The sequence below is a fragment of the Hibiscus syriacus genome, unplaced genomic scaffold (assembly GCF_006381635.1).
Source record: "Hibiscus syriacus cultivar Baekdansim isolate YM2019G1 unplaced genomic scaffold, ASM638163v2 tig00111810_pilon, whole genome shotgun sequence".
NCBI lineage: Eukaryota > Viridiplantae > Streptophyta > Magnoliopsida > Malvales > Malvaceae > Hibiscus > Hibiscus syriacus.
In genome coordinates, this window is record NW_024063186.1 from 579417 (window position 1) to 651505 (window position 72089).

The window sequence follows — 72089 nt, forward strand, 5'->3', positions numbered from 1 at the left end:
ACAACTACAGTTGTTTTTGAGTTTGAGATTGTAACACCTTTATTGACATTGTCGGTGTTGATGTTATTAATCTATCCATATCTCTTCTTAATAGGAGGTTTCTTGCGCTTACCCTCCCTCTATCTTGCCTTGATTTATGGCCATTTCTATCATCTTTCCAGCCATAACTAAGTCAGAAAAATTTCCTGATGTGATTGCAACCAGGTGCCCAAAGTAAGGAGCCTTCAGGGTTTGCACGAAGAGCTTCCTGGTTTCTTTCTCATCCAAGGGTGGATGAACTTGCATAGCTAAATCCCTATATCTCTGTACATATTATTTGAAACTTTTGTTATGCGTCTTCTCCATGCTTTGCAGCATAACTCGATCTGGTATTATATCGTTTATATGCTTGTATTGTTCCAAAAAAATTGGCTAGATCTTTCCAGGTCTTGATATGAGATCGGTTCAGCTGATTGTACCACTGGATGGCTGAATCAAGCAGACTCTCCTGGAAGTAATGAATCAAGAGTTGATCATTTCCTATATATCTTATCATCTTCTGATAGAACATGGTGATGTGAGTTAAAGGGCAACTATTTCCATTGAACTTCTCGAACTCGGGGATAATGAATTTTGATGGAAGCACCAAATCCGGGACTAAGCTCATCTCTAAAGCATCGACTCCATAATAATCATGGTCCTCCTTAACCACTTTTATTTGGTATTCTAATAACTCGATCTTTTCTTTCATCTTCTTTGCCTTATCTTCCTTATCAAAATTCGGTATATGGTAATCATCCGGATTATTCTCAGGGTTGGATATAGAAGTATGTACCTTTACAACAAATGAGGTTTTCATTTTTACAATAGATAAGTCCCCTTGTAGTCCTGGTAAGATACCAGGTTATATAGCTACCTACGGGGTAGATGACATAGCTACCCCATAAGACGAACTTGCCCCATGAGCACTTGCTTGATTTAATCTAGATAACTTGGCAACAATCTGATATACCAAGGACTTTTGGCCCTTAGTGATCGTTTCCAGAGTACTTTGATTATTTTGGGTTATCTTTTCTTCTAACTCCCTTTTCAACCTTAACATGTTCCCTTCGAGTTGAGCAATTTTGGCTTCCATTTGTATTTTCTTTGTGTGGGTGTTGTGAGGATGATACGTGTCCAAAGCTTGTGGAGGTAAACCTGGTGTTTATTTCCTCTTCTGATGAGACATTTTCTGTTAGTTAATGTGAATGTAAAAAAATGGAAAATAAAAATAAAATGCAAAGTATGAAAAACAATGCATGATGTATGAGAATTAGAGGCAATGATCCAGAAACGTGTTTGTTATTATAAATAATCTTTATTGAGACAAAGTGTTTTATTTTTTAAGAGACAAAAATATATTAAAGGTACATTTAACTAAGTCCTCTAAACCCCGAACAACTTCTAACAAGTTGACAAGTCTTCTTCCTTCATCTATAACTGGTTGAATACCTTATCGGACCACCCCGGCTTCTCTTGCTAAACCATGCAAATAACGAGCTACTTTTTGTACTTGTTCCAAGAAGTCTCAAATAATTGTGTCTCTAGATTTCACCCTTTGTTGAGTCTGTTCCCAACAAAAACGCCACTGAAACCCTTCAACAAAGGGAACTATCTGAAGTTCACATGTTTGTTTCTTGAACCCGTCCTCAATGGCCTCCAACTTAGCTATGGTTTTACCATCCCCTTCTTGTTGTTTCTGAAGAGACTTCTCTAAATCAGTTACATGGATCCTCAAAAGCTTGTTTTGGTGTTTGTTGTCTAACAAACATCCCTGAGAAGTCTTTAGTTGTTCTTTCATGGTCTCTCTTTCAGCCTGTCCTTCAAACTTTCTTTTCAGGCTGCTAGCTTCACTTTTCCAGTACTCAGAAGACTTTTTCATATTGGAATTGCTCTAGACTTGTTATTGATTTCCTTTTCTAAAGTCTTCAAGCTCAAAGCAAATTTTCTTCTGTCCTTTTTCTAACTTGTATGCCCTATCTTTATGTGTATCAACATCTAACTTCCACTGGAATCTTTTTGCCTTGAGTTCCCTTAGCCTTTGTTTCAATTCTTTTTTTCAGCTTCAAATTATTTCTTTGCTATCTCTAGCTCGGAGGGAACATACTTAAGATGTTCTTCCATGGTTTGGGTGTCTTCATGATCTGGCACAGGGATGTTGTCATTTTTCCTTAACCTCCGCCAGTCCAAATAGTCTGGAGTAAGCATTTCTTTAGCAGCCACGACATCCATATAGAACATCTTCTTCCATGACTCAGCTATCTCTTTGACCTTTTTCTTGTAGTTGTCCCCATGATATGTGAATTTGGATCTAGATATTCTGTGTGTTGTCGGGACAAACTGGAGTGCCCCATATTGTCGAAGTGCCAAAAGTGGATAGTATCCGACTCCTCCCCATAATCCAAGTAATGTCATGGTTTTTGATTCTCCACATCAGAAAAGAATATCACTATGGGTTAACCAAGGAGCTCTCTATACAAATCCCTATCTTAAAGGTGTGTGAATACTTTCATCCATTTTTCTTTTGAGACGCCTTCTTGCCATTTCAAGGTAAGGAATTCCCCCAAATGAGAATAAGTGGTGCTAAATCGGCGATAAGAAATCACGTTAGTCTTCCAGAAGCAACTATGAATCCAAACCTGGAGAAGCTGTGCATACCCTATAAATCTTCCTACGCTAGTATTTCTGTAGTGGTTGAGAGAGCGAAAAGTTTTAGCCAAAATTATCGGTGCTGGATTTACTCACTTCGGGAGTTGTTCGAACAGTTCCACCATAGCCGCCTCAATGTATCCCAAAGTCCTTGAGAAGATAACCAAACCATAAAGGCCCAATGCGAAAAGATCAATTGTCTTCCATTCATCGAGGTTATTCTTTATTGCTTCCCCATTACCTTTTTGTTGAATCCGGTCAATTACCCATTTCTCATATACCTCCACAACTTTTGTCATCCCGTTCTTAAAAGGTTGACTTTTAATGTGCTTGATGTAGACCTGATCCATTCTTAATCCCTCGTAATGCAGCAATGTGGTATATTCTTATATTGTGGCCACCATGTCTTCTTGGTTAAATGTGAAACAGTTGTACCCCTGATTCCAAAATTATACTAGGGCTCGAATAAGGGGCTCATTTGTCTTGACATAGGGTAGAAGTGCAATATCACCATACCGTTGGCAAAACCTCCTCTTTTGGTCACTTTTCCAGCTGTCCCAAATGCTCTGTAGTTCTTGAACATCATTTTTCTTTAGAATGACATAAGCATAGCCAACCAGATTTGACAAATAGTTTTCTTGTAGACTGTCTCCATTTTCTTTCTGAGTCTTTTCGGACCATAGTCATACCTTGGCATTTTGTATCTCTTGCATTACAACCCCTTTGTCCATTAATGCAGATTATTTGTGTGTAATGAACACTTTTTTGTGGACCAATTACCTCTTTTTATGATGCAAATGATAAAAAAGAAAACGTGAAAGAAAAATCAGTTAGTAAGATAGAAATAATATAATACTAAAAGTAAAAAAATGATAAATTGCATGCTTTGAGCAGGAAGTAAAACATCCTAGGTTTTGAAATGGAGTTTCAGGGTGGGCTCTAATTCTCTGTAGTCTCCTGGTTTAGGTTTTAAAGAAGGTACTCGAGTTCTCCTTGCTGGTGCCCCCATGGGCTTACCAGACCCTCAGTCCTAAGCCTATTACAAGCTTACGTGGACCAAGCTAAACTCAAGATGATACATTCCCTTATGCCTATACTGAGAATAAATTCACACACAGACATAAGATATATAAATCCCGAAGGCTACTTGCTAGGCCTATACAAAAAATAAATTCCCACGAAGGCGTCGTTTTCATCCTCACTTAAAAAAGGATTGGAGCTCGGGTATAAAGCCAGAGATAAAAATTTTAAAAATATATATGAAATCATTAAAAAAACATTAGTACAACTATTTATTTGAAAAATAATCAAAGGTAAGTAATAAGGATCGAAAAATTAAATTAAAATTTAAACTTACAATTTTCACTTAAAAAGACAAACGAAAATTATCCTTAACTTGACTCACTTACATGTCCCCAACAGAGTCTCCAATTTATCGTAACCGTCTTTTGGGTGGGCTCAAAATTGGGCTTCGACTTAAATAAATGGGTTAGAGTCGCCACCGATCATTTATCTTTAAAAATAAAAACTAGGTTGATCGAATACCTCAGTTTATTTTCTTACTTGATCTGCGTCTTACCAAAAATATGTTGGGCTCGGGAGTCGGTTACAATCAAGGAAGGATTAGCACCCTAAACCCTTTCAGTACTAATTTAACTTTCAGTTGTCTTAATTATGAAAATTGAAAGTTAAATAAAAAGTAAAAAAATCGATCAAAATTACTTACCTCCGAGCAATTAAAGAGTACCCCTAAAAGGTTAAAAAGATGTTAAAAATAATGAAGTACTGAATTGATCAAAAGAAAGGAAAACAAAATTTAAATTATAATGCTTTAAACAAAACAGAAAAAAAAAGAAATATATACATGCCGAGAAATAGAAATTAACAGATTGGAAAATAGAAATAAATAAATAATCGCACGTATTAAAAACACAAAGCAATAAAAAATAATGTAAGGAAAAAGTCTATTCAATAAAAAAAAATAAATACGAATTGAGAAATTAGAGACAAACAAAGACAAATATTTACTAAAATTAAAATAAAAATAAAATAAATAAAATAAAATAAAAAATATAAGAACCCAAAAAGTAGCTAAATTAAAAAAGGAAAAAAAATAAAATAAAAAAGAATAAAAAAAATAAAAATGATCATGGTGTGATCCGGAACTTGTAAAGCATGATAGTATTTTAAATACAATTAAATGAAAACGTGGGATATAAAATCAAGGACCAAATTAAAAATAAAGTAAAGATTGGGGTAAATTTAAAAGGAAAATCATAGTTGAAGATTACATAAAGCCTGAAATTGAGTCGCAATAAAACCTCAGGAACAAAAACGGTGATTAGACCATTACCCGCGAGAAAACATGCGGATCCTAAGGGATCCGATCGAGTCATCGGGTCAGCTATAAAGCCCAAGTTTTACAAACGGATTTCATTTCCTTCCCCTCCCCAGAAATCGATCAAAACCGAAGTTTAAAAAGTCCCTGGAATGTAAGAAATTTTACCTCTTTTTTTTCCTTTTTTTTCGAAGTTTACAAGTTCTCTTGCTTTCATCTCTAATATGTTTTTCTTTGATTTTTGCAGGGATTTATAGCATTAAGAGTCCCTTATTTTTCGTTCAGTTTAGAGTCCTAGTTAGACTAGAGTCTTCTAAGATTTGAGTTGTTAGTTTGATTATTCTGAAAGTAGTTTCCTACTAGGGGATAATCTCTTCAGATCCGGACAAAATATTGGGGGTTGTGGAGTTGAATCTCTCTTTGCTGGAGGCCATGCAAATTAGGGTTTTTAGAAACCCATATTATTGATCTCCGTTGTGAGCTGTTGGATTGGATGTAGATCCAACGGCTCAGGATCGGCTGTGGTGTCATAATGTTCTTAGGGTTTCACAAACCATAGGTGATATGCAATATGGACCGTTCGATCCATGCTTGATCCTACGGTTGGGAACGTGCGGTGCTTTTACTTAAATTTAAAACCTTAGTTCGTTGGGTCAGGCTAACTTGGGCCCGGCCGATTTTCTGGACTCTTAGTCGGGTTGGTTTGCTGGGTCAGGCCTGCCACCCGGTTGGGCTCCTTCATGCCCTCATTGGACTTGAACTTGGACTCCCTGTTGGACCAAATTACACAAAAAGAAAGAAAAATAAATAAAGAATAAAAATAATAAATAATAAACCAATATAATAAATAATATATATAATATAATATTATACTATAATATATAATATAACTATTTTCAAAAACTATAATATATATATTTTCAAAATGTTTTCAAAAACTATATATTATATATATTTACAAAATGTTTCCAAAAACTATATATTATATATATTTTTCAAAAGGTTTCCAAAAACTATATATTATATATATTTTCAAAAGGTTTTCAAAAACTATATATTATATATATTTTCAAAATATTTTCGAAAACTATATATTATATATAGGTTTACTAAATGTTTTCAAAAACTATATATTATATACATGTTTTCAAAATGTTTTCAAAAACTATATATTATATATATGTTTTCAAAACGTTTTCAAAAACTATATATTATATATATGTTTTATATATATTAAATAGCACCCTAGGCGAAAATGAGTGACTACACACTAATATTAAAAATATAAAAATTAAACGAGCTTGTTCGTGAATATAAATGAACAGAACACACCTCAGTTCATGTTCATTCGTTTATTAAATGAACATAAATTTTACTCATACTCGTTCATTTAGCTTAATAAACTAACGTTATGCGAATGATTCACGAACAGTTCACCAAACGCTCTGTACATTTACACCCCTAGCTATTTCTATTGATTTTTAATAATATTTTTTAATCTATTTAACTTTTGTATTAGAAAATCATTAAAATATAAAATATTCTTTAAGAATCTAAAATCTTAAAAACAAACTTTGTTTATTTTTTTTGTTTTTGAGAATTTTCAAATTTCTAATGGAGTTTATTACATTTCTAAACGATTTTATGAATTTAATGTATTTTTAAAAAATAATAAATTTGAAATATTAATTCAATATTTTAAATATTTTATATTTTTATGATTTATAAATTTTCTACAATTTTTGAAAAAAAAAGTAATATTAAGGTTAAGTAGTGATACAGCGATTGAATTATGCATCATCCAAGGTTGCGATCCTTCAAGAAATTTTATTATTAAATTGACATCTTAATTGCTTGTGTAACGTATAATCTATTACTATCATAACTAAATGACGTATATTAATCAACCAATAAATGATTAACACGTTGCACATGATTGGAAAAAAATTAGTATATGACTTTTCCACATGGAATATATTACACATTTTAAATAATTTAAAAAAAATAACATGCACAATTATTCTGTTTTTCTCTTCTAATTTTCTCATTACTAAATCGTTCACCCATTTTTCTTTTTGTTTTTATTGATTGATAATGACACTAATTTTAATATTGATTTGCAGTCGTCGGTATTCTTTGAATAATAATATCATTCATTGTGAAGTTGAAATCATAATTCGAAATTTGAATCGGAAAGTGGCTTCTTGTTGTCAACCTTGGTTTTCTTCTCGGTTTAAAGACTTTGGTATGAAAATTTGACCGGAAAGTAGTTCATTGCTGCTACCTTGCGGTAAATACGTCTCGAGCTAATTGAAATCGAACTCGAAAGTTCTCGTTGATAGATAACTCTTCTCGCCTTGAGTTATGATGTACTAGGTTGGGAGATAACCCCCTGTTGTTGCAGATGACTCATTTGTTGCGACACTAGGTCAATCCATTGGGCACGATATCATTCTTCGTGAAGTTGAAATCGTGGATGGCTCCTTCGCTGTGAAATTGAGCTTTAAATTGGATGTCCTTCGTTGTGAGGTTGAAATCCAATCTTGTAAATTGCATCGCCTCGAGTTCAATATCTTTTGCTGTGAAGTTGAAATTGATTCTAACAAGAATCTGCAAAATTATGCATATATATGATGATATGGATGCAATACTCTTATGTGTGCCTAAAATGCATTTGTGAAATATGTTATTTTAGGATTTGGAGAGAAATTTCAACCTCTGGTTATCAGCCTTGATGACTTTTGATTATGGAATCTGGAATCTTGATTCTTGATATTGGATTCTTCAACATTCTTAAATTCAATGTACAAAATGTTATTTTTAGTCTTGGTTTAGGCAATGCCTTTCAATTATCTCAAGTATGGTGCATAAGCCTTTATCGACTTCTGAATATTTGTACCTTTCAAAAAAAAATCTTTGTACAGTAATATGCAATTATCTTTTCAAAAGTGAGTAAATAATTAGATTTAAATTCAACCCAAGAGGCTTAAAAGGAATTGACTTAGAGAAACGTTCATATTTATTTATAAGGAAAAAGGAACAAAGAGTATATGACAAACATTAGGGAGACTCAATACATAAAAGAAATATATGTAAATGCCTTTGATCTCAATAATGCAGGCGCTTTTGAACTAGTACGAAGTTAGATGACTTTTGAGTACAACCTTTGTCAAGGGAACTTCGAAAATGCCATAATGTTCGGGAGAGTGCAACGTTTCTCCGAATCGTTAAGTCTATAGAAGATTTAGATGTCGTGACGCTTTACTGTCTTGACTGGGACCTTTCTTGAATCATTATCCAAATTGCCCTTTCGGGCTTTTCAACTTGGACTTATCCTTGGTTTCAAGATGCCCTTTGCGTGTTTTCATCTTGGACCCACCTTATTTTTCTTTTTCTTTTTCTTTTCTCTCTTTTTTTCCAAAAATTTTCAATTTAAGGTGCCCTTTCGGGTTTTCACCCTAAACATTTTTTCTTTTCTCGATTTTTTCCTTTTTTTCAACTTAGGGCGCCCTTTCGAGTTTTCACCCTAAGAGAAATATTTTTTGACTGCGTCCGAATTAACAAGATTAGGTAACTCTGGCCCCGTTCATTTCAGTCAGGACAAGTGCTCCTTCGGAGAAGGCCTTTTACACGACATAAGGTCCCTCCCAATTTGGCATCCGTTTTCCTCTGGAATCTTTTTGAATTGGCCAAATCCTTTTTAGCACAAGATCTCCTTCGTGGAATACTCTTGGGTGCACATTTTTATTATGTGCTCGAATCATTCGTTTCTGGTAGAGTTGACCACGATGAATGGCTTTCAACCTCTTTTCCTCTATTAGGTTCAATTGATCATATCGAGTTTGTACCCATTCTGCGTCTTCTACTTTAACTTCTGACAAATCCCGGAGTGACGAAATTTCTACCATATGATAATGAAATCGGGGTTGCCCCAGTCAAAGTTCGTACCGAGGTTCGATAAGCAAACAAAGTAAAAAAAAAAATTCTCGTGCCAATCCTTGTATGTCTCAGTCATTTTCTCCACTATTCTCTTGATATTTTTGTTTATCGCTTCTATTGATCCATTCATATTCGGTCTATATGCGGTAGAGTTGTGATGCTTTATGTTAAATTGTTCACAAGCCGCGTCCATCATCTTATTGTTCAGGTTTATGGCATTATCGGTAATGATTCTTTCAGGAAAATCATATCCACATATGATTTTTTTTTTCAAGAACTTACAAATAGTGGATTAAGTGACACTGGCATATGATGCAGCCTCTACCCATTTGGTGAAATAGTTAATTGCCACAAGAATGAACCGATGACCATTTGAAGCATTCGAATGAATTTGCCCGATAACAACCATGCCCCACATAGAGAAGGGTAATGGTGTTGTCATCACATGAAGAGGTTGAGGTGGAACATTTATTTATCCCCGTACATTTGACATTTATGATATCTTCTAGCATAATTGATGCAGTTGTTTTCCAATATGGACCAGAAATATATGCATCTCATTATTTGCCTCGACATCATATGTCCATTCGCATGAGTTCCGCAAACTTCGTTATGTACCTCTTCTAATATCATCTTTGTCTCTTCTGCATCTACACATCTCAACAGGATCTGATCATGGCTTTTCTTGTACAAGACTTCTCCATCAAGAACATATCCAGCCACCATCCTTCTAATAGTTCTTTTATCAGTTTCAGTAGCTTCTTCTGGATAACTTCAGTTTCTAATGTATTGTAGAATGTCGTGGTACTAGAGCTTAGTGTCTTTTACTTCCTTAATTTGGTAACAATGAGTCGGGTACTCATACGACTGCATGTCAATTGGAATCATATCAGACTCCCTGCCATCCTTGAATACGGTTGCCAAGGTAGCTAAAGCATCAGCCATTTGATTTTCTTCTCTAGGCACATGGAAGGTGACTTCATCAAACTCTTCGAGTAAATCTAGTATTAGTTTTCGGTACTCCAACAGCTTTACATCCTTCGTCTCCCATACTCCGCGGAGCTGATAGATCACTAAGGTCGAATCTCTATATACCTGTAAAATCTTTATATTTTGTCCAATAGCATCTCAAATCCCTAAAATAAAAGCCTCATACTCTGCCATGTAGTTGGTGCAATCGAAATTCAATCTGCTAGTGAATAGGTAATGATTTCCTTCAGGGGAGACCAATATTGCCCCAATGCAGTGTCCTAATGTATTTGATGCACCATCAAAATGTATTTTCCAAGAATCACATGTGGAAGTACATGCTTCTTCTAAGGATATGGCCATCAAGTCTTCGTCTGGGAAGTCAAAGTTCATCGGCTCATAATTTTCAGCAGTTCTGCTTGCCAAGAAATCTGATATGGTACTTCCCTTTATAGCTTTTTGGCTCACGTTTTTGGCTCACGTGCTCGATGTCAAATTCGGATAATAGCATCTGCCATCAGGCTAACCTCCAGAGAGAACATGTACACCCATCATATACTTTAGTGGGTCTAACATGGAAATTAACCAAGTGGTGTGGTACAGAATATATTGTTTGAGTCTACGCGTAGCCCAGACTAATGCACAACAAACATTTTTATGGAAGGATGTCTGACCTCGCAATCAGTGAACTTCTTGCTCAGGTAGTAAATGGCCCTTTCCTTTCTCCCAGATTCATCATGTTGACCTAGGACACACCCCATTGAATTCTCAAATATGGGCAAATATAAGCATAGAGGTTTTCTCGAGATGGGGGACATTAAGATAGGAGTGCGAGATAAATACTCTTTTATTTTCTAGAATGTAGTCTGGCAATCCTCATACCATGTTCCAGAGTTATTTTTTTAAGAATGTAGAAGATTGGGTCGTACTTATCGGTCAGTTGAGATATGAACCGTGCTATGTAGTTTAACCTGCCCAGAAAACCTCGAACCTCTTTTTGTGTTTATGGGGGAGGTAAATTCTATATGGTTTTGACTTTATCTGGATTGACTTCGATGTCTTTCCTGCAGACCACAAAGCCTAACAGCTTTCCATATATTACCTTGAAGGTACATTTACTGAGGTTCAGTCTCAGCTAGAACTTTCTTAATCTTTGAAAGAGCTTTCTTAGATTCTCGACATGTTCATTTTTGGTTTGTACCTTGATAATCATGTCATCGACATAAACCTAGATTTCTTTGTACGTCATGTCATGAAACAAGGTCACTATAGCTCATTGATATGTTGCCCCGGCATTCTTTAATCCGAAGGGCATCACCTTATAGAAGAAAGTTCCCCACATTGTGACGAATGTAGTCTTTTCCTGTAGTCTCCCGGTTTAGGTTCTAAAGAAGGTACCCGAGTTCTCCTTGCCGGTGTCCCTTTGGTCTTTCCAGACCCTCAGTCCTAAGCCCATTACAAGTTTATGTGGACCAAGCTAAACTCGAGAGGACACATTTCCTTATGTCTATACGGAGAATAAATTCACACAAAGACATAAGGTATATAAATCCCGAAGGTTACTTGTTAGGCCTATACGGAAAATAAATTCCCACGAAGGCATCGCTTTCACCCCCACTTAAAAAGTATTGGAGCTTGGGTATAGAGCCAGAGATAAAAATTTTAAAAAAAATGAAATCATTAAAAAATAGTACAACTATTTATTTGAAAAATAATCAAAAGTAAGTAATAAGGATCAAAAAATTAAATTAAAATTTAAACTTACAATTTTCACTTAAAAAGATAACCAGAAATTAGCCTTAGCTTGACTCACTTACATGTCCCCAACAGAGTCGTCAATCTATCGCAACCGTCTTTTAGGTGGGCCCAGAATTGGGCTTCGACTTAAATAAATTGGTTAGAGTCACCACGATCATTTATCTTTAAAAATAAAAACTAGGTTGATCGGATACCTCGATTTATTTTCTTACCTGATATGCGTTTTACCAAAAATATTTTGGGCTCGGGAGTCGGTTACAGTCAAGGAAGGATTAACACCCTTGTACTGCCCTTTCAATACTAATTTAATTTTCAGTTGTCTTAATTATGAAAATTAAAAGTTAAATAAAAAGTAAAAAATTTGATCAAAATTACTTACCTCCGAGAGATTAAAGAGTACCCCTAAAAGGTAAAAAAGATGTTAAAAAGAATGAAGTATTGAATTGATCAAAAGAAATGAAAACACAAGTTAAATTATAATGCTTTAAACAAAACAGAAAAAAGAAGAAGAAATATATGCATGCCGAGAAATAGAAATTAACAGAATGGAAAATATAAATAAACACATATTAAAAACACAAAGAAATAAAAAAATAATGTAAAAAAAGGTCTATTAAATTAAAAAAATACCAATTGTGAAATTAGAGACAAACAATTACTATAATAAAAATAAAAATAAATAAAATAAAAAATATAATAACCCAAAAAGTAGTTAATTAAAAAAAGAAAAATAAATAAAATAAAAAATAAAAACGATTATGGTAGGATATGGAACTTGTAAAGCATGATAGTATTTTAAATACAATTAAATGAAAACGTGGGATATAAAATCAAGGACCAAATTAAAAATAAAGTAAAGATTGGGGTAAATTTAAAAGCAAAATCATATTTGAAGATTGCATAAAGCCTGAAATTGAGTCGCAATAAAACCTCAAGAACTAAACAGGTGATTAGACCATTACCCGCGAGAAAACACGCGGATCCTAAGGGATCCGATCGGGTCATCGGGTCAGCTATAAAGCCCAAGTTTCACAAACGGATTTCATTTCTTTCCCCTCCTCCAAAATCGATGAAAACCGAAGTTTAAAAAGTCTCTGGAATGTTCTTCGTGTTCTTCATAACACGAAGAACATTCAACCTTAAACCTAGATTCCGATCGGCATCGTCTCGTCAGTCGCCGTTCATCGGCAGTGAATTTTTTTTTACCTTTCGAAAGCTTTTTCCATGATTTCTTCAAAAATCTCATTGGTTTTCACAAAAAGGCCTCATAGAGGGCTAGATCTGAGAAAGATATTTTGAAAACCCTCTCTTCGATCCTCGATTTCCCTTCTTTTCTTGGTTTTTTTAGTAAAAAAGAAAACAAAACAAAACCCAATACTCACATATAAGTGAATAGCCGAGAAAGGTAAGAAATTTTACCTCTTTTATTTCTTTTCTTTTCGAAGTTTACAAGTGCTCTTGCTTTGATCTCTAATGTGTTTTTCTTTGATTTTTGCAGGGATTTATAGCATTAAGAGTCCCTTATTTTCCGTTCAGTTTATAGTCCTAGTTAGACTAGAGTCTTCTAAGATTTGAGTTGTTGGTTTGATTATTCCGAAAGTAGTTTCCCACTAGGGGATAATCTCTTTAGATCCGGACGAAAAACTGGGGGTTGTGGAGTTGAATCTCTTTTTTCTAGGAGGTCGCACTAATTAGGGTTGTTAAAAACCCATATTATTGATCTCTGTTGTGAGCCGTTGGATTGGCTGTAGATCTAACGGCTCAGGATCGGCTGCGGTGTTGTAATGTTCTTAGGGTTTCACAAACCCTAGGTGATATGCAATATGGGTCGTTCGATCAATTCTTGATCCTACGGTTGGGAACGTGCGATGCTTTTACTTAAATTATAAACCCTATTTCGCGGGGTCAGGCTAACTTGGGCTTAGTCGATTTGCTAGACTCTTAGTCGGGTTGGTTTGCTAGGTCAGGCCTACCACTCGATTGGGCTCCTTTATGCCCTCGTTGGACTTGAACTTGGAATCCCTGTTGAACCAAATTACACAAAAAGAAAGAAAATAAATAAAGAATAAAAATAATAAATAATAAACCAATATAATAAATAATATATATAATTTAATACTATACTATAATATATAATATAACTATTTTCAAAAACTATAATATATATTTTTAAATGTTTTCAAAAACTATATATTATATATATTTTCAAAAGGTTTTCAAAAACTATATATTATATATATTTTCAAAAGGTTTTCAAAAACTATATATTATATATATTTTCAAAAGGTTTTCAAAAACTACATATTATATATATTTTCAAAATATTTTCAAAACCTATATATTATATATAGGTATTCAAAATGTTTTCAAAAACTATATATTATATATAGGTTTACTAAATGTTTTCAAAAACTATATATTATATATATGTTTTCAAAATGTTTTCAAAAATTATATATTATACATCTGTTTTCAAAACGTTTTCAAAAACTATATATTATATATATGTTTTATATATATTAAATAGCACCCCATGCGAAAATGAGTGACTACACACTAATATTAAAAATATAAAAAATTAAACGAGTTTGTTCGTGAATATAAATGAACAGAACACACCTCAGTTCATGTTCATTCGTTTATTAAATGAACATAAAATTTTATTCATACTTGTTCATTTAGCTTAATAAACGAACGTTATGCGAATGATTCACGAACAGTTCACCAAACGCTCTGTACATTTACACCCCTAGCTATTTCTATTGATTTTTAATAATATTTTTTAATCTATTTAACTTTTGTATTAGAAAACCATTAAAATATAAAATATTCTTTAAGAATCTAAAATCTTAAAAACAAACTTTGTTTATTTTTTTGTTTTTGAGAATTTTCAAATTTCTAATGGAGTTTATTACATTTCTAAACGATTTTATGAATTTAATGTATTTTTAAAAAATAATAAATTTTTTAAAAATATATAAATTTGAAATATTAATTCAATATTTGAAATATTTTATATTTTTATGATTTATAAATTTTCTACAATTTTTGAAAAAAAAAAGTAATATTAAGGTTAAATAGTGATCCAGCGATTGAATTATGCATCATCCAAGGTTGCGATCCTTCAAGAAATTTTATTATTAAATTGACACCTTAATTGCTTGTGTAACGTATCATCTATTACTATCATAACTAAATGACGTATATTAATCAACCAATAAATGATTAACACGTTGCACGTGATTGGAAAAAAATTAGTATATGACTTTTCCACATGGAATATATTACACATTTTAAATAATTTAAAAAAAATAACATGCACAATTATTCGGTTTTTCTCTTCTAATTTTCTCATTACTAAATCGTTCACCCATTTTTCTTTTTGTTTTTATTGATTGATAATGACACTAACTTTAATATTGATTTTTAGTCGTCGGTATTTTTTTTTTGTCCTTTTATTTTTCTTATATCACATATTTTTTTATTTTCAATAAGTAAGTCTGTATGACACGTTTTTATATTCTTTTATGGTATGTTTTCTTTTACCTTTTAGCACATTTTTCGATCATTTGACTGTTGTTCTCATTTATCTTTACTAAGGGTTGATTTGACATCGTCACGAGTGATCAAAATGAATTTTATCTATTATATTATTGATATTCCCTGCTTTGGACGCTTGTATTAGATTTGGATACCCTTTATGCATTTGTGGATAGCTTTTCATGTTGCTCAAGTCTAATTTGCGATTTGTCGATGGTCTTTCAGCAGCTTGATCTCATTTTGTGGTTTGTTTGTCGATGCAATCAGATCTGTTTGTATCTATCCTTGTTCGATTTTTCTTGGTTAGAGTTTAATATTTCTTTGTATGGTCTTTATATAATCTTGAGTTGCTAGTTTTATTTCAATGATTATAGGAAATTATCCTAATGATATGCTTAATTTATGATTATTATTGTAAATATTTATTATAATTCAGGATTTTTTTTATTTTGATTGAAATAATAATTTCTATGAAAAAACATAAAAATATATTTTTTACCTTTATTTTTCCAAATCATGTATCTGTATTAGTTATTTATTGGTCAATCAATTTGCGTTATTCAATTGTGGACAATAATATGTGATATATTAGACAGTCAAATAGATAAAATGTCAAATTGATAATAAAAATTCTTGAAAATATCATATTATTGGATAAGATACAATTATGTGGTCAAATCACTATTTAATCCTTTTTATTACTGTGATATTTTTTGAATGGATCACATTATCTTATTCAATGAAAAAGGATAATAGACTGCAATGATAATCAAAATGATAACCAAGAGTTAAATTGATAAGAAAATTATAGTATAGATATTAAACTTATAATTTTACTAAGGCTTAATTGGAAATGAAAATCTAAATTGTACCATTTTTTTTAAATAGGTGTCTAAAATCTTTTTTTCGATTCATGTAGGTGTCTAAAGTTACAAACATTACCACTTTAAGTATCTCAACCATAACAATAGTTAAAATATTCCGTTAAATAACACGTATTTTGAATATTTTATTTTAAAAAATCTTAAAAATAAATTATTATATTTTAAAAAAAAAACTTAAAGGGGAAAAAAACCCAACCCCGTCCCCTCCCTCTCACACACTATCATGAAAGTTTCCACCATTTAAATCTTGTCTCTTCTTAAAGTACCCTAGCTACAAAAATCAGCGGGTTAACATTTTTCAAACTCTTCCGACTTCCTTAATGAAAGACTGAATTTACCAAGTTTGTAGGGAGAAGAGGTTGAGTGTTACAGTCGAGAAACCTAAAGCAGTAACATTTGTAACTTTAAATATCTGAATGAATCCAAAAAAAATAAATTTAGCACATATTTATGAAAAATAATATAATTTAGACACTTATTTTCTAATTAAGCCTTTTACTAACGATACAAGATCCTAAACATGTATTAAACTTTTTGTTTTTATCAATGACAGATTACCAATGACGGAAATGTAAATATGAAAATATATTCTTAAAAATAATAAACTTTAGGTATATATCATATACAAGTTAATCGAAACGCTCAAAATTCAATGTTAGTTTATAGTAATGAATAATAAAAAAAATAAAATAGGAAATAATTAATACATAAATTTAATTAGTAATCAACAGGATAGTGTAGACCTAATAATTTATCATTCGTGTGTTTTTTTGGATGTAAATGAATGTATTAAAATTTCAATATGAAATATATTATATGGACTAACAATATTAGAAGAATGTTCAAAGCCGCGTTACAGTCCAAATACAACATTTCGACATTTAAGACAATCGGTATGGCCGCCATTCATTTCCCCAAAAGCAAGCATCAGATAAAGCTGATAAATAAAATTCACATTGAACAATTACCAAAATACATTTACAGAACAGTTATAGTGCAACAAAATTCAGACCAGACCACCTACTGGATCTATACACTTTTCCCCACTTGTTTTTCCATGGTGATCTCCAGAATAATAATAATAATAACTCCCCAAATCTTTATATTACAACAAAAAACAGGGTTTTGCTAAATCCCAAAGCATTTGATTCACAAACATTGCCTGCTCCCCCGGCTTGTCTCCCCTTCCAAGCAGTAAATATTAGTAATCCAATAGCAGCAAAAAACACATCATGTTCAAATATATATATACACACACTACTAGACAGAAACTCGTCTCTTCATTCTCACTGTTTCTCAAAATTACCCAAAACTCCTCCCTCGTTAATCCTGTTTCGGCTTCTGAATCGGTGGATGGTGGTGGCATCTAGCTTTCCTTCTATTTACACTTTTGATTTTAATTTAAGTTTCTAAGCCATAGCAGGGATCCTGGAATTCTGGTGATCCCTGTTAAGGCAATCAAATCCTTCTACTCTAACTGTGGGCTGTTTGAGGCCAAACTTCATCCTAGCACACCCTACTTTGTGTGACGATGATGATGGAGACGATGGAGATGGAACTTGCAGTGATGCAAGTTTTTCATCACCGAATCGAGCATCATGCACAAGTGGGTTCGCAGCCCTACTTGGAGGTGACCCACAAAAAAAGGGGGGTGATGATGCTACCTCGTATGCAGATTGTTCTGTCTCCATATCCTGCCGCGAAACAAAGATTGTAAACGAATATTGCTCATGCTCAAACATAAATATGCATCCAACACAAGTGTTCACCAGACTCAATATTTAAAATCAAAACAAAAATAAATAAATAATTCATCTATCAGAATCAAAAGTACCTTCTTGAGGATGATATCTAGAAGCTCTGCACCAGCTTTTAAATCATTTACCTCGGCTTGATGACTGCAATCAATAAAACATAACTCAATCGAAACATAAACCCTAAAATTAAAGCCAAAAAACCAAATAAAGAGAGTAAAAATAAAAGAAATTACACCTCATATGCAATCTCAAGGGCCTGACGGGGATGTTGGCAAGAACCCTATTTCGTATAGGCTTAGGGCAGACCACAGGGCCTCCATCAGAGATTGTGATCAACCCTCTAGTCTCCTCATAAGCAGACACGGCAGCGTTCCGTTGAAGATTGCAGGGATTCATCTTCGCTCAGAAGCCGACAGCTTCGTAAAGAACGCCTACTGAAATAAACCAAACAAAAAGTCAACATCCAGATCTAACAAACACAGGCTGAATCAGAAAATTAAAACAGCGAAACCCAAAGCTTTAGTTTTTATTTCGTTAATTATCACATCATCCAATAAAAATAAAAAAGTAGAAGCGAAAAAAAAACCACAGATCTAGATCCAGACCTTCAAAAACAAGGGTTCGCGAGGTCAATCGTAACAAAAATCCACGGATTTATACGATTAAACAGAATTCAAAGAACAGACGAAACTCTAGGGGTCAATTACGAGAAAATGAATTAAGAACAAAACATTGAGTTGGTAGATTCAACTATTACAGCTAAAAACTTAACAAATCTGTTATGGAAACAGTTTGAACAACAAAACAGATTCGCTTTTCTAATGGAACAAAATAGAAATGGAGAAGAGAGAGAGAGAGAGAGCCAGATCTCTACATGAACAAAATTGAAAATTTTAGAGGAGTTCATAAAATTAGTTGTCCATGAAAGATGAATATGTTTTCTTTTCTCAGATTAGATTACCTGAAGGAGTTGTCCCTCGGAAGAAGAAAAGGCAGAGACAGGGTGGATGCCACGAAGTGGAAAGAGACAGCCGCTGAGGGTGGAGGATTTTATATAGAGCGAGATTGTACCATTGTAACACAACACCGTTTCTTTATTTTTAAATTATTTAAAATAGATAAATTACCAAAAGTCATTATTTTATGAGTAAATATACAAATGAACCATCTTTTTTAAACAGTTATAATTAGATCACTATGTTCATCGATTATAACAATTATGTAACTTTGTCGTTAAATGTGTACTGAACTCTTAACACTTTTACATAAATTTATAATTTGATCACTTAAGAGTAAATTTACATCTTAATTACTCAATTTTAAGTTGTAAATAACCTTTTTTTGTTTTTGTTTTAATTCCTTACATACTATTGTAAGATCAGCACCCCCATCAATTTGGTGTTTTTCTTGGACAATATTTGTTTTACTTTTATTATTCATGAATATGTGAATAAAAATAAGAATTTTTTTGTTTAAATTATTTTATTATTATTTGAACCTGTTATTCACCTTTTTATAATCACTTATAAATTTATTATATATGAAATTATTTTTAAAATAATAATATAAAATAAAGTATGAGAACATCGTATGTTTCAAAAAAATATCACATCATCATGGAAAAGTCTCATGTGCGGCAGCATAATATATGGCTAAGAAAATGTGCTACCAGTTTTGTTATTATTTTTTAACAAAATCGATAAAAAAATTACTGGAAACATTATTATTTTTACCAGTTTTGTTATTATTTGACACTTTACTGATTATTGGGCAATTTACTGAAAATGTTAAAAAACATTAATGTTTTAAGTAGAAATAATAATGTTTTAAATAATTTTTATCGGTTTTGTTAAAAAAATAATAACAAAACCGGTAACACCTTCCCTTATCCATATATTAAGGTTGTCACACGGTAAAAGTTCCCCAATATCATTCTCTCCAAAGTTACTTACATTAATATATAATGAAAATAAAATAAATTATTTCATCTTTCTTGTGATATATGTAATGGTACAATAAAAAAATTGATAGATACTAATGTAAAAATGGTATTTTTGTTTTTCATTATAAATTCATGAAGAATAATTAAATAGTATTCAATTCGTTATATATACCATAAAAAATTACACAAAGTAAACTGATGTATATTAAAAAACATACAGAGAAATAATCAAAATATTAAAAAAATCGAGTTTTCTTGTGTTCATGATATTTTTATAGAAATCTACATTTATATGTAGACTCACAAATTTGACTCATATTCGATTACCAGAATTGATTTACTCGAAACGAGATCTAATATAGACTCGAATATGATAACCTAAAATTGACTCGAAATTCAAAAATAAACCGAACCGAAATCGACCCGAATTATAGTATAACCCAAACTAATCTGAACCGAAATCAAGTCGAACTGAAATCAATCCGAACCGAAAACAACCCGAATTTAATTTATTCTATCCGATCCGAACCGAACTTTGACTCAATCTTAACCTGATAAATGAGTCTTAATAAACAAAAAAATTACTATTATTATTATTATCCTCTATTTTTAGTAATTAGATAAATAGTAAAATGATATATATTTTATTCTTATTTTATATTATATAACTAGGTACTCACCACCTTTAGTAATTTTTTTAATTTGAGATTGAGAATGTGTTTTCACTTTTTAGTAAAATAATATAAACAATTATATATATTTTTTAAATATGATAATGATAATTGGTTATAATAAAAGTAAAAAAAATGTTGAGGGTTAATAGTACAATCAATCCTAAAATGTGTTATGATTTATAAAGATATTTTTATACTTGCAAATATTCTAATTTGATATTCAATTTTTGATTTTAAAGATTTATTAATTATGTTCATTTAAACTATAACTTTTAGTTATGAATTTGGGATATGACGATATATAGTCACATTAATTTTCTGAATTATAAGTTTTAAAGAGTAGCACCGGTAATTAAGACAACAAAAAGTAACGATGATTAACCCAAACTGAAATAATCCGAATTAACTCGAAATCTAAAGGTTGATTTGAACCTAAACCAACCCGAATTGACCAAAAAATTTAAAGGCTGATCCGAACCGAAACCAACTTGAATTGATCCGAAAATTTAAAGCTTCACTTGAACCGAAACCAATCGATATGATATTAACCCAACCCGAAACCAACCGATCCAATTTTGACCCGACCCAAAAACCAACCGATTCGATTTTGACTCGAGCCAAAAACCAACCGATCTGATTTTGACTCGACCCGGTACCCGATCCGAACTAAATTTCTATAGACTCGAACTAAACCCAAACCCGATATGACCCGAACCAAACTGAATCCAAACATAATGTAATTCTAAACCGAAATGACGCAATCTGAAATGATCTTATCCGAATCACCCGATTGTCACCCCTGTTTATATGTGAGTTTGACTTTTTGAGACTAATAAAGAAGGTTATTAGGTTGGAAACGTAATTTTTTTTTAAAAAAAAATAATCCATATCAAATATACTCCATTTAGAGAATTCTTAAAAGTAATCATGGGTCAATATATATCTTCACTTGACATCAAATATCACAATAATATAAATAATTAATTACTTATACTTATTATATTTAATATCATGATTGATTTTTTTATTTATAGAAATTCGCTAGTTTTATTAAAATTAGAAAATATCTAAAATTACAATGAAGATTTACGAGCATAACCGTAAACCTAAAATATAATTATGATATTTTCCTATAACCATTGAGACAAAAATTAGTTACTTAGATCAGATAAGGACCAAAGAAGAAAAATATTAAAAAACTTATCCAAAGAACTCAAATAAAATAAAGATACAAATAAATCTTACTCTATTGATAAACGAAACACAAAAAGTAGCAAAACCTATTAAGTTTTAAATGCTTGCTCCGGAGCTAACACCATATCAAACCTCAACCCCGTGTCACCCTAACAATTTGAGAGGAGTTTTGATCGTGGTTTCGATATTGATGTGCTTTCGGAACAATATATTGTCGTTCAATACTTGTTTGCTTTGGTATAACTAGCTGCGGTATTGTATTGTATTGTATTGTATTGTATTGTATTGTATTGTATTGTATTGTATTGTATTGTATTGTATTGTATTGTATTGTATTGTATTGTATTGTATTGTATTGTATTGTATTGTATTGTATTGTATTGTATTGTATTGTATTGTATTGTATTGTATTGTATGTATTGTATTGTATTGTATTGTATTGTATTGTATTGTATTGTATTGTATTGTATTGTATTGTATTGTATTGTATTGTATTGTATTGTATTGTATTGTATTGTATTGTATTGTATTGTATTGTATTGTATTGTATTGTATTGTATTGTATTGTATTGTATTGTATTGTATTGTATTGTATTGTATTGTATTGTATTGTATTGTATTGTATTGTATTGTATTGTATTGTATGTATTGTATTGTATTGTATTGTATTGTATTGTATTGTATTGTATTGTATTGTATTGTATTGTATTGTATTGTATTGTATTGTATTGTATTGTATTGTATTGTATTGTATTGTATTGTATTGTATTGTATTGTATTGTATTGTATTGTATTGTATTGTATTGTATTGTATTGTATTGTATTGTATTGTATTGTATTGTATTGTATTGTATTGTATTGTATTGTATTGTATTGTATTGTATTGTATTGTATTGTATTGTATTGGATTGGATTGGATTGGATTGTATTGTATTGTATTGTATTGTATTGTATTGTATTGTATTGTATTGTATTGTATTGTATTGTATTGTATTGTATTGTATTGTATTGTATTGTATTGGATTGTATTGTGTTCTGTTATTTGATTCTTTAATGGATGATGGATGGTAGAGAACATAGTAAAATGGATGAGGTAGTCTAAGGGGTGAGTAAAACTGAAAATATTGAATATTTTGACTCGACTAGAATTGTAATTTCATAAATTTGACTTGAAAAAAATTGAAATAAAAATGTAATGAAAACGATCAAAGGCAACTCATGGAAACATAATCTAAACACATTATCAAGAAATATTTTTTTTTCTTTTATCTCACATTGTCAAGAAACATAACATAAACAGTCCAATATGTCTATATAAGCTAACCATATTAAGCTCTTCAACTCATTGAACTAATATGTATTAAATTACAATGTTAGTCCCTATAGTTTTATTTTTTTAATTTTTAAAATGCAAAGGTGCGGATGGAGATCTGTGCTTGTCCTTATGTGGTGCTAGCTCGGATAAAACGCAATGATCATCTGCGTCTTTCATGATGTGATGTTAGCTCAGACAAAATCCCAGAAAATTGTTATAAAGGATGCTAGATTGGTAAAATTTAGAGAAAATATGCCTGACATATAATTATTTATTGTCAGGGTGTTTTTTCGAGAAAAAAGCCCGCAACAAACTTAGTTCATTTAAGTTTTAACAATGATATAAAAATCGTCTTTAAATATTTATAAAAATATTATTATAAAACAACTTAGTTAACAAAAGTATAATAAAAATGAAAATGTTGTAGAGAATCATTGTTTTAAAAACCATTTTCTTCTAATCAGTGTAATCGTAAGGTAGACGTGATCCTCAAAATTAACATAGATCGTTTTCGGTTTTGTTTCTTTTTCTGAAGTTCTCTTTCTTACGGGTTTTTCACGTATTTGAAATGTTATGTTTGATATTTATGTCGAAAAATGCACTGGGGGATTAGGCATTAATACTTGAAGCAAGACAAAGAGTTGAATACTTTAATTACTGCTTCAGGGATTCAATTATCAATTCTTTATTAGAACAACCACCGTTATATACCTGTAAATATGTCGTCCAAAACTGTTATTTCATAATCATGATACATGCCATCACAATAAACGTAATACAATAAAAAACATGACTGCAACCGTAATTTAAATCTCTACTGCTTCCTCCATTTATCGTCTGCTATTTTGTGCACGGCCGTAGCCAAGTTCTTTCCCTGGTGTTGCCACCGCCGTCTAGTGCTCTTTAAAGATCCTTAAATCGTAAGTTTCTTGTCACCTTGAGTGTTAGCAATCTGCTATGGCTAAAATATTATCTAGTGAGATGACTTTAGCTTCTGCAATGATTCATTAATTGGCTGTCCATCTCTTTACTGCAAGGTTTTGTTCTTGATTGATATTCCACGCGAGGTCGACACCAGTTCAACGTCACTTCGACATCGATATGGCGACCATAGCTGGTGAATCCTTGTAACATAAGACTACAAGAACTGAACCTTGTACCATCTTTTCCCATTACAGAAAAAAGGCAACTTTAAACCACATGTATTCTGATGTTTGAACTTCATTTAAAAGTTGCATTGGCCCATCCCATTTGGATATCTGTAATCTCTTCAATGGAGCCTACCAAAAGAAAAGGTTTAGGATTAGATAAGGAAAACTCATATATATATATATATATATATATATATATATATATATATATATATATATGGATGAGAAGTTAATCTCAGCTTTTTTGATTTTCCGTAAAACTTTTAGCTTTACACCATTTTATTATCATTGGATCCTATTTATATATATATATATATATATAGTGTCCTCAATGTGGTTATAATTATATTTCATAATTGAGGTCTGTAATTTGCTTTCTATACCAGTGGAGTTGAGACCACACCTGCAGGATTTTAGGACTACTCTCAGCCTATGTCAGAAATGGATATAGGCATGGAAATGACAAAGCAGTCTTCAGAGCTGAGTTCAGCTTTGTTGGTTAATTTCCACATTATTGTTGATTTCTCACTAGAAATATTATTGGCCCACCGATTACCCGAATTTCCGGCTGCTCTCACAGGCAGTCTCACCACAACAACACCAATCAATCATACTTCGATGGCGGTCGAGAATGAATGTGTTTTGTTAGAAAGCAAGAAAAGAAAAACAGTGGAACAACAACCAAGCATCATGTCTCCAGTGGTTTCAACTTGTTAGATTTGGCTTGAAATTAAGTTGGCAAGCTGGAAATTTCATTTTGGTTGGTTGCCAACTTATTGGAAATTTCATCTTGCTTGGTGGTCAAACTTTGAACATGAGAATTTCATATTTGGTGGCTAACTTGTACACATTGGAAAATTCTTTGGTAGGTGGCCAACTTATTTTTCATGTTTGATCCCTAAAATATTAGGTTATTTATAAGTTTAGTCCTTAAAACTCAACTATAAATAGGCCTAAGTATTTCATTAGAAATCATCCCAAAAAAAAATTCTCTCTTCCTCTTGTATTCTTCATTCTCCCACTTTGGGAATTCTAAAGAATTTCATTTGTTGTAATATTGGCGATATAGTGAAGTTATCATCCGGTGTGGTGCCCGAGGAGTAGATGATATTCCCGTCGAACCTCGTAAATTTAGTGTGTTCTCTCCTTTATTGTTTTTATTCGGTTTTTTCCGTTGTATTTCAATATTCAATAGTTTGATAGGTTTATCCGCTATGCAACCTTTGGTGGTTTTGATCTTGACATTTTAGGTCAATTTTGAAACTTCATTCATGTGGGAAATAACCTGATTTCCCCAACAATTGGCATCAGAGCTTCGGTTGAGGTTATCTTGGTGGTTCATTTGTTGAAAAGATACAGTTCGTGCTATTGAATATTGTTCGTTGGAATTAAAATGCCAAAATACATATCAGTTGAGACATCAAGCTCTTCATCCAGACCGGTGAGGAGGAGGATGTCAAATGCAAATTTCTCGGTGGAGTTGTTCGATGGATCCGGTCATTTTGGCATGTGGCAAGGCGAGGTATTAGACGTTTTATTCCAACAAGGTCTAGACATCGCCATTGAGGAAGAAAAGCCCGAATATATGGAGTAGAAAGAATGGGGAACAATCAATCATTTGGCTTGTCTTTCCAGGGAGCAGAAGTATGGCTACAAGAACGAGACTTCTGCAAGTAAGATGTAGAAAGCATTGGAGGAAAAATTCCTAAAGAAAATATCTCATAATCGTCTCCACGTGAAGAAAAGATTGTTCAGATTTGATTATCAACCAGACACCAGTATGAATGAACACATCACTGCGCTCAATGAGCTAGTGGCAGACTTATTGGGTATGGATGAAACCTTCAAAGATGAAGATTTGGCCTTGATGTTGTTGTCATCTCTTCCAGATGAATTTGAGCACCTTGAGACAACGCTACTTCATGGTAAGGATAATGTTACCCTTAAAGATGTAACTGCTGCTTTGTATAGTTATGAGCTCAGGAAGAAAACCAAGAAGGAGAGCAAGTACGAAGCAGCGGAGGCTATGGTGGTAAGAGGTCGCTCGAAAAGTCAAAAGCCAAAGTGAAGAGGGAGATCAAAGTCGAAGTCCAGACTGGGAAAAGATGAATGTGCCTTTTGTCATGAGAAAGGCCATTAGAAGAAAGATTGTCCGAAGCTGAAGAAGAAAGGAAAAGCTGCTCCAGATATATGTGTTGCAGAGCATGATGCAAATGACTCTGACATATCATTGGTTGCTTCATCAACAACATTCCATTCAGATGAATGGATATTAGATTCGGGTTACATCTATCATATGTCCCCTAATCGGGAGTGGTTCTCCAATTTAGTAGAACTAAATGCAGGAGTTATTTATATGGGCAATGGAAATACCTGTAAAACTGTTGGGATATGTTCAATTTGATTGAAGAATCAAGATGGATCAACCAAAGTTTTGACGGATATCCGATACGTGCCTAGTTTGAAGAAAAATCTCATCTCGTTGGGAGTCTTGGAATCCAAAGGCTTAGTAGTCACTATGAGAGACGGAGTTTTAAAAGTCACATATGGCGCACTTGTGATAATGAAGGGAATCAAGAAAAATAATTTGTATTACTATCAAGGTAGTACAATTATTGGAGCAGTTGCAGCATCTTTCGGAGGTGATGACTTGGACGCAACCCAATTGTGGCATATGCGGTTGAGACATGCTGGAGAAAAATCCTTGCAAATTATAGAAAAGAAAGGATTGTTGAAAGGTGTACAAGCTTGCAAATTGAACTTTTGCGAGCATTGTGTTCTGGGAGAGAAGAAGAGAGTGAAGTTTGACACCACTATACATAATACAAAAGGTATTATGGATTATATTCCCTCAGATGTATGGGGTCCTTCAAAGACATCGTCTTTGGGAGGAAACCATTATTTTGTAACTTTTATAGATGACTTTTCCAGAAGAGTTTGGGTGTATCCAATGAAGTCTAAAGATGAAGTGCTTTGAACTTTCCTGAAATGGAAAAATATGATCGAGAACCAGACTGATAGAAATATCAAATGTCTTAGGACGGACAATGGAGGGGAATATAAAAGTGATCCATTCTTTGACGTTTTCCATGAGTATGGTATTGTTCGACACTTCACTATTAGAAATACACCACAACAGAATGGGGTGACAGAACGTATGAATCGAACATTATTGGAGAAAGTTCGATGTATGTTGTCTAATGCTGGGTTAGGCAAGGCATTTTGGGCTGAGGCTGTGACATATGCTGGCCATCTCATCAATCGTCTGCTATCATCAGCGATAGGAGGAAAAACACCATTAGAGGTATGGTATGGGAAACCTGCTACTGATTATGATTCCTTACATGTATTTGGATCCACTGCTTATTATCTTGTGAAGGAATTCAAGATTGATCCGAGAGCAAAGAATGTTTTCTTTATGGGAATCACCCATGGTGTGAAGGGATTCCACCTTTGGTGTTTAGACACCAAGAAGATAATTTGTAGCAGAGATGTTACCTTTGATGAATCTGCCCTAATAATGAATGTAACAAATGAAGATATCCAGACAAGTAGTACTTCGCAGCAGGTGGAGCATACTCCAAAACAGGCAGAGTTTCAGCAGACGATGATCCCAGAAGTTGATGCAGCTGAGTCTTTAACTCCAATAGAAGAATCAGAAGATGAAGAGGTTCAAACCCAAGAACCATTGAAGACACCAGAACCACTTGCAGTTACAAGGCCAAGAAGAGAAATTCGTAGACCTGCTCGATTTGTTGATATGGTGGCCTATGCTCTTCCAGTTGTTGATGATGATATCCCTATCACTTACCAAGAAGCAATACAAAGCTTGGAAAGTGATAAGTGGAAAACTACCATGGATGAAGAAATGTAATCTCTCCAAAAGAACAACACTTGGAAACTGGCTCAATTACCGAAAGGTAAAAGAGCAATTGGATACAAGTGGGTATTTGCAAAGAAAGATGGATCTCATAGCAAGAAAGATGTTCGCTACAAGGCACAGTTGGTAGGTAAAGGCTACTCTCAAAAGGAGGGAATTGACTACAATGAAGTATTTTCCCCTGTTGTGAAGCATTCATCCATTAAAATATTGTTGGCCTTGGTAGCACAGTTGAATTTGGAGCTAGCTCAACTTGATGTAAAGACGACTTTCTTGCACGGTGATTTAGAAGAGGAGATCTATATGACTCAACCAAAAGGATACAAAGATGGTGGTTGTGAGAAATGGGTTTGTAAGCTGAACAAATCGCTATATGGATTGAAGCAATCTCCGAGGCAGTGATACAAGCGATTTGATAGCTTTATGAGGAGGCAAAAGTACACTAGAAGCAAATATGATCATTGTGTGTATTTGTAAAAGCTTAAAGATGGATCTTTCATTTATCTTCTCTTGTACGTTGACGATATGTTGATTGCTTTGAAGAGTCAAAAGGAGATAGACAAATTAAAGGCTCAGTTGAATTAAGAGTTTGAGATGAAAGATCTAGGTGAGGCCAAGAAGATTCTTGGTATGGAGATATGCAGAGATAGACAGAGAGGGAAGCTTTGTTTAACACATAAACAGTATCTGAGAAAGGTATTACAATGTTTTGGCATGAATGAAAATACCAAACATATAAGTATCCCACTGGCTTCTCATTTGAAACGTAGTTCTCAATTATCTCCTAAAACTAATGAAGAACGAGAGTATATGGCAAAAGTTCCATATGCTAATGCAGTTGGGAGCTTGATGTATGCAATGTTGTGTATGCGTCCTGATATTTTACAAGCAGTTGGAGTTGTGAGCAGGTACATACATGATCCTGGAGAAGGACATTGGCAAGCTGTGAAATGGATTCTACGGTATCTCCAACAAAATGTGGATGTTGGTTTAGTTTTTGAACATGATGAAGCACTTGGTCAGTGTGTGGTTGGATATGTTGATTCTGATTATGCTGGTGATTTAGATAAGCGTCGATCAACTATTGGGTATTTGCTTACTCTTGCTAAAGCCCCAGTAAGTTGGAAGTCTACATTGCAATCTATGGTGGCCTTGTCTACTACAGAGGCAGAATACATGGCAGTTTCAGAGGTTGTAAAGGAAGCAATTTGGCTTAACGGGTTGATGGAAGACTTGGGAGTTGTTCAAAGTCATATTAGTCTCTATTGTGACAGTCAGAGCGTTATTCACTTAGCAAAAAATCAAGTCTACCATTCAAGGACTAAGCATATCGACGTGAGGTATCACTTTGTGCGAGAGATCTTTGAAGAAGGAAAGATTCTACTTTAGAAAATTACGACATCAGAAAATCCTACAGATATGATTACCAAGGTGGTAACAGTAATCAAGTTCAATCATTGTTTGAACTTGATTAACATCCTGAAAGTATGAACACCTTCGGGTGTGTGGCGCTTGTGAGCGCAATTAGAGGCATTACAAATTTGGGGAGTTGAAGAAGTTGAGTAGGCTTGGTAATTTCAAGCCAATGTGGAGATTTGTTAGATTTGGCTTGAAATTAAGTTGGCAAGTTGGAAATTTAATCTTGGTTGGTGGCCAACTTATTGGAAATTTCATCTTGGTTGATGGCCAAACTTTGAACATGGGAATTTCATATTTGGTGGCTAACTTGTACACATTGGAAAATTCTTTGGTAGGTGGCCAACTTATTTTTGATGTTTGATCCCTAAAATATTATGTTATTTATAAGTTTAGTCCTTAAAACTCAACTATAAATAGGACTAAATATTTCATTAGAAATCATCCCAAAAACAAATTCTCTCTTCCTCTTGTATTCTTCATTCTCCCACTTTAGGAATTTTAAAGAATTTCATTTGTTGTAATATTGGCGATATAGTGAAGTTATCATCTGGTGTGGTGCCCGAGGAGTAGACGATATTCTCGTCGAACCTCGTAAATTTAGTGTGTTCTTTCCTTTATTGTTTTTATTCGGTTTTTCCATTGTGTTTCAATATTCAATAGTTTGACAAGTTTATCCACTGTGCAACCTTTGGTGGTTTTGATCTTGACATTTTAGGTCAATTTTGAAACTACGTTCGTGTGGGAAATAACTCGATTTCCCCAACACCATTAATGAACATGGAGGAAACACCAATACCAGGAAAAGAAATGTGTGTGATCCACTTATTTTTGAGGTTTGGGCCTTTATACATCTCTTTTTAACATATTATTGATGGTTTTTTTCCAGAAATTTGAGAAAGGGAAGACGAAAGCAAAAAACGAGGAGAAAGTAATTCATGTAAGAGCAAAAAGAGGGCAAGCTACCGACAGTCACAGTTTAGCAGAAAGGGTAGGTTTATATGTTCTTGTTCAAATAAGTGGTCCTATGAAGAAAACAATGAAAATATGACTTAAGCTGCAAGTAACACTGCCTCACTTTCTTTTATCAGGTAAGAAGGGAGAAAATAAATGAGAAAATGAGGTGCTTACAGGACCTTGTTCTAGGATGCCACAAGGAACTTGAATGAATCGCTTTTTTTCTTAGAAATGAGCACACATAATTTAGCACTAACTGGATTTCAACAGACGATGGGGATGGCTATTATGCTGGATGAGATAATCAATTATGTTCAATCATTGCAAAACCAAGTAGAGGTAAATTGAATGCCCTGTAAAAATATGATTTCATGTTTCTTAGCTCTCAAGTAAATACCACAAACACCTTATGAACTAACTTTTCTTCTAATTTCAGTTTCTTTCGAAGGTTGCGACGCGAACTCGGAAATCTAATGCATCAAAAGACACAGGTATACATCAAGCAACTTCATTTCCAACATAATCATGTAAAAGAAAGTAAAAAGCTAAGTGCATTGTTTGTGTTTTGTCAAAATGAGTTATTGTGGAAGCTAAATGATGCAGGGGTTAGGTTCACATGTAGGACAATAGATGGAGAAATGGGCAAAATGTGGATATGGAGAAGAGGATTGCTTCCATTTGACATGGCCACTTTGACTGCACTTTTGGCCCTTTCTATCTTGTTTGCTATATAGCAAATCAATACGCTTTGTACCTCACTTTCCTGCAAATCAAATCCGTCTAGTTAGATATCGATTGTCCTAATGAAAAATATAACTACTTGCATTCATTTTTACTCATTCAACAATCCTAAAAGATATAAAATAAAAAGATTTACAGCAAATCTACCTCATATATATATTTTTATACATAGTTCTAATATTTTTTCCGGATTCCCTCTGCAAAAACCTCCTTCACAGGTCTTCCGCAGACCACATTAGATTGGACCTCCATATCCACTCCTTCGCCAATAGCAATATTGAGGACTTCGGGGTTTCATACCCTCCAAAGTTCCATATCCTCTGACCAGCTGTAATCCTTTGACAGGATCATTGGCAAGTTCATTTGATCTCCCAGAACTGAATCTATCATTTGATCTCCCAGAACTGAATCTATCATCTAACAGGCAAATTTATTTAACCTGCCAACCTACAAATAATTGTCACCTTTCAAAGCTAAAGGAAGGAGGGCTCTCTTTCTTTCTTTCTTTCTTTTTCTGAGCACTTTACTTTTCATTTTCCTGAGCTCATCACTCTTTATTTTCTTCGTAAAATTATCGGGTGCAATTCTCCGTCCAAATTAAAAGAGGTGAACTGTCCACTATAATACCATTTTGCCATCAACAATAATTGTACCCATAATCATTTCCAAATATGTATGAGATATAAACACAAGACATACACTACGGGGGTTGATAGGCCCATCCAAAGGGAAATTAACTTTGCCAGTAGTGACTTGGTATTTGCCTAACTTTCCATGTGTTTCCAAACTCAAACATAAAAAATAACACTCAAAAGACAAAATACATTTGGAACATTAACAATAGATCAGAAACCAATCGTGTAGGAGCATCACTGGTTGGTTTAATGCACTTGCTTTTCATAAAGCTTTACGCAATGTTAACGTCCTTTCTTTGGATAATCACCAACACTTAGATCTATGATCTATCCATACATCAAGCAATAAAGGGAAAGAAACAGTCTTAGGATTGACAAAAACTAATGGGTCCAAAAATATATACACTGATGAACAGAATCTCACAGATGTTGCCAATTCATATGGTGAATGATTGAAATTATGGAATACATAAACATATTCCAGGGTCAATTTTTAATACCGGACGTAATTATAAAGTAGTATATATTCGAAATCTTTTTTAGCTATTGATAATGCACATGATATATACGCAGTTCCTCGAATCGGGTTTTCTAAGAAGAACAACTCTATTTTAACACTGAAGTCGCTCAATAAATTCGCAAGGGGATTTATATTAGGGAAAGAAAAGAAAAAGAAATACAGGTGCATTGCATTCAAAAAATGGGACAGGCCTGGGAGGACAGCTTGAATGGGGCACATCATGTTCATAAGAAGATGGGAGCAGTAAGGGTTTCTCAACACTGTTGATGAAAATTCTAATCAACCTTTAGACCTTTATCTTTGAGTCTTTATTTGAACTTTTAGGTGGCGTTTGGTTCGCTAGAATGTTTCTGAGGGAATTGAAATTTGTGAAGGAATTGAAATCTGTCAGGAATTGGAATCTGTTAGGAATTAGAATCCAATTTCATATTCTGTTTGGTTGGCAGGAATTGAATTGGAATCCAATTTCATATTCTGTTTGGTTCGCAGACATGTCAAATTAATTTGATTTAAGTAATGTAAAATAACAGGATTGTCCTTCTTGTTTTTTTTCTTAATTTTAGTTTGTTTTATAAATTACATGTAGCAATATATTATAAGAATTTTAAAAAAATTTAATTTTATTAATTGATTATTCATTTTAATAAATTATAAAAATAATGCTAATAAACATCATAAGTTAAAATCATCCCAATTAGGGATGGCCATGGGTCGGGTTGGGTCGGGTTTTTGGTCCACCCGACCCGACCCGAGAACAAGGGAACCTCCATCCGAGACCCGACCCGACCAAAATAAAGTTTTACCCGACCTGACCCGAATATATGAATTAGAAACCTGACCCGAAATAATAAAAAAAAATTTATTCAATAAAAACAGTGACTTAATTGAAAAAAAATATATATAGAGGGGTATAATTGTAATTATTCTTAAATATATAAGGTAAAATTATATTTTTTTTGGTCGGGTCGGGTATTTTTCACCCTAAACCTGAACCTGACCCAACCTGAATATCACAATTAAAAAAACCGACCCGACCCGACCAAAATAAAGTTTCACCCGACCAAACCCGAATATATGAATTAGAAATCCGACCCGACCCGACCCGAAATAATAAAAAAATTATTTTTATTCAATAAAAATAGTGACTTAATTGAAAAAAATTATATAAAGAGGGGTATTATTGTAAGTATTCCTAAATATATAAGGTAAAATTATATATATTTTCGGGTCGGGTATTTTTCACCCTAAACCCGAACTCGACCCGACCCAACCAAAATAAAGTTTCACCTGAGCCGACCCGAATATATGAATTAGAAACCAACACGACCCAAAATAAAAAAAATATTTTTATTCAATATATGAATAAGTTACCGAAAGATTGATGAGAGTAGTATGGTCAAATTTCAATTCCCTCCAACAAGAGAATTGAATTCCATCATAGAATCGATGAAATTCACTTTCCCTCATTTGATGGAAAGTTGAAACCATGAGCGATTCCAATTTCCTTGGAAAACTTGAACCAGGGAAAGTGATGGAATTGGATTTCAATTCTCCCTAATTCCAAGGGATTCATACGAACCAAACGCCACGAGTGTCAAACAGCATGAACAACTGTCAAACACTTTGTTAGAAACAATGAAGTAATAATCCAAAATAATTAAACCTATATAATATCACTGTAAATAAATATTAATCTGAAACAAAAAATTATCTGGAGGAATGAACAAGACTCTTTATAAATGGTAATGTTCTATAAAACAAAATCATATAAATGTGTACACCAAAAAATTGATAATACAAACCAAATGAACAAGAGTTTCTTTCATAAATCTGACTGTGGTGGTTTCTTGGAGGCGAGAGGGAAACCGTGGCCAGCAGGCTGTGGTGGTATCTTGCGTGATTGGCAAGGTAATGTTTTTGTATTTGAACAATGACACATTATCAGAAACTAATTTTTAAAAATAAATTCGTTTTCTGTTATGCATGATCATTAAATTTACTAACTGCATATAAAGTGTCAATGCATTAAGTATAGATCCGGAATTTACTGGCTGCATTGGAACAGTACGAGTTGAGCTTTTTCTTGAATGAGACTCCATAGATCGTTCATGTGACGCTCTTCGGTCAGAGTTGCTCCAACGACGCATCGAATGGCGTAAACTCCAGCTACCACTCCTTGTGTCATGAAAGCTCGTCCACTATAGTTTATGGCATCCAGCAGTTTGCGGTTTAATTCGCTGCCGTCTAGCCCCTGCTTTGGCTTAAGCCTGAATAAAACCAATGCGATCCTCCTCGGAACCACGATCTCGAACCTGTCATCTTGTTTTACGAGTGCCTCGAATTTCTTAGCCAGGCTGACATCGGAGCGGATGTGCTGCATTAGGTTTTCTGCGCCAATCCGGCGGATTACGATCCAGAGCTTCAGTGATCGAAATCGTCTGCTCAATGTGACTTGCCAGTCTTTGTAGTCCACCACACCGTTGGATTTACTTGCTTTGTTTTCTAGATATTCCGGATTGGATGACAAAGAATCAATTAAGAAACGCGGTTCCTTGAGCCACAAGAAACAGCAGTCCATGTTGGTGAGAAACCATTTGTGCGGATTCATGCTGAGAGACGATGCGAGTTCAACTCCGTTGAGAAAATGCCGGAATTCGGGGCAAATGCAAGAATTTCCTGCATGAGCTGCATCAATGTGGAGCCACAGCTTGTATTCATTGGCAATTTTGCCTAAGTCTGCAATAGGATCAACAGCTCCGCAGGCTGTTGTCCCCACGGTTGCACATATGAACAATGGCACCAAGCCTGATCGGATATCATCGTCGATAGTTGAGCGAAGTAGTTCAGGTGACATTGCGAATTCGGTGGCAAAGGATGTTTGAAGGAATCGAAAATTCGATGGGGGAATGCCGACTAATTTCGCAGCCTTTTGGAAAGTGAAATGAGTTTGATCCGATGCATAAACCACGAACTTGTTTATATTCGCCCAATTACCATCAAGTTCTTTCAAGGCCTTGTCTCGAGCAGCAGCCAAAGTGCAAACCACAGCCTCACAGGTAGTGCCATGAATGACACCGCCGCCTGTTCCGGAGAACAAAAACGAAGATGGCAATTTAAGCATTTTGCCCATCCAATCGAGGACAATCGATTCCAGTTCCGTGGCAGCCGGAGAAGAAATCCAGTTGAAACCAACCACATTAAAAGCAGAGCAAAGCATTTCTCCCAGGAATCCAGCAGTGCTAGAACCAGCCTGATAGTAGGCAAAGAAACTAGGGCTTTGCCAATGGGTTAGGCCTGGTAAAATATGTTCATTCACATCATTGAGTACATCCTCTAGTGAATCGGGGGTACACGGAGCCGAACCAGGTAACTTGGACGACAAGTATCCGGGCTCGACTATGCTTTGAACTGGGTATTTCTCGATGTTTTTATAGTAGTCGGCAATGAAATCGATCACCGCTTTCGACTCATCTCTGAAGCTGTCTAGGTCTAGGGGGACAAAGCTTTTTTCCGAGGTTTTATTCATTTTCATAAGAACATGAAAGTTTCTGGTCTTTGCAGTTTCTAATATTCCGTTGGGTAATCCAGGTCACATGTTATATAGACAACACAGGATGCATGAGGCGAGTTGGTTTGATTTGAACCACTGAAAATCGATGATAAATATGAATGTGCTCGAATATGAGCCTAATATTACAGTATGTTTATTTCACGTAAAATATTTTAAGATCCGAATTCTTCGACGTTTGATTGGCATGAAACACCTTAACAAACATGATTCATTTTCAACATAAAATCACCCGTTTTTGACGCAAATTATATATCCCATAGGCATTTTCCAAACTCAGACACAAACCTTCAAAAGTGTCGTCAAAATAACCGTCACACTCACCGACGTCTCTCCCCTTGGACGGCCACAATACCCAGGTGAGTTGGCTGTGGTTGAAACCTCCGACATTCGAAACTACCGATATATCCAAATACACCAAATGAAAATTAAATAACATATGTTCATCAAATTAACTTATAAAACGTTAGTGGTAGAGGTAACGGGAAGAATTATAAGAGAACGATAATGATTGCAGATTAAGAAATTTTAAAAGTTCACTGTTACTTTATAAATATAAATATTTTTAAATTTTGATTATTTTAATAATTTATCATTATACAATTATGTATTTTAAAATTTTTAATAATATTTTTAAAACCTAACATTTTATTAATTTTTTATTTAAAGATTAAATAAGTCTTTAAACTTTTAATTAGAATCAATTATACTTCTTTACTTTATCATCATTCACACACATAGATCATTATCGTAACAATTAATGTTAACTAAAAGATGAAATTAATGTAATCAAATAAGTTTAAGAAGAAAATAATGTAATTAAAAAATAATACACTACAAAGTAACTCCTTAAAATTCACAAATAATATAGTTTAGAGATTTATTTATTTTATTAAGCCCTAAAAAACATAAAATGTGTTATAAATTTAATCCAAATCCAATCTATAAACCAATTTAAACTTACTTGAATACATCTTAAAAAAAACTTATTTACATGGATTAAATTATACCAAAGACCACCCAACTATAGCCCCTTTTCATTTCGACCACCATTTTTGAATTATTGTCAATCAGACCACCCAACTATTAAAATGCATTCACTCAGACCACTAGATGTTAACATTTAACGGAAGTGATAATGTGTCGGTTATTAAAATTGCTATAATTACATATTTGGTCCTCGATAATTATACATTCTTTCGGTTTGGTTATAATTTTAATTCAATTTGATAAATTCAACCTCCAATTAGGTGTTGACATGTGCCACTAGTAGATTTGGAGGATATTTTATTAATTTATTAATTTATTAATTTAATTTAATTTTATTTTATATCCAATCAGGTGTTGACACGTGTCGCCACCTTATTGGATACAAAAAGTTGAAAATTTTCAACTTGCTATTGGGGGATCGAATCAACAACCCACAACCCCTTTAAGGGCATGCCAAAACCGTTGGGCTAAGTCCCTCGATTAGAATTGTATTCCAACATTTTATATATAATATGTTCTAACCAATAGTAGAGAAAAATAAGAAACTAACATATATTTTTTTTAAAAAAGTAAAATTTAAATTTTTATATTTTTAAACTATCTTTGACTTTTATACAATTTTTATATAATCATCAAATTATTTTTTAATATAGTTAATAAATTTAGTTTTATTTAATAATTATATATAAATATATATTAATTATGTTAAAAAATTAAAATTATGATTTGTTTGTATAAAAAATAAATTTTAAAATAATTAAAATAATAATAAAATTAATATTTTTAAAATATTTTTAATATTTTTAAAATTAATTTAAAAATTAATTTTATCGAAACTTGAATTAGATTTTAAATTAGATTTATTTTTATATAATCAAATTATAATTTTCATTTTTATCATAATTAATAATATACACATATATATAATTTTTATATATAATTATTAAATTATTATTAATATAATTAATAATTATTTAATAATTATATATAAAAATAAAGGTAGTTTGAAAACATAAAAATTTAAGTTTTACTTTTTTTATATAAAAACTCAATATATAAGATTGAACTCATTTAATATCATGTTAATTTCCTATTTTCTCTACCATTGGCTAGAACATATCATATATAAGATGTTGGAATACAATACCAATTGAGGGACTCAACCCAACGGCTTTGGCATGCCCCTAAAGGGGCTATGGGGTGATAGTTTGATCCCCCAAAGAGCAAGTTGAAGATTTTCAACATTTTGTATCTAATAAGATGATGACACATTTTACCACTTGATTGGATACAAAATAAAATAAATTAAATAATTAAAATTAATAAAATATCCTCCAATCTAGTAGTGACACATGTTAACACCTAATTGGAGGTTAAATTTATCAAATTGAATTAAAATTATGACCAAACTAAAAGAATGTATAAATATCAAGGACCAAATGTATAATTAAACCAATTTTATTAACTGACATGTCATCGCTTTCGTTAAATGTTAATGGCTAGTGGTATGATTGAATGCATTTAAATAGTTGGGTGGTCTGATTGACAAGAATTCAAAAATGGTGGTCGAAATGAAAATGGGCTATAGTTGGGTGGTCTCTGTATAGCTTACCCTAAAAATTATAATACTAATGATTACATACTAAAAACGTATTTCATGGATTAAAAATTATAATACGAATGATTACATACTAAAAAAACGTATTTACATGGATTAAAAATTATAATATTAATGATTACATAATGTATTTACATGGATTAAAAATTATAATGCTAATGATAAAAGGCTTAATATAAAAATAAGTCACTAAACTATACTAAAAATTGACTTTTGATATTTAAAGAATTTTTCGTTAAAAATATGTTTCTAATGTTTTCTCTATCATACTTTTAGGTGTCTACCATTAAAAAGAAATCGTTAAGTGACATGTGTCACGTTCAGATTTAAAAAAAAATATTTGTAAATAATATTTTTAATCAAAATAAAAAAATAAACGTTACACGTGTCATTTGATGATTCATTTAACAATAGACACCTGCAAGTATAGTGAAGAAAACATTAAACACTTTTTTTTTCAATAAAAATTCTTTAAAATTCAATTTTAGGTATATTTAGGCACTTATTTTGTATGAAGCCAGGATAAAGCTAACAAAGAAAATTGCGGAAACAACCGCAGGGCACTATAGTTTTCAATTACTGTAAAGGTAAAGCACGGAAGATCCTTTGAAGCAGCTGCATTATTATCCTGAAATGGAGCGACCAGACAACCTAAGAAATATTATGGCCAAAAACATTATCATTCTTTTGTCAGGCATGCATTTTCATATTTTTAAACAAATTTTACATTTATTTATGTATTATTATTCTATGTATCAATAAAAAATTATTTTGTATCCATGTGTTAGATAATTATCTTATATTTATTTGATTAGTTATATTAATTAGGGATGTTAAAAAAATATCTAATTGTTAATCGGTGTAACCGTTATATTTAACAGGTTAATTAACTAAACCGTTAATACTAAACAATTTTGATTAATTGAATCATTAAAAATGATGTTAACGGTTACGAATTTTGATAAAATAAAATAAATTTATAATTATATTTCTAATTTATTATATTTTTACATAAATAATTTAATACAATTTTTTTATTATTTCTATTTTTTATATATATATTTAATAAAATTTGTACAAAAATAACTTAATATACATTTTTTTATTTTTTTGAAAATACAAAAACATACTTACACCAATATAATTATGTGTTTATTGTTAGGTAATAAGGTATTAGGAGATATACATCCTTATACCGGTGTAAGTATGTGTTAAGTGCTACACTTTTTATAGTATGAATTATGAAAAATTAAGAATTGAATAAGGATTTGCATATGTATGATGTGCTTATTTCAAACTAAATCAAAAGCAAATTTGGAACAAAAATGCAAAAAAAAAATGAAGAATCAAATAAGGTTTCGCATATGGTTGTTAAAGAAAAAGGTGTGAATTTCATTGTTTTTGTTGGTGGAATTGTCAAGAAGAAGAAGAATAAGAAGAAGAACAAAGGTTAACACGAGGTAACTACCGTGTTAGATAAAATTAACGAGAGATAACGTCAGGGACCTTATTGAATACGAACTAAAAGTTCAGTTATTATACTGTAAGTTTTAAAAGTTGGGTGACCAAAATACAAGCGCCCTAAAAGTTAAGAAGAATAAGAAGAGTTAATGGGAGGTAACTATTACGTCGGTTAAAACTAACGGAAGGTAACGCCGGGGACCTTATTGAAAACGAACTAAAAGTTTAGTGATTGTATTGTAAGTTCTAACAGTTGGGTGACCAAAATGAAAGTGTCCTAAAAGTTTGGTGACCATTTATGTAGTTTACCAGTATATATTTGAAAATAAATTTTATTTTATTTTATTTTTTTGGTTGTCCCCCAGTTCCAAGATTTCGCCTTGACTAATCTAGACCGACCCGGGTTGCAGCTTTGGTTGGTGAGTCTCCTAGCGGGGATTTTCTGCATAAACAAGGACCCTAACTTGAGACCTTTTTTAAGTGATATCAAGCTACTTACCACTTGAACCAACCCCATTGGTAAAATAAATTTTATTTTTTAGACAATATAATATAAATTTAAAAGATTAAACCTATATTTTATAACTTTTTGAGAAGGTTTGACGGTTGTTACATATACAAATACTTTTTTAATTCATCTAGGATAAGTATAAAGTAGTATATGTTCAAAGATAATTTAATTTAACCCTTTGATATTGACTTTTATTCCATTAGTATTTCTGGTGTTTGAATCCTAGATCTCAAAGAACAAGTACAATTTTTTACCACCAAGGTGGCTAAAAATTGTTGACAAAAGTCAATAAAAAATGAATAAAGATTAAAATTGAAACCGACATAAATATTTCAACCATGCATTATCTTAGGGAAAGTCTAAGCAACGATATGCTAATTTAAGGCTAAGGAATGACAAAGAATGGACATAATCGAAAATGTGATAAAAAAACATAACATTTTCGATTGGACAAAATCTAAAATTTCATTTTTTTTCTAACATTTTAGGTTAAACAAAAAATGTTATCTTCTTCATAACATTTTCAATTGGCAACCGAAAATGTTAGAAAAAAATTAACTTTTTAGGTTACACCCAATAAAAAGTGTTATGATTTTTATCACATTATCGATTGCACCCATTTCCTATTATTCTTTAACCTTATAATAAACTGTCGTACCACATAATTACTTATTATCTTGAGGATGACAAGAGGAAATAAAAAGGTAATGCCATCTAAGTAAAGGAAAACTTAGGTCTACCTTTTATTATGCAGTAAATAATTAAAATCTATCGTTACATATGAATTTAAAAACATTAATAGTTGGATGACCAAAAAAAAAATTAGGTTAAATACCCCACTCATAAATGAATAACACCTAATTCTCGATTTCATACATAAAGTTTAAAAATTCTCAAGTACATACATGGTGTTTTCTGCTGTCAATGATTTAACCATTTCCGTTACGGAGGATGACATGGATCCATGTAACCATTAACAGAATGACATATGGTGAAATAAAAAATTATTTTTAATTTTTTTTTTAAAACTTACCCCTTTATTTTCCATGTGGAGTTATCGTTCCTTCTTCCCCTATTTTGCAACAGGGATTTTAAACTAAGTTTTTGATACATCGGGATTATCATTTCTTGTGATTCAACCAATATTTCAACATGGTCTCAAAAACTAGGGGTAAAAACCCTAAATCTCAATAGTTATATACATCTTGATGCTTAATCCCATTTTGCTATAGATTGAATTGAATTTGGAAATGAATATTAACCCTAAAATTAAAGGGAAAGTAACAAAATCAGTAAAACTACATGCGAGAGAAGCTCATCAATCAAAGAGCCAGAAGTGTTATCCTTCTTCTCCAACCTGAAGACGACGTCGTTCCTTCTGTCTGTTGTTAGAAATTTTTATTTCTAATATTGATTCATATAATTTAAGTAATTGATAATTGTTGTTGTTGTACACACGGTGATGATTAGTATAGTATTGAGGAGACAATTATTGGGTGTAAATCCATACGTCCCATATTGTGAAAATATAAGTTTGAGTGGTGTTATGTGTAACTGAAAAGTAGAGGGCCTTTCGGTTATTTTATGATTTAAAAAACATAGTGGAATCATTTTTTAAAAAACTCATGTAGCAGACATTTTTTTTCTCAATGCTCTTTCTTTTTCTCTCTTAAAAGAAAACAAGAACACTCTATCTATTTTGGGGTTCTGATTCTTTCATCAAGAATCAAACAAGTCTTGATATCATCACAAGGCGAATTGATGATTATACAGTATTGTGATTGGATAACATTTATTATTTTTTGCTTTTGGGATATTCAATCACAATGGAATCATCAAGTAAATTTTTATTTATTTTACTATAATTCTTAATAATTATGCCAGGAGTTTGATTTGGTTGATTTAATTACCCTATAAAGATCATTATGTGTTAATTGCTTCTGCACGCAAGATTAATTTATTTTAACATTTGGCATCATAGCCAGGTTTTATAGGAATTAAATCACCAATTTAGGTTTCATAAGAAATTTATGTATTTTTTTCTTATTAAAGGTTTCATAAGAAATTTAAGTATTTTTCTTATTAAAGGTTTCATAAGAAATTTGGGTATTTTCTTATTGAAGATTAATTGAAGTTGCAAATTGACAATTGATTATGATATTGATGTTAGATTGATTGTTAATTGATAAGGAACAATGATATGATCCCAGTTTGATGGTGAATGATTTTGTCGTGGCAAGTAGAGTTAATGACGTTGTCATGGAAGTGAAGTTACCGAGGCAAGTAGAGTTAATTATGTTGTCGTGGAAAGTGAAGTTAATGTGGCAAGTGTAGGATCATATCAAATAATTTTGGATCATGATTTAAATCTTTAATATTTTAGTGAGTTTGTTAGTCACCAAAGTGGACCACTCAAAATTCATTAGATGATTTATATTATGTTTATAAATGTTTATTTGATATAGCATCATAAATGACATTTAAGAACAATAAACATTTATAGTTATTAACATATAGTTATACGATTACCCAAAGGTAGATCTTACTCATGGTTAATAACAATTGAAGTAGGTTATGAACTTTGTTTAATTAATATATAAGTTATATCCAAAGATGACTTGTATGTTAAAGTAAACTTAATGATTGACCTTATATATGTTATAAGAATGATGTATGTTTAATGATTGTTGGTTGCATTTAGATTTAGGCCAAAGGTGAATTTAAATTCAATGTTTTGGTAAATGTTATAGTTTGAATTATGGTTTAAATTCAAAGCAATTAATATGTAAGATGTAAATGTTTGCAGTGGTCTCTACTATGTCAAATATGGCTGCCAATGGTATCTAGTTTAATGGACAGAATAATGATGATTAGATCGAATATGTCAAGCTAAATGCTGACATTTTAGGACTCGATTTAGCTCTAGTTATGGATGAGCCCACTAAACCGACCGATACTAGTCTGGTGGCAGATAAGAAATTATGGGAGAATTGTGAGAGATCGAATATGCATATGATGAGCTTTCTTAAGCTTAGCATAGCTCCTAATATTAAGCCTTCCCAACCCAAGACTGAGAATGTGAGGGAATAAATTAAGAAGTGTACTATGACAGACATTGTGGATAAGTCTGTTGTTGCTGCTCTTATTGATGATTTATCTAATAGAGAGTACACTATAGCTCAGTCAATGAAAGAACACATTACTCACATGGTGAATACCTACAACTAGTTTAAAACTTTAGATATGGATCTTGGTGAGAGGGTGTTGGTTGAGTTCATGCTGAAATCATGTAAGGGTGATGATTTCAAGCAATTTCGGAGAACATACAACCAACTTAAGGAAAAGTGGTCTCTTTTGGATACTAAGGTCATGCTCTTGCAAGAGGAGGCAAGGCAAAGGGAAGACCTTAAGGTCAAACTTCCCCAAGCCAACATTTCCTATTGTGGTAATTTAAACGGTGGTTCTAGTGGCAACAAAGCTCCAAGTAAGAAATGAATAATATCCCTTATACTTCTTTAGTCGAGAGTTTGATGTATGCTCAGACTTGTACTAGGCCAAATATAAGCTTTACGATCGGTATGTTAGGTCATTATCAATCAAATCCTGGACTAGTTCATTGGAGAACTACAAAGAAAGTTTTAAGGTACTTGCAAGGAACTAAGGATCACATGCTCACATATAGAAGAACTAGTAACCTTGAGGTTGTTGGTTACTCGGATTCAGACTATGTCGGATATTCGAATACCCGAAAGTCCACATTTGACTATGTGTTCCTTCTAGCTGATGGAGCTATTTCAAGGAAGAGTGGTAAACATCATGTCATTGTTATTTCCACTATAGAGGCTGAATTTGTAACATGCTTTGAAGCTACAGTTCAATCGTTATGGTTGCACAATTTTGTTAATGTTTAGGCATCATTGGTACTATTGCTAAACCGATAAGGGTTTATTGTGATAATACGACGACTGTATTCTTCTCTAAGAACGATATAACTCCAAGGGTGCCAAACATATCGATTTAAAGTATCTATCTGTCAAAGAAGAGGTGTAAAATCAAAGAGTTGAAATAGTGCACATTGGCACCAATGATATGATTGCATATCTGTTGACTAAAGGACTAACTCCTAAGACATTTATTGGCCATGTTAGTGAAATGGGAGTAGTCGCGAAGTCCTTGTATAGCGGATGATTAGTCATACATGCATGAATATATGTCTTGCACATTTATGTTTGTTTGATACTCTAGATATTAATGATTGTTTGGATTTTGCTTATCTATGAATCATATTTTAGTTATGCATATTTTGTTATGATTATAGATGTTGGATCTTATTTTAAGACATTTTTGGGTGTCTGTCTTATTAATTTGTATCTGTTTGAATTGGATTGACTTGTAATACATGGAAGGAATCGGGACGTTTGCTAGGCCCGTGACCACCATTATTTGGTCGGTTTAGTTCTTATAAAGTTTTGACATATATATTACATTATTTAAGTGAGCTCAAATTATGTTAATATGTTGTATACTTGTCATATATGAATTAAGTGGGAGAATGTTAGAAATTTTGATTTCTAATATTGATTTATACAATTTAAGTAATTGATCATTGTTGTTGTTGTACACACGGTGATGATTAATGTAGTATTAAGGAGGCAATTATCGGGTGTAAATCCCTCCATCCCATACCATGAAAATATAAGTTTGAGTGGTTTTATGTGTAACTGAAAAGTAGAGGGGCCTTCAGCTATTTTGTGATTTAAAAAAAGGTAGTGGAATCATTTTTAAAAAAACTCACATAACAGACAGTTTTTTTCCTCAAGGCTCTTTTTTTCTCTCATAAAAGAAAACAAGAACTTTATATGTTTTAGGGTTTTGATTCTTTTATCAAGAATCAAACAAGTCTTGATATCATCATAAGGTGAATTGAGGATTATACAATATTGAGATTGATAACATTTATTATTTCTTACTTTTGGGATATTCAACTATCATAATGGAGTCATCAAGTAAGTTTTTATTTCTTTTACTGTAATTCTTAATAATTATTCCAGGAGCTTGATTTGGTTGATTTAATTACCCTATCAAGATCCTTATGTATTAATTGCTTCCGCATGATTGATTTTAACATCTCTCTCGATCTTATTCTTTCTTGTTGTTGGATTTGAAACCCTAAAGCCTTATCTTGAATTGACTTAAAAGCCTTCGACAAAATCTCCCACTCTTTTATCTTTTTCTTGTGCTTTTCTTTCACTCTAAGAATGTTTTTCCTCTTACACTCTATTCTTTGTGCCTCATCTTCCTTGGGATCCGTCGTTACTGGTGCTGGTTTGGTAAGAACAAGGCAACACTTCTTGCGTTTTTATATGAAGCCGCCGTCTTTATAGAGCTCCCACTCATTGTCAGGGGTTTGAGAAGAAATCATCGGGGGTTTGCAACGTTCAACGATTAATCCATGTGGAAAATATTGAAAACATTTTGATGTTTCGATATAACAAATTAAGTGTTAATGAATTTTAAGACTTTATAATCATTTTTGAAGTATATTCAATTAAATTATTCGAATATCAAAAATATTACTCCAAGTTTTTCAAAGGTCATTTTCAATCCTTACTTAAGTGTAAAACTGTGTTTGAAACTTAAAATATTTTTGAAACAATTTTTACAAAGTATTTCAAACCTTAATCGAGCCAAAAATTAATTTTACAAAGGGATGTACCGATACACTCTTGGATGTATTGATGCACACCCAACATCGAATGCATTTTATGTACCAATGAACACCCAACATCGAATGCATTTTATGTATCGATGCACATATAATGTATCGATACACTCCTATTTTTTTTAAACATCGAATGCAATTAGTGTACTGATACACCCCAAGTGTACCGATACACTAGGTCAACCAATGGTCAAAATATTTGAATTTTACACACAGTGCACCGATACACCTTGAGAGTGTACCGATACACACATGCTCCCAACTGTTTTATTTAATTATTTTCACACCATAAAAGCTCTATTGACTTCACCAATGATCCCCAACGTTCAAAAGTGATCCAAGGTGTATATAAACAAGTTCTAAAACCATTGATAAAAAACAATTGTGAGAGAAACAAATAGAAAGCTTTAAACATCAAGTTTGAGCAATTCAAGCCAATTTTCATTCAATATTCATTTTGCTTTTAAGAACACTACTTGTACTCAATTGTATTTATTCTTGAGTGTTCTTTCTTTGTTCTAGAATTGTGCAAAAATCTTTCCTAGTGAGGTTTTTCTGTAAGTTTGCAAAATTTGTATTGTTCTCTTTGGAAAAGAGTGTTCTCAAGAATTTGGGGTATAATTCTTGAGGGATTTGTAAGGTTACTTCTTATCCTTAAAAGAAAGACAAATTAGTGAATTTGTGGAAAATCCTTAGTGTGGATAGCTAAAGCAGTGGATATAGACTTTGGTTGAGAAAGTCGAACCACTCTAAATCGCTGTGCAATTATTTTCTATTTTCTGCAAAAGCTTCTACCAAAATTTTAATTGCCAATTCACCCCCTCTTGGTTGTTTCGTCGATCGATTAACTCAACAATTGGTATTAGAGCCACACTCATTTGAAGGTTTAACCACCTCTTTAGTCGATTTGGGAAGAGTTACATCGATATTCAAGTCATCAATGGCCTCCACTTCAAACTTCGACTTCGGTCTTGATTCAATGCCCGCCAACAAGCCTCCTTTCTTCAATGGAGCTAATTATGCTTATTGGAAGAATAGAATGAGGTACTTCATTCAAGCTAGTGACATGGGAGCATGGAATATCATAGAAGACGGATACATCATACCTTTCACTCATTCAAGATTGTGGAGTGAATGAGAGACAAGAATGTTCCAACTCAACTCAAAGGCTATCCATATTATATTTTGTTCTCTTGGACCAGATGAATACAAAAGAGTTTCATCTTGTACAACTGTCAATAAGATATGGGATAAACTACAAGTCACTCATGAAGGCATAAACGAGGTAAAATAATCTAAAATTAGTCTTCTAATTCATAGCTATGAAAAAATTTCAGGATGAAACTGGATGAAGATATCAAAGAATATGACGGATAGATTTTCCATGATTGTCAGTGGTCTCAAATCATATGGAGAGACCCTTCCAAACGAGAAGCTTGGAGAGATTAAAAATTTACAAATCAAACTAGATGAGTTTGAAAAGAAAAACACTGATTTGCAAACTTACTTTCAAGAGTTAATGATGATCATCAAAAAGAAATTGATGATCTTAAAGCTTCTTTTGATAAAGTTGGAACAAAACGTTTTGAAAATGGAGAAAGTTCAAAATCCAACTTTGTTAGAAAAAGTTTTAAAAACTACAATCATAGAGGTCCCCAAAGAACCTCTAATGGCAAAATCATTAGAAGTATATGGGTTCCTAAAGAACTCATTACTACTAAATATAAGGATATCCTACACAAATGGATACCCAAGGGGACTAAAATTTTGAAGACTAATGAATATGAACCCAAAAGAATTTGGGTACCAAAAATAAAAAATTAATCTATGTTTGTAGGGAAAGGAGCATTGCTACAAGGCACGAGAAACAAATTCAAACTCATGGTACCTTGATAGTGGATGCTCAAGACATATGACCGGAGACAAGAACCGGTTCATAGAGCTTAATGACAAAAATGGAGGAGAGGTGACTTTTGGTGATAATTCAAAAGGTCACATTGAAGGTATAGGTATTATAGGTAATACCTCTTCCATACAAATTAAAAATGTGTTATATGTGAATGGGTTGAAGCATAATCTATTGAGTATTAGTCAATTATGTAATAAATGATACAATTTCTTATTTGAAACTAATGGTTGTAAAGTAATTGACATTGCATCTAATCGGATTATGCTTATTGGTCATAGAATAGGAAACATTTACATGGTGCATCTAGATTCAATAAATATGACTAATTTATGCCTAGTTGCTAAGGATAAACATGATAGTTGATTATGGCATAGGAGACTAGGACATACTAGTATAAGTGTTTTACAAAGACTAATTCAAGGAGATTTAGTAAGAGGGTTGCCAAATCTAAAATTTGATAATGATAAAATCTGTGATGCATATGCTAAAGGAAAACATAAAAGAGTTTCCTTTAAGTTCGTTAATGATGTATCAACTAGTAGAGTATTACAATTGATACATATAGGTCTTTTTGGGCCAATTAGAACTGTTTGCTTGGGTGGAAAACAATATTGCTTTGTATTGGTAGATGGCTATTCTAGATATACTTGGGTTCTATTCTTAAGTACTAAATATAAAGCATTAGAAAAATTCATCACATTTTCAAAAATAATCCAAAACGAAAAAAGTTACTCTATAACTAGTGTTAGGAGTGATCATGGTACTGAATTTGAAAATCTTGGATTTATTGAGTTTTGTAATTCTAATGGAATTAGCCATAATTTTTAAGCACCTAGAACTCCTCAAAAAAATGGAGTTGTTAAGAGGAAAAATCGAACTTTAGAAGAAATGGTTAGAACCATACTTTGTGAAAACAATTTGCCAAAATATTTTTGAGTGGAAGCCACAAATACAACTTGTTATGTTATAAACTGAGTAATGATTAGGCCAATTTTAAAGAAAACTCCATATAAACTTTTCAAAAATAAAAAGCCTAACATTAATTATTTTTATCCTTTTGGATGTAAATGTTTTGTTTTAAACAACGGTAAAGATAATCTTGGCAAATTTGCCGCTAAAAGTGATTAAGGAATTTTTTTGGGTTATTCCTTAAATTCTAAAGCTTATCTGGTATTTAATAAAAGAACTTTAGTTGTAGAAGAGTCTATACATGTTGTTTTCGATGATAATCCCCTTCCGAGGAAGGATTCTTGTGTTGATGATGACGTAGGTTTTGTAAAAGCAAATAGCGTTGGACATGACGTTGGAGAACCATCATCAAAGGAAGAAACGAAAAATGAGTAAAGTCACGATGCTCTCGGGAATCCAACCATTAAAGAAAGGGAAGTCTCTTACCCAAGAGAATAAAACTATGTCAAGGATGGTGAGATAATAGGTGATCCATCCAAAGGGGTAACAACTCGATATTCTCTTAGAAATATATGTAATTATGTTGCATTTAATTCATGCATATAGCCTAAGAATATTCAAGAAGCATTAGATGATGAAAATTGGATAATGATTATGCAAGAAGAGTTAAATTAATTTGAGAGAAGTAAAGTATGAACATTAGTAGAAAGGTCTAGTAATAAATCTATTGTAGGTTCTAGATGGGTATTTAGGAATAAGCTTGATGAAAGTGGTAATATAGCGAGGAAAAAGGCTATACTTGTTGCTCAAGGCTATACTCAAGAATAATGCATAGACTATGATGAAACATATGCTCCTATAGCAAGGATGGAAGCAATAAGAATGCTATTAGCATTTGCATGTTTCAATGAATTTAAATTATATCAAATGGATGTTAAAAGTGCATTTTTAAATGGTTTTATAAAAGAAGAAGTGTATGTAGAACAACCTCCTAGTTTTGAAGATTCAAAATTTCCAGATCATGTTTTTAAATTGACAAAAGCACTTCATGGTTTAAAGCAAGCTCCTAGAGCTTGGTATGAAAGATTGTCAAATTTTTTGATAAAAAAAGGTTTTACAAAAGGGAAGGTTGACACTACATTGTTTTTAAAGTGAAAAGGTAAAGATATATTAGTAGTTCAAATTTATGTTGATGATATAATATTTGGTTATACTAATAATGTTCTTTTCCAAGAATTTTCTAAGCTAATGCATAGTGAATTTGAGATGAGCATAATGGGGGAGCTCTCATTTTTCTTGGGACTCCAAATCAAGAAAAGAAAAGATGACATCTTCATCAATCAAGCAAAATACGTCAAGGATATGCTCAGAAAGTTTGGATTGGAAAATGGAAAACCCCATGACACTCCAATGAGCTCATCTACAAAGCTTGACAAAGATGAAGGAGGTAAATGTGTGGATGTTAAATTGTATAGGTCAATGATTGACTCTTTGCTTTATCTAACTACAAGTAGACCAGACATTATGTTTAGTGTTTGCTTATGTGCTAGGTTTCAATCATGCCCTAAGGAATCACATCTACTAGCCATTAAGAGAATCTTTAGATACCTTAATGATACTCCTAGTTTAGGACTTTGGTATCCTAGAGACTCTAACTTTAGCTTGTATGCCTTCTCCGGTACTTTTCAATTCCTAGGAAATATGATGATTTCATGGTTTTTAAAGAAACAAAATTGTGTTGCATTATCTACCACTGAAGCGGAATACATTTCAGTCGTTAGTTGTTGTGCACAAGTTTTATGGATAAAACAATAACTTTTAGATTATGGAATTGAAGTAGGTACCATACCTATCAAGTGTGACAATACTAGTGTTATTTGTCTCACTAAAAATCCCATCCAACACTCTAGAACTAAGCATATTGAAATTAGACATCATTTCATTAGAGATCATGTCACAAAATGAGATATAATTCTAGAATATGTTGATACTTTGCATCAATTAGCGGATATTTTTACAAAACCTTTAGATAAAGAAAGATTTTGGACACTTAGTAGAGAATTAGGTTTAACAAGCCTACCTTGACTTAGTGTTTAAAATGATTTTTAGCACATTTAATTAGTTTTGAAAAATGCTTATAAAAATAATATTTTTGATTGTTGTCTTTGCTATTAGTTAGGGGGGAGTTATGATCTTTAGTAAAAATTAATATTATGTTCAAATACTATTTAATGATAGATTTGATTGATTGAATATTGTTAATTTTCGTGATATGAGATGCCAATACCACTAGAGCTAATTAATTTAGTATTTTGAATGTTTAAATATAGATTTTAACATTTTTGTGCACAATGTATCGATACATATGTATGGATACACCCTCGTTATGAATCGATACACTATGATAGTGTACCGATGCAATCATTAAATGTGTATCGATACACTCAGGAGTGTACCGATACACTCATCGGGTTTTAGGCTTATAATCCCTAAAAAAATTTATTTTGCCAAAACCTCAAACAAATACCTTCACACAATGCACCCCTCTCTCTCACCCTGAATCTCTCTTTTGCTTAAACCCTTCGATCTATAGTCGGAACTCAATAGTTCTTCAACTTCTAAACCTGTTGGAATCATCGAATTCGTGCAAAAATCATCACATTCTCACTCAATCCGAATTTTCAAGGTAACCCTACCCATTCCAATTTTTTTAACCATGTCTAATCCAAAACATCCTAGGTCATCATCTAGTCATTCAAACCAAAATCGACCTCCTATTCCTCCACCCAATCCAAATCCAAACCCAAACGATCTCAATATGACAATTCTAAACTCCTGTTTTAATGAGCCTGGTCGTAGACAATATCTCTACCATAGATAGCATAATTTATTTGAGTCATATAAAATCCGGGAAGAGCGGATTCCCTTTATGCAAGCAATGGTTGATATGAATTTCAAATATCTTCCTACCCTTCGTTCCTGGAAATTTGATAAACTCTTTCACCTTAAACCAATTGTCTATCATCAACTAGTCTGCATTTTCTACTCCAATGTGGTATGTGTCTAAAACGAAGCTCGTACCAAAACCATATGAATTCAATCGTATCTTCTAGGTCAATTCTTTTACATTGGCTCTGACACAATCGCTTCCACCTTTGGGTTGGATAACGCAAGTCTAGATAATGAAAGAGAAATGGTGGCTACTCCTTATAAAGCCAAAGCTAGTGCAAGTACTTTACGGACTTATCATGAGCATTTTCTTCACCTAATCATCTCTTGGTGGTTTAGACTATCTGGAGGTATATTTTCTATGCTTAGAGTACTATATCTTTAGTGAATACATTATATCCAAAAGAAAAAGAAAATAAATTTGCCAAAAATCATTTTTTGTGAATTAGTGATACCGTAAACACTATCCCATCCAAAAATGTAGAAACTTTAGTTTACAGTTATCTTCTTAGCAACTTGTTTATCAAATCCAACCTTAGGGTCTCGCTTGATATTCCCATCCCTCTCAAGAACCAAATAAATTTCACATCGTTAAAGAAATCGGGATAGACCGGGGACACGGATCAATGGGTTCGATCCATCGAGAAAACACCAGGAGCTAGCTCTTCACAAGCTCCTCCGTCACCAGTAGCGGACGATGATCCAGAACTTGAACAACTCATGTGCGATATAGATGATCACATACCCGAAGACGAGCCAGCACAACAAGAAAGTCATATGTCTCCATACTTCTTATCGTTTATGGAAAATCTTGACATGAGGTTCGCATCCATCGAGTCTCATCTAACTGCTAACAACAAAGTGATAAATCATTGTTTCGATGCTATGGATGAGAGAGTCAACGCACTTACATGTGATGTGGCCAATATATGGGCACATTTATCACCTCCTGCTCCACCAATGGGCGATTAGACCGTTCTTGCTTTGTTTTCTTGGATTGAACTTAGGACGTATTGTTAAACATTTTGGATGTTTTTGGATTGATTTATGTTTTTGGATTTGTTTGATATGGATGATGTTGGATGATTGACCTTATATGATTTTGGTTGTTTAAATGGTTTGAACTTAATGTTTATATTAGTTTATATTAACTTTTGCATCATTTAGAATATGACCAATTTACCATTTCACATTGATTATGAATATTGTTTATGAAACTAATGGCTAATCTTTCTCTTGATTGTGATCTTAGCAGCTTAAGTTTTATCTAAATATCAATTGGCTAAATTTCTTATAAACTTGTTTACAAACGTTTTATAGAGTATTTTTGATTTAACAAAAAGGGGGAGAATAAAGTTATGGGAGTAATTTTCATAATTGATTTCAAAAATAATTTTTAAAGAAAATCTTAAAATTACTTAAATATTTTGTTATATCAAAAAGGGGGAGATTGTTGAAAACATTTTGATGTTTCGATATAAAAAATTAAGTGTTATTGAATTTTAAGACTTTATAATCATTTTTAAGTATATTCGATTAAATTATTCGAATATCAAAAATATTACTCCAAGTTTTTCAAAGGTCATTTTCAATCCTTACTTAAGTGTAAAATTGTGTTTGAAACTTAAAATATTTTTGAAACAATTTTTACAAAGTATTTCAAACCTTAATCGAGCCAAAAACTAATTTTATAAAGGGATATATCGATACACTCCTGGATGTATCGATGCACACCCAACACCAAATGCATTTTAAGTACCGATGCACAAACAATGTATCGATACACTCCTATTTTTTTGAAACATTGAATGCAATTAGTGTACCGATACACCCCAAGTGTACCGATACACCAGGTCAACCAACGGTCGAAATATTTGAATTTTACACACAATATACCGATACACCTTGAGAGTGTACCGATACACACACACACTCCCAACTATTTTATTTAATTGTTTTCACACCATAACGGCTCTATTGACTTCACCAATGATCCCCAACGTTCAGAAGTGATCCAAGGTGTATATAAACAAGTTCTGAAGCCATTGATCAAAAACAATTGTGAGATAAACAAAGAGAAAGCTTTAAACATCAAGTTTGAGCAATTCAAGCCAATTTTCATTCAATATTCATTTTGCTTTCAAGAACACTACTTGTACTCAATTGTATTTATTCTTGAGTGTTCTTTCTTTGTTCTAGAATTGTGCAAACATCTTGCCTAGTGAGGTTTTTCTGTAAGTTTGCAAAATTTGTATTGTTCTCTTTGGGAGAGAGTGTTTTCAAGAATTTAGGGTATAATTCTTGAAGGATTTGTAAGGTTACTCTTTGTCCTTAAAAGAAAAACAAATTAGTGAATTTGTGGAAAATCCTTAATGTGGATAACTAAGGTAGTGGACGTAAAATTTGGTTGAGAAAGTCGAACCACTCTAAATCGCTGTGCAATTATTTCCTATTTTCTGTAAAATCTTCCACCAAAATTTTAATTGTCAATTCACCCCCCTCTTGGTTGTTTCGTCGATCGATTAACTCAACAGAAAATAAAGGGGTAACTTTTAAAAAAAAATTAAAAAAATAATTTTTATTTCGCCACGTTTCATTCTATTAATGGTCATATGGATCCACGTCATCCTTCGTGACGAAAATGGGTAAAATCGTTGACGGCAGAAAACATCATGTATGCAAATATGCAATTGAGAATTTTTAAACTTTATGTATGAAATCGAAAATTTGGTATAGTTCATGTAAGAATAGGGTATTTAACCCAAATAAATAATAAGTAAGTGATTAAATAGATAGTTTATTTATTTTTTATTTTCTTGAAAACTAACACGTTTTAATAAATAAAATGTTGGATTTTTTTAAAAAAATAAACAATTTTAAAACAATTTATTTAAATAAAGAGAAATTAAAAATATTTTGTATGGGTTTTTGAATTAAAATATATGCTTCAAGTTTTTATTTTCGTTTTTATTTTCATATATTTGAACTTTTATTTTTGTACTTTTACCTTCATCAATTTAGTTAATCTATTAACTAGATTTAAAAATTCCAAGTCCAGTTATAAATATTGTTAGTTTTTTTTATTAAATTTACGTCCACTATAGTATTATACTTAATTATATAAAAATGTCACATCATTCAATTTAATAAAACAATTTTAATATGTTACCATTTGTACTTGAATTCTTAAATTGAAAAATTAAAGGATTAAATTTCTAAAAGAATACATAGTCTTGAAATTGTAATATCTTACCAATTATAATTGAATTATAAATATAAAACGTTTTGAAGATTAAATTCCTAAAAATAAAAATATATACATATAAAGAATACATGATCTTGGAATTTTAATATGTTATTAATTATATTTAAAATATTAAATCTATGTTACTGATTATATTTAAAATATTAAATCTAAAACGTTTGAACATTAAATTTTAAAAAAAAATTAAATTCAAATATAAGAAAAAAAAATATAATTTTGAGTATATTTTAATACTTTTTTGGGTCAATCCCAATATGCATAGTATGACTTAGTGAACAAACAACAGGCAACATTAGATGAGAGAGGCTTAGACAAAACGGATCTCGCGTGCATCCCACGCCATCTCATACGCAATGTAAATCTGATCCAAAATCTAATTCCAAACACAAAAAGCCTCCCCCACATTTTCATTTTTAAATACTGATAAATTCTTTTTGGCTCATTCTTCCATCCGGCTCTTATTTTTTAAAAATTAAATTTGAGGGAAGAGAGAGAGAGAGATGGCGTGGGTGGAGAAGGGGTACTATAGACCAAAGAGGAGGCTTGAGAAAGAAGAAGCGGGAAGCTTTTAAGCTGTAAGGCGATTAGAATACCAATTGACAAACCAATAAAGAAAGTGATAACATGGAACACAAGTTTGTTCATCGTGAATGGCTTGAAAAATGGCTGAACTACATGTTTCTCGAAGCCCATGGTTGTGTGCAGAGGAACGGGAGAGGCGGAGGGCGTTTAAACAGTGATCGTAAACATGCACCGTGGTTCAAAGTTCATCGCCTACGACCATAATATATATATATATTCACATTAGTGGTGGGATAACTTTTTAAAATAAATAATGCTTTTGAGGAAAAATTGATTGTTTAGAAATTTAGAAGAGGGAATTGTCAAATTTTGACAAATTAGATTTTTTTACTAAAATTTAAAAGAGTGAAAAATTGGTTTTTTGGGAATTTAGAAAAAGGAATAGAGAATTTTTTTTTTTGACAAATGTTGGTGCTTTTTTTAATTCCCAATAGATTTTTAGGTTAATTAGAAACACGGTCCTCTAACAATCAATGTTTTCTATTTTATAATTTGGTTTTTAATTTCTTTCATTTTAGTCATGATCTAATTATAAATCTTTTCTTGAATTTTTCATTTCAATGCAATTTAGTATTGTATACATTCTAATTACTTTTAATTTTTCCTTCTTTCTTTAATGTGCACAATTATTAAATGTGAATATTGATTTTAGAATATTTTATTTTAGTCACTTATGTTTAATGATATATGTATATATATACACTTATGTATATACTTATATACATCATACGTATATACTTATTTATATACTTATGTATTATACTTTATACTTATATATATTTATATACTCTGTTGGTAGAACATAAGGCTCTTAACCTTGTGGTCGTGGGATCGAGTCATATGGTGGGCAATTCATAATTCTGACTGCCGGAGGTCTCCTACGGAAGCTGCTCTCAATCTGGCGTTGGGGGCAGCCTACTATCATACCTCCCCTTATCTCATTACATATGGGAATAGGGTCAGTTAATTTATACACATATATAAATATATATATATATATATATACTTTTAAGTATAATGTATAGTTATATATATTATATAAGTATATACTTATAATGTATGCATAACATTATATATATATATATATATATATAATTGATTTAATTTTTTCCTCAGCTTTTAAAATAAAATACAATTTAGTCCATTTTTATATTAATTTCAGTTTCATATTTTACAATTATTTTGGATTTGGTCCCTACATGTTGTGAAATTTATTTAAATTTAAATTTAAATTTGTAATTTTATATTTGTTCAATTTAGTCTTTAAAATTATATTTGTACATGAAATCAACCCATACTTATTTATATTTTTGTAATTTACTTCAATCTAGTCATTGGAATCATATTTGCATATTAAATTGGTACATACTTATTTATATTTCGATTTGATGCCTCATACATTTGTGTTGTTTAATTTATTTATATTTTTTATATAATTTCTTATTTTTTCAATTAAGTCCTTAAAATTATATTTTTATTAAAATTGACTCACAATTATTTATATTTTTTGTAATTTACTCCAAATCATATACAATTAAAAATTACAATTCGTTGTTCATGAAAGGCGAAAAATAATTAACCCGAAAATGACCCAACCTGAAGTCAATTCGTACCCGGTAAGATCCGACCTGAATTTTGTCTGTCAATGATGTGACTCAATCTGAACGAGATTCGACCTGAATTCCATCCTAACATGAATTAACATTGAATTTAACTAATTTGGACATGAATCGTTTTGACCTGAACTGGCATCAATCCAAACTGAAATTAACCTGATCCGAACCCGAACTGAATATGATGGTAAAATCAACCTGAAAATGACATGAACTTATTTGACCTAGACCCGACCTGATTCGAGTCAAACCATCAAATTGACATGGCATGACTTGTATATGATTTGACCTGATTTGACAGACCCGACTGAAACCTGAAAGATTACCTTATTTTACACCCCTACTTTGAATAGCAAAGCTAGTTGATTTCTAATGTTAATTGAATTTAGGTTGAGTAATGTTGATAAATATATTTCAAACTCAAGTGGAAATTATTTCGATCTTTAATATGACCTTTACCCTTAAAAATATCAAACTTCTCTCTTTAGATAAAAACTTCACATGCTTGGCTAACCAAATGGGGTATGATGTTTCAAAAATAACTAATAGTTTAATATGTTTATGATCAATATGAATATAATAGAACGCATTTAACATTTATGCATTAATAATACATAATTTCATATAGTATCATTGAATTGAAATAATAGTTAATTGTTTGTTTGATATATGTGTTATATTGAATTCCTTAATGTGATACAAATAATTTTTCTTAATTTTATACATGAAGTATTCATTGTTGTGGACACTAATTTTCGATCGGCCATGTATATATATATTTATTTTATTATTTTCATTATTATCGTATAATATATATGTATATATGTTATATTTATTCTATGTTTTGTTTATTTACAGGCCCAACAGACAATTACACCCACAACCCAATATACATCAGCCAGCCCACCAATAAATAGTGGTCCAACCCGATGAACAGTCTGGAATCCGGGACCCAGTCCTCTAGAGCGACCCGTAACCCACGATCCGAACAGGTCCAGCTCCAAGAAGAAATCCGAGCCACTCCCATCTCTTTTCAGCGCCGTAACACACGCAAAAGCGGAGATCCACACGCCGACCGATTTTTTCGACAACAAACATAACGTCATGGATTCATAGGGCTCACCAATAACCACGAAATCAAGAATATCAATTCGAGTAAGACTAAAAAATATGATGTAAAAATAGAAAATCCTATGATATAAAAGGCTGTAAATCGAACACTAGAGGGGGAGAGAAAAATCACGAAAAGAGAGAAGAAGAGAGAATCGAGAGGGTTCAGTATATAAAATCGAGAGAGATAGGCAACCACCAGTTTGTAAATTCAAAATAAAGATCACTAGAAAAGGAGCCTTTTTGATTAAGAAAATTCTTCTCATGGATTTGTAGGTTTTTTTTTGCTTGTTTTTATTTTTTATAGGTGAAAGAAGGCCTAGCAGATCTGCAAAAGGAGAATAGGAAGTGATAGTCAAAGAAATACAAAAAGAGTGATATAGGAAAAAATGATTAAAAGAAGGGAACTAACCTCACGGTCGGAGTCCTTCACCGGCGATCGGGATGTCCATACGCAAATCCGAACGGTGAGAAGGGGAGAAGGCATCGATGAACAACATATTTCAAAACCAGGACGATCCAACGGTGGACGATCGCGGATCGGGAAAAGGAAAGTCGAACGGTTTCCTGTTATTTTGCGGTGATCGGAGCACTTCCCGGTGAAATCGACTCTAGATTTGGACTCAGGGGATCAAGACGAGCCTCCCGGAATAATTTAAAATCCATCAACGATTGATGATGGTTGGCTAGTGGCGAACAAAATGGCAAGCACCTAAACGGCGAACGAGTTATATATTTTTGGAGAAGACACTACAAATGGATGAAAAGCCAATATTTTTTCACTTTTGTATCCATTTCACATCCCATGCTAAACCCAAAGTTAAAAAACCCATGTGTTTTTTAACTTTGGAGGATAAATTCTCTCCATGGTCCTTCATACATCATTGGTTCCTTTAAAACCCATAAATTTCTTCTTTCTTTAAATCTAGTTCTTTTTATATTGTTTTAACTATTTCTCATTATTTAGTTTTACATATCCATATTTGTTTTTTATTCATTTCATTCTTGAATTATTTTATTTACTCATTATAATCTCTAACTTATTTTTTTTTATGACTTGCAGGTTACATTTATTCTATTTTGGCCTTTTCCTTTATTTTATTATTTTTTATTCTTAATTTATTTAATATTTTTTCCTTTCCTTTGATTCATTTTTATTTTATTTTTACTCTATAGACTTATTTATTTTTTTATCTAACATTTTTTACTCATTTTTAGAATAAATTCCAATCGATCAAAGGTAATTAATTCGAGTTGATTTTTTTTCAAATTTCAATTTAAATTTTCGCAAGTAAAGACAACCGACAAATTAATTGGTACCGGAAGGGCAGTACAAAGGTCCTAATCCTTCCTTGATTGTAACCGACTCCCGAACCCGACATATTTATGGTAAAATGCAGATCAGGTAAGATGGTGTCCGATTAGCCTAAATATTTTTTTTTAAAATGATTGGTGGTGACTCTAACTCAATTATTCAAGTCGAAGCCTAATTCTAGGCTAACCCGAAAGACGGTCACGATAGCTTGGCGACTCTATTGGGGACAGGTAATTGAGTGAGGCCAGAATTAATTTTCAGTTGTCCTTTATGCGAAAATAGTAAATTTTAATTTTAATTTATTTATTCGATTCTAATTATTTACACGCCGACCGATTTTTTCGGCAACAAACATAATGCCATGGATTCATGGGGCTCACCAACAACCACAAAATCAAGAATATCAATTCGAGTAGGACTCAAAAATATGATGTAAAAATAGCAAATCCTATGCTATAAAAGGTTGTAAATCGAACACTAGAGGGGGGAGAGAAAAATCACGAAAAGAGAGAAGAAGAGAGAATCGAGAGGGTTCAGTATATAAAATAGAGAGAGATAGGCAACCATCAGTTTGTAAATTCAAAATAAAGATCACTAGAAAAAGAGCCTTTTTGTTTCAGAAAATTCTTCTCAAGGATTTGTACGTTTCTTTTGCTTGTTTGTATTTTTTATGGGTGAAAGAAGGCCTAGCAGATCTGAAAAAGGAGAATAGGGAGTGATAGTCAAAGAAATACAAAAAGAGTGATATAGGAAAAAACATATTAAAAGAAGGGAACAAACCTCACGATCGGAATCCTTCACTGACGATCGGGATGTCCATATGCAAATCCGAACGGTGAGAAGGGGAGAAGGCATCGACGAACAACATATTTCAAAACCAAGACGATCCAACAGTGGACGATCGCGGATCGGGAAAAGGAAAGTCGAACAGTTTCCTGTTATTTTGCGGTGATTGGAGCACTTCCCGATGAAATCGACTCCAGATTTGGACTCAGGGGATCAAGGTGAGCCTCCCGGAATAATTTAAAATCCATCAATGATTGATGATGGTTGGCCGGTGGCAAATAAAATGGCAAGCACCTAAACGACGAACGGGTTATATATTTTTGGAGAAGACACTGCAAATGGATGAAAAGCTAATATTTTTTCACTTTTATATCCATTTCACGTCCCAGGCTAAACCCAAAGTTAAAATACCCATGTGTTTTTTAACTTTGGAGGATAAATTCTCTCCATGGTCCTTCAAACATCATTGGTTCTTTTAAAACCCATAAATTTCTTTTTTTTCTTTTAATTTAGTTCTTTTTATATTGTTTTAACTATTTCTCATTATTTAGTTTTACATATTCATATTTGTTTTTTATTCATTTCATTCTCGAATTATTTCATTTACTCATTATAATCTCTAACTTGTTTTTGTTTATGACTTGCAGGTTACATTTATTCTATTTTGGCCTTTTCCTTTATTTTATTATTTTTTATTCTTAATTTATTTAATATTTTTTCCTTTCCTTTCCTTTCCTTTGATTCATTTTTATTTTTATTTTTACTCTATAGACTTATATATTTTTTTATCTAACGTTTTTGACCCATTTTTAGAATAAATTCCAATCGATCAAATGTAATTAATTTGAGTTGATTTTTTTCAAATTTCAATTTAAATTTTAATTTTCGCAAGCAAAGACAACCGACAAATTAATTGGTACCGAAAGGACAATACAAAGGTGCTAATCCTTCCTTGACTTTAACTGACTCCCGAACCCGACACATTTCTGGTAAAACGCAGATCAGGTAAGATGGTGTCCGATTAGCCTAAATATTTTTTTTAAATGATTGGTGGTGACTCTAACCCAATTATTCAAGTCAAAGCCCAATTCTGGGCCCAACCGAAATACGGCCACGACATCTTGGCGACTCTGCTGGGGACAGGTAATTGAGTGAGGCCAGAATTAATTTTCAGTTGTCCTTTATGCGAAAATAGTAAATTTTAATTTTAATTTATATATTCGATTCTAATTATTTACATGTCGACCGATTTTTTCGGCAACAAACATAACGCCATGGATTCGTGGGGCTCACCAACAACCACAAAATCAAGAATATCAGTTCGAGTAGGAATAAAAAATATGATGTAAAAATAGCAAATCCTATGCTATAAAAGGCTGTAAATCGAAAACTAGAGGGGGGAGAGAAAAATCACGAAAAGAGAGAGGAAGAGAGAATCAAGAATCGAGAGAGATAAGCAACCACCAGTTTGTAAATTCAAAATAAAGATCACTAGAAAATGAACCTTTTTGTTTCAGAAAATTCTTCTCATGGATTTATACATTTCTTTTGCTTGTTTGTATTTTTTATAGGTGAAAGAAGGCCTAGCAGATCTGCAAAAGGAGAATAGGGAGTGATAGTCAAAGAAATACAAAAGAGTGATATAGGAAAAAACAGATTAAAAGAAAGGAACTAACCTCACGGTCGGAGTCCTTCACCAGCGATCGAGATGTCCATACGCAAATCTGAACGGTGAGAAGGGGAGAAGGCATCTACGAACAACATATTTCAAAACCAGGACGATCTAACGGTGGACGATCGCGGATCAGGAAAAGGAAAGTCGAATAGTTTCCTGTTATTTTGCGGTGATCGGAGCACTTCCCGGTGAAATTGACTCCAGGTTTGGATTCAGGGTATCAAGGCGTGCCTCCCAAAATAATTTAAAATCCATCAATGACTGATAATGGCTGGCCGGTGGTGAACAAAATGGCAAGCACCTAAACGGCGAACGGGTTATATATTTTTGGAGAAGACACTACAAATGGATGGAAAACCAATATATTTTCACTTTTGTATCCATTTCACATCCTAGGCTAAACCCAAAGTTAAAAAACCCATGTGTTTTTTTAACTTTGGAGGATAAATTCTCTCTATGGTCCTTCAAACATCATTGGTTCCTTTAAAACCCATAAATTTATTCTTTCTTTTAATTTAGTTCTTTTATATTGTTTTAACTATTTCTCATTATTTAGTTTTACATATCCATATTTGTTTTTTATTTATTTCATTCTCGAATTATTTCATTTACTCATTATAATCTCTAACTTGTTTTTGTTTATGACTTGCAGGTTACATTTATTCTATTTTGGCCTTTTCCTTTATTTTATTATTTTTTTATTCTTACCTTATTTAATATTTTTCCTTTCCTTTGATTCATTTTTATTTTTATTTTTACTCTATAGACTTATTTATTTTTTTATCTAATGTTTTTGACCCATTTTTAGAATAAATTCCAATCGATTAAATGTAATTAATTCGAGCTGATTTTTTCAAATTTCAATTTAAATTTTAATTTTCGCAAGTAAAGACAACCGACAAATTAATTGGTACCGAAAGGGCAGTACAAAGGTGCTAATCCTTCCTTGACTGTAACCGACTCCCGAACCCAACACATTTCTGGTAAAACGAAGATCAGATAAGATGGTGTCCGATTAGCCTAAATATTTTTTTAAATGATTGGTGGTGACTCTAACCTAATTATTCAAGTTGAAACCCAATTCTGGGCCCAACCGAAAGATGGTCGCGACAGCTTGGGACTCTGCTGGGGACAGGTAATTGAGTGAGGCCATAATTAATTTTCAGTTGTCCTTTATGCGAAAATTAATTGGTACCGAAAGGGCAGTACAAAGGTGCTAATCCTTCCTTGACTGTAACCGACTCCCGAACCCAACACATTTCTGGTAAAACGCAGATCAGATAAGATGGTGTCCGATTAGCCTAAATATTTTTTTAAATGATTGGTGGTGACTCTAACCTAATTATTCAAGTTGAAACCCAATTCTGGGCCCAACCGAAAGATGGTCGCGATAGCTTGGGACTCTGCTGGGGACAGGTAATTGAGTGAGGCCATAATTAATTTTCAGTTGTCCTTTATGCGAAAATAGTAAATTTGAATTTGAATTTATTTATTTGATTCTAATTATTTACCTTTGATTATTTTTCAAATAAATAGTTGTACTGACATTTTTTCAATGATTTCATATTTTGAAAAAGTTTCTATCTCTGGCTCTATACCCGAGCTCCGAACCCTTTTTTAAGTGAAGGTGAAAGCGACGCCTTCGTGAGACTTTATTCTCCGCACAGGCCTAGCAAGTAACCTTCGAGATTCATATATCTTATGTCTTCGTGTGAATTTATTCACTGCACATACATAAGGGAATGTATCTTCTCGAGTTTTAGTCCACACAAGCTTGTAATGGGCTTAGGACTAAGGGTTTGGGAATCCCAAGGGGGCACCTGCAAGGAGAACTCGGGTACCTTTTTTAGAACCTAAACCGGGAGACTACAGGGAATTAGAGCTCACCCCAAAACCTCATTTCAAACCCTAGACTGCTTCGATGTTATTTCATGCTTTATTTTCTGTTCAAAGCATGTGAACTAGAAATTTATGCGGTTAGGACTTGTTCAAAATAAACTTACGGGATAGAGATCATGTCTGGGTAGGAATAATAAGCATGTTGGGTAGATATCATGTGGGGTAGGACTTTTTATTATCATTTTGATTATCATCTTTATCTCACTAACTTTTTTCCTTTCATTTTTTTCTTATATTTTCATTTTATTTTTTATTTTATCATTTACATCATCCGAAAGAGGTGTTGATCCACCAAACATGTTCGTTAAATGTAAATAATCTGCATTAATAAACAAAGGGGTTATAATACAAGAGGTGAAAAACACAAAAGTCTGGTTCATAAGGGTCCGAGATTTACGCCGAGCACACCAAAAGTCAACTTTTTGAGTTCGCAAAATTTGCAGGGGCAGACAAAAAAAAGGTTATTGAACTGGAGAATCCTTTCAAAGATAAGAAAAACAAGATGGCGAAACCCTAGCTAAGCTGGAGACCATTTTCTGACGAATTTAAGAAACAAGTAGATAAACTTCGGATAGTTCCTATCGATGGAGGGCTCAAATGGAGCTTTCGTTAGGAACAAGCTCAGCAGAGAGTGAAAGCTGGAGATGCAATCATTCGAGACTTTTTGGAGTGAGTAGCTTGTCACTTGCGCAGTTTAGTTAGAGAAGCTGGAACGGTTCGACAGGGCACTCAACCAGTGATAGAAAAAAGGCGGAAGACGAATTAACTAGTTTGAAGCTGTTCGGGGTCTATACCTTTAAAATGTTTTTTGTCTCCTAAGACGTAACATTTTTGTCCCCAATAAGGATTATTTATAATACCATACATATTTTTGGATCAATGCCTCGAACATTTCATGCATCATATATTCTTGCATATTTCGTATATTTTTTTATTTCATTCACATTAACTAACAAGAGTTGGAAACACCTCATCCACATAACACTCGTTCAAACAGAAAAGAGCAAGAATTTTACGATAAAAGCAAGGACACTCCCGAAGTAGAAATTTGTGCATCTGAGGGTACATAAAAAGGAGCCCCGACAAGTGAAAAGGTTGAAAATGGGGAGTAAGTGCAGATGAAGGCCCTAATCCTCGACATTCTGGAAATAGTAGGGCATCCTATTGAGGCTGTATTCCATTTTGCAGCATCCTGTTTGGACTTGTTTTTTGAACTTTCTCATATTTCTTTTGGTAACTTGCTTTTGAACTTTGACTTATTTCTTTTTATGAGGATATTTCAACGAATTTATGCTGAGCATTGAATCAAATTTACAACTTGAAATTCTTTGAATATCAGTTGAATTAAAAACTCTGTAAATGATCAGAGTTACAGATCTTTGATAAATTGACATGATTTAAAAGTAACGACACTTGGTTTTACCCCAAAAGAAACGTACACTTCTCTTGTAAAGAATCGACATAACCTTCTCCTTTCATAAGGGAATGAACAAGAGGCTTGGTATTAGGTATGCATAGGAACGGACGACATGGGGCATCTCTTGTGTATGACATTATTGTAATTTCATTGAGGACGTTCAGTGATGATAATAATTTTCACAGATGGAATAGTCGAGTAAGTGAATCTCGTTTAGATCAGTTGCTTGGAAATTGAACTCTAAAGATGAGATTCCTTGAATTTCAACAACACCTAGACTATAACAGGTTCTTCTTGACAAACTTAAGAAATTGGATCCGTATACCCAGATTATAATATCATATATATACAATAAAGCTTGAGTTGTCCCTTTAAAGCAATTGGTTAAACGCCTTGGCTTTATGGATAAGATTTAGCTCGCCTGATAAAGGTGATTATAATATCTATACAATAAAGCTTGAGTTATCCCTCTAAGGCAATTGGTTAAACGCCCCGACTTTATGGATAAGATTCAACTAACATGATAAAAGTGTTTATATATTGAGTTGTCCCTCTAGAGAAATTGGTTAAACGCCCCGACTTTATGGATTCAGCTAGCCAGACAATAGAAAATTAAATCAAATTTATTTAAATAAGGAGTTTCGGTAAAGATGGACTAAGGAAGTTAAGGAACACCTGTTATAGTCAATTTCACACAAGCACTCAGGAATTTCATTTTTAGACCTATATTTCCACCCTACCTTTATTAGAAGAGCCTACGAAGCTTGAACAAATGGAAGATTTCAGAGAACCGAAATAGAAATTCTAGTAATTGATTATGCTTGTTATGTCATTTTGTTAACATCCGGTTAAAATACAAAGCCAATAGGAGCATGTTGTAGTGTCTAAAAGAACAAACGAAAAATGACATTTTGGTGGCTGAAACCTTAGAAAATAGAAAGTCGACCTAAAACCAACTCATCAATTTTGGACATTTTTCAAAGAGCTATAACTCTGAAAACGGTAAAGAGATATTGATTTTGTTGATATTCTTTGAATTCATGTTTATGATTTGATTCGATTGTGAGCCTGGATTAAGAAGCAGTGTGTTACAGAATTTTTATATTCTCATATCTTTTTCCCTCCTAAAATAAGAGAAAGGAAAAGAATATTTTCAAACATGACAGTCTCAAATGTGAAAGGCTGCAACCTGAGAAGAAAATGGGGCATGGTCGATTCCGAGTACAAGATCGACATACAAAATGAGGCTCCATCCAGAAGATAAAATAGAGTCAATTCATGTTGCATGCATCTTAGGCATACTTAAGAGAATCACATTTATTTTTTTCACATAGATAATGTTTTGCAGCTTTTAGAGTCAAGTTTCGACTCCAAAATAGAATATACTCGATTCAAAAGCACCTCAAAAAAAGACCTTCGAGTTCGATTACACTCAGCTCAAAGGCACATCATTCATAGCATAACTCAAGGCTAGAAGGGTTATCTGTCAACAAAGACCTTGGAGTTCGGTTACACTCAGCTCAAAGGCACATCATTTGCAGCATAGCTCAAGGCAAGAAGGGCTATCTGCCAAAGATCTTCGAGTTCGATTACACTCAGCTCAAAGGCACATCATTTGTAGCATAGCTCAAGGCAATAAGGGCTATCTGCCGAAGACCTTCGAGTTCGATTACACTCAGCTCAAAGGCACATCATTTGCAGCATAGCTCAAGGCAAGAAGGGTTATCAGCCAAAGACCTTCGAGTTCGATTACACTCAACTCAAAGGCACATCATTTGCATCATAGCTCAAGGCAAGAAGGGCTATCTGCCAAAGACTTTCGAGTTCGATTGCACTCAGCTCAAAGGCACATCATTTGCAACATAGCTCATGGCAAGAAGGGCTATCTGCCAAAGACATTCGAGTTCGATTACACTCAGCTCAAAGGCACATCATTTGCAGTACAACTCAAGGTAATAAGGGCTATCTGCCAAAGACCTTCGAGTTCGATTACACTCAGCTCAAAGGCACATCATTTGTAGCATAGCTCAAGGCAAGAAAGGCTATCTGCCAAAGACCTTTGAGTTCGATTATACTCAGCTCAAAGGCACATTATTTGCAGGATAACTCAAGGAAAGAAGGGCTATCTGCCTAAGACCTTCGAGTTTGATTACACTCAGCTCAAAGACACATCATTTGTAGCATAGCTCAAGGCAAGAAGGGCTATCTGCCAAAGACCTTCGAGTTCGATTACACTCAGCTCAAAGGAACATCATTTTTACAACATAACTCAAGGCGATAAGGGTTATCTATCAATAAAGACCATCGAGCTCGATTCTATTCAGCTCAAGGACATGTCAAAATCTACAGCATAGCTTAAGTCGAGAAAAACTATTTGTCAATAAAAACCATCAAGTTCGATTCCATTCAGCTTGATGGTGCATCATCAAGAAAATACTTTCTGGTTAAACCGAGGTCTTTAAGTCGAGAAGAAGAACTGGGTTAGCCGTGTCTTAGTGACAAGAAACCGTTTTCCAACAGCATAGCTTATGTCAAGAAAAGTTACCTGTCAATAAAAACTTTCGAGTTCGACTTCATTCAGCTCGATGACTTATCAATCACATGGTAGAGTCAAGGAATTACTTTCTAGTCGAATTTTTAAACCAAGATCTTTAAATCAAGAAGAATACCGAAGTGGACTACAATTTGGTAATAAGAAACCACATTCTGATTCAAATTCCGAAGTACGATTTCAATTCAATTTTAAGACGGACACAACTTTGCGACGAATGAGCCATCTACAACTAAATTTGAAAGGGAGTTATTCCTAATTGAAATATCAGAGTCAATTTTCAACTCCACCGAACGAAAATTTGTGTCATTTTATCTTTGTCCTATTTTTCGTTCCACGAAAAAGGACAAAGAGGGGTAGTTGTGGACACTAATTTTCGACCGGCCATATATATATATATTTATTTTATTATTTTCATTATTATGGTATAATATATATATATATATATATATATGTTATATTTATTCTATGTTTTGTTTACCAACAGCCAATTACACCTACAACCCAATACACAGCAGCCAGCCCACCAATAAATAGTGGTCCCACCCGATGAACAGTCTGGAGCCCGAGACCCAGTCCTTTAGAGCGACATGTAACCCGCGACCCAAACCGGTCCAGCTCCAAGACGAAACCCAAGCCCCTACCTATCTCTTTTCAGCTCCGCAACACACGTAAAAGGGGAGATCCACACGTCGACCGATTTTTTCGACAACAAACACAACGCCATGGATTCGTGGGACTCACCAACAACAATGAAATCAAGAATATCAGTTCGAGTAGGATTCAAAAATATGATGTAAAAATAGCAAATCCTATGCTATAAAAGGCTGTAAATCGAACACTAAAAGGGGGGAGAGAAAAATCACGAAAAGAGAGAAGAAAAGAAAATCGAGAGGGTTCGGTATATAAAATCGAGAGAGATAGGCAACCACCATTTTGTAAATTCAAAATAAAGATCAATAGAAAATGAGCCTTTTTGTTTCAAAAAATTCTTCTCATGGATTTGTAAGTTTCTTTTACTTGTTTGTATTTCTTATAGGTGAAAGAAGGCCTAGCACACCTGCAAAAGGAGAATAGGGAGTGAGAGTCAAAGAAATACAAAAGGAGTGATATAGGAAAAAAACATATTAAAATAGGTGAACTAACCTCACAGTCGAAGTCCTTCACCGGCGATCGGGATGTCCATAAGCATATTCGAACGGTGAGAAGGGGAGAAGGCATCGATGAACAACATATTTGAAAACCAGGACAATCCAACGGTGGACGATCACAGATCGGGAAAAGGAAAGCCAAACGGTTTCCTGTTATTTTGTGGTCATCGGAGCACTTCCCGGTGAAATCGACTCCAGATTTGGACTCAGGGAATCAAGGCGAGCCTCCCGGAATAATTTAAAATCCATCAACTACTGATGATGGTTGGCTGGTGGCGAACAAAATGACAAGCACCTAAACGACGAGCGAATTATATATTTTTGGAGAAGACGCTGCAAATAGATGAAAAGTCCATATTTTTTCACTTTTGTATCCATTTCACGTCCCAGGCTAAACCCAATGTTAAAAAACCCATTTGTTTTTTAACTTTGGAGGATAAATTCTCTCCATGGTCCTTCAAACATCATTGGTTCCTTTAAAACCCATAAATTTCTTCTTTCTTTTAATTTAGTCTCTTTTTATTTTGTTTTAACTATTTCTCATTATTTAGTTTTACATATCCATATTTGTGTTTTATTCATTTCATTCTCAAATTATTTCATTTACTCATTATAATCTCTAACTTATTTTTGTTTATGACTTGCAGGTTACATTTATTTTATTTTGGCATTTTCCTTTATTTTATTATTTTTTATTCTTAATTTGTTAATATTTTTTCCTTTCCTTTCCTTTTCTTTCATTTCCTTTGATTCATTTTTATTTTTATTTTTACTCTATATACTTATTTATTTATTTTTTTATCTAACGTTTTTGACCAATTTTTAGAATAAATTACAATCGATCAAAGGTAATTAATTCGAGTTGATTTTTTTCAAATTTCAATTTAAAATTCAATTTTCGCAAGTAAAGACGATCGACAAATTAATTGGTACCGAAAGGGCAGTACAAGGGTGCTAATCCTTCTTTGACTATAACCGACTCCCGAACCCGACACATTTCTGGTAAAACGCAGATAAAGTAAGATAGTGTCCGATCAGCCTAAGTATTTTTTAAAATGATCTGTGACGACTCTAACCCAATTATTCAAGTCGAAGTTTAATTCTGGGTCCAACCGAAAGACGGCCGCGATAACTGTCAATCACTTTAATTATTTCTGTGGTGAATCTAATATGATAATAATGAGTCACTTAAAAAATGGTAAGTAATACATTTTTTTGTAATTTTTTATTTGCATAATAATTAGAAAGTTATATTAGAAAGTTAAGAGGTGCGGAATTATAAAAATTTTAAAATATAAAATTAAATTATTATTAAAAAATAAAAGAATATTTAAACATGTAGATTTTTTTTTAAAATGGCCATATTCACATCCTTCGATCTATTCATGATTATAAAATTATACAAATCTTAATACACCCTTTCTTGTAGGCCTTCCTTGCTTGAGGTTTAATTTAATTGTAAACTACTTTACATATTTAGTCAGAACCTAGCTACCAACAGCTCTTTGACAAACGTTATTACCTTTAAAAAAATTACTTTGATTTATGCATGTGCTTAGGGTTGCCTTCATTCCTTAATATCTTTTTGCCTTCATTTATTGCTCTATTTTCTTTTCAAACACATTACCTGTCGCCAGTCTTTATCAACTTTAACCAGATGTTCAAACATTAATAAAAATACAAAAATGATATTCACATGGGAAATAATTTTAATAATTAATTTATATTATTTATAACATTTTGTCGATTTTATTATTTAAATATATCAATCTTTAAATTATTTATAAATACATTATAACACCATGTGAGTTGCACCTTCTAAAAAACACATTTGATAGGGTATATTTTTACTGTATATGACATCTCAACCAATAGATATTATATATGTGGCTGATCAGGTATACCTTTTACGTATATTCCACATACAATAACGTGTTTTATTGTTATTAAAACCTAAGCAATGGCTGAAAACCTATAAAGGTGCATGAAAGAAAGTCGATCTTTTCTAGCATTATATATACATACATATATTATGCAGTAAATGCGTGCATGAAAGAAAGTCAACCTTTTCTAGCATTATATATACATACATATATTATGCAGTAAATGCATGCACGAAAAAAAAAATTCTGTCTTGGAAAAATCTTGCGTTCGCCTCTGTTCCCTAATAATTACGGGAATGGACAATCCCAACACCAAATGTACGAAACATAGCTTAGTAACACTATCAAAAGCTGCATAATTTTGCAATCCATCCATTTCAACATATTTATGACAAATAACAACAACCATGAACATCAGTACATGCACCACAAGGGAGACATGTTCAATCTACTTCTTAATACATCATTGCTTACATTGCCCGATTGCCTATAACTTCTCTTTATGAACCTCGTTTGGACCATCCAAAATTCCATATCTTGTATCTTCATTTCCAAAATCGACATGTTCTTATTAAATCTTGTTAGAGTTTGACTCGAATTTAAAGTAATACAAATTAATTAATATATAAATATTGGGAAAGTAGGAAACCCAATTTGATTAAAAGTAGAAAACTTTATTAAAGTATATTTCTACTTTATTTAGTGTTTCTTTTGTAATCAAGTATCTATTCCTATAAATAGATACTAAGAGTTAGAGTTAGAAATCAAGTTTTTCTTTCACCAAAATACTCTTGTATTTTCTTCCTTTATATTAATGAAATTAATCTCCTCTGCTTATGGTTTTCCCTATTGGGTTTTCCACGTAAATCATGGTGTTCCTTGTTTTTCCTTTTCGATTTTGTTTATTTGTTTACCGATAATCATCGTT

The 72089-nt window shown here is 32.6% G+C and overlaps 2 protein-coding genes across 2 annotated transcripts; both read right to left on the minus strand.

Annotated features, from left to right (window-relative positions):
* Window positions 1–17388: 17388 nt before the first annotated feature.
* Window positions 17389–18901, minus strand: LOC120171073. Its single transcript, XM_039178870.1, has 4 exons — window positions 18814–18901; window positions 18088–18286; window positions 17930–17993; window positions 17389–17789 (listed from the first exon to the last, which is right to left on the minus strand). The coding sequence occupies exons 2-4, from the start codon at window positions 18246–18248 to the stop codon at window positions 17505–17507; spliced, it is 510 nt and encodes a 169-aa protein (XP_039034801.1). The 5' UTR covers window positions 18249–18286; window positions 18814–18901; the 3' UTR covers window positions 17389–17504.
* Window positions 18902–34301: 15400 nt separating this feature from the next.
* Window positions 34302–35836, minus strand: LOC120171021 (tyrosine decarboxylase 1-like). The gene has a single exon (XM_039178836.1). The coding sequence runs from the start codon at window positions 35807–35809 to the stop codon at window positions 34322–34324; it is 1488 nt and encodes a 495-aa protein (XP_039034767.1). The 5' UTR covers window positions 35810–35836; the 3' UTR covers window positions 34302–34321.
* Between the last annotated feature and the right edge of the window lie 36253 nt (window positions 35837–72089).

Excerpts from the sequence above, each read along its gene's own strand:
- LOC120171073 (XM_039178870.1), bottom strand. The coding sequence starts at position 18,248 with ATGAATCCCTGCAATCTTCAACGGAACGCTGCCGTGTCTGCTTATGAG. Across the intron at positions 17,994-18,087 it reads CCCTTGAGATTGCATATGAG|TCATCAAGCCGAGGTAAATG; the intron begins GTGTAATTTCTT and ends TATTGATTGCAG. Across the intron at positions 17,790-17,929 it reads TAGATATCATCCTCAAGAAG|GATATGGAGACAGAACAATC; the intron begins GTACTTTTGATT and ends GTTTCGCGGCAG.
- LOC120171021 (XM_039178836.1), bottom strand. The coding sequence starts at position 35,809 with ATGAAAATGAATAAAACCTCGGAAAAAAGCTTTGTCCCCCTAGACCTA.